This window comes from Crotalus tigris, unplaced genomic scaffold (genome assembly GCF_016545835.1).
Source record: "Crotalus tigris isolate CLP2741 ecotype Arizona unplaced genomic scaffold, ASM1654583v1 scf7180000024348.693503, whole genome shotgun sequence".
Classification (NCBI taxonomy): Eukaryota; Metazoa; Chordata; class Lepidosauria; order Squamata; family Viperidae; genus Crotalus; species Crotalus tigris.
The window spans coordinates 43,016-114,020 of NW_024100517.1; the positions used below are offsets into that span (position 1 = coordinate 43,016).

Consider the following 71,005-nt stretch of genomic DNA (forward strand, 5'->3'; position numbering starts at 1 on the left):
AATTGGCTGCAGTATTCCAGGTGTGGTCATACTAGGGCTTTATAAAGCAGTACTAATACTTTGCATCATCTAATCTCCTAATATAAGCTGTGGGGAGTGAGCCCCCCAGAGAAGGAAATATTAAAAGGGCAGAATATTTGGAACAATTTGGCACCCCAGATGGGACTCCAAGCTAACCTTTCCAATGGACTGAGACTGGTAAGCCTTATCTTGCCGGCAGCAGACCCCCTTGTGTCTGTGGATGGGTTTCCCAGGCCTTGCCCATGTGGAGCCAGGGTAGTAAAGAGAGTTTTGAGAGTTTGAGCTAAAGGCTGCTTTGAAAAGAAGGTGAAGGTGAGTACCTCTAAATTTTAACTTTTAAAGCCCAGGGGAGTGAAAGAAATGTGTGTATGTCTGGGTGTGTGAGTGAGAAGACCTTTTCCCCAATCACAGTTGGATTTTGCTCCCTCTGGCCTTTCCTAATTGCAGAAAGGGTCTGTTCAAGTGGCAGACCCTGGAAAGCATGGGGGTTTGGCCAGAGTGCAGGACTTTTTGTTAAGGAAAAGGGAGAGGCTGTGTGCAAATGGAATGGAGAAGTGAATGAGAGAATCAGATTTGGGAAGCCAGCTGGTAAGGCCCTGTAAGCAAAGCCCATCTGCAAAAGGGGCCCGTACTGCTGCACAAAGCAGAGGTCTTCCGAGACTCCTCTTCAGTCTGAAAACTGAAAGCAGGTGAAGAAGGAGGTGCCCGTACCTGTCTGAGCCGAGGGCCGCAGGTCCTTCCCAGGCCTCTTTTTGGTCCGAAAAGTTTCTTTTGATAAGTTTTATCTAATGTTTTATCATTCTTTCACGTTCTTTTTCAATAGTGTGTATCAATCAGATGGATTCTATTTTTCTCGAATAAGAATGGATACAATTTTCGATAGCATTTAATTTTTATTTACACATTACTCCTCACGTCATCAGGCTTACTGAACATAAAAAAACAGTAAAGAGGACATCCCTCATAATCATAGCGAACCTGCAATTGTGGCTGTAAGTTGTGACAGTCATAAAGTGGGTCACTTGTGGCCGTTGTTAAGCGAACACTGTAGTCATTAAGCGAAGACCAGAGTAATTAGGCAAACCCATTGTTTGCTAGGGGGCTTCTTTTTGTTGTTGCTATGAATTGGAAGCAAATACCAGTTTGTGCCAAAGCGTAAATTGTGGTCACGTGGCTGTGAGGGAGGACAAATGGCTGAAAATGGAGTCCGGGTGCCAAGGTCCCAAAGGCGGTCAGAGGATCGCAGAGGGAGGGGGGACACTGGACCTCTGAAACGGGGTCCTGGGAAGGCATTTTGGGGGTGGGGGGACCTTCCATTGCAACTCCAAGCCGCCTTAAGGGCTCCTTGCACAGAATATTGGATTTCCCTTCACGGAAATGGCTGAAGAGTTCGTGAAGCTTCTCCCTCCCCTTTTTTTCAGGCAGTCCTGATCTACGGATGAAAAGAAAAGGCAAAAATGTTGTGTGTTTTGTCGTGCTTGGACTTTGGTGGCCAGAAGGAAAAGGAGGGGTCTCCATCGAAAGAGAGGGAATGGGGGGACCTCAGCCATGACGGGAACCAAAAGGAAAGAGTCAGGAAAAGAACCGGCAGAAAGCTGTCCTCCTGGGTCTCACTCCAGGGAGAGACTGAGTGGAGCTTCCCTGCTAAGGGGCAGTCTACCTTGGGAGATCGAGGCCTCTGGGTTCCAAAGAAAAGTCTGGCAACACAAAGGGAATGAGCTGGTTTCTGGACTCAAAGGGATTGTGGAAAGAAGGCTTTAGTTGGTCCCTTTCCTTACCTTCCTTTTTTTATCTTTTCCAGGGCTTTGTGCATCCTGGGGTGTTTCCCCTGTTGGAAAAGAAACAACAAGAAAAAGGACCCCACAGTAAACAAAGCTGCTTCTACAATTTGCCCACCCCAAAAACGAGTAAAATATATAATTGACATCACAATGGTGAAAAGGGAGCCATGTGGTGAGTGGACACCCTGGGTCGGGCTCTTCCTGGCCCTCCCAGCACCCCTCCTTCTGCAGCTCCTGCAGGTATCTCTGCGGGGGTTTGTCCTGGATCCCCAAATGGGGCTTGATCCCCGAATTGCCCTCGTAGAGGGAGCAGGAGTTGCCCAAGGCCTCCGTGCGAATCTCTCCCCTGGCCAGGAGAATCCACCAGCTCCGTGAAGCACAAAGAGCTTCTGAATAGAGGGGATGGGGTCTCCAGGGGGAGAGGGCTGCAAGGAAGGCTCTGATTTGGGGTGGGGTTCTTCATCTGGGGGAGACCTGGACGTGGCGCTAATACGTGTCTCGATGGGCCAAAGGGAAGGTGGGGAAGACTCTGCAAGAGCTTTTGGCACCAGGAAGGTTGAGGTCTCTCTTTCTGCCTCTCTCTTCCAGCTCCCACACCCCCAGATCTTCAACTTGGAGGGGAAGGAAGAGGAAATTCTAATTAATGAAGGTAACTTTTTTACTGATAACGTAATAAATGAAGATAATTATGGCTGGTCATTGTGTTGATATGCACAGGCTTCCCTTACTTTCCTTCATTTGTTCCCCCTTTTTTCTCCCCCAATGCAGGAGATTTGTACATAGAAGACCTCTAACTTCCTCCCCACCACCATCCCCCCCATCCTCCAAAGCCCCTGCAGGCGGGACAAGGAGCGACGGAGGGAAACGGATCAAGGAGAGAAGCAACCTGGAACCAAGGAGGAATTTCCTGACAGTGAGAACAATTAACTGATGGAGCAACCTGACTCCAGGGGTTGTGGCTGCTCCAACACTGCAGGTTTTTCACGGGACACTGGACAGCCACATGTCTGGCATGGTATAGCTCCCGGAAGTCCAAATCTTAAATCCAGAGATGGATGAAAATGATAAAGTTTTCATTGATGAAGGTAACTTTCTTACTGGCTTGATGATGTCAGTCCTTTCCTTAATTTGTCCCACTTTTTTCTCCCCCAATGCAGGTGATTTGATTTTAGAAGATATTTAAGTTCCTCCCCACCACCATCCACCACCATCCTCCAAATTATCTGCAGGCAGGTTGAGTCTCTCTCTTCCAGCTCCCAGAAGTCCAAATCTTAAATCTGGAGATGGACAAGAATGATGAAGTTTTGATTAATGAAGGTAACTTTCTCACTGGCTTGATGATGTCATCCGGACAGTCCAACTGACGCTCATCCGTGTGAAAATGGCTCCAAAGATGTGAGCAGGGCTGCTGGGCTCTGGGGAACCTTCCCCATTTTGTGGCCAATTTCCCAGAGGAGGGGGATATTTTCCAGAGGAGGGGGGGAGCAGCCAGGAGCAGAAAGGAACAGCTGTCTGCAGGAGTCTAAATCTTTTCATTCTGGGATGAGAAGCGAAAGCTATTCAAAAGAAGACAAGAAACTCCAGTCCAGCAAAGGAGATCCATGGGGGAGGGGGGAGGCAAAAGGGTTCCAATTTTATCTTTAGTTCCTGATTGGGGCTAAAAGCCCTGGTTGAGAACTTTCCAATTGGTTTAACCAAAGTTAAAAGGGAATGAGCTGGTTTCTGGAATCAAAGGGATTGTGGAAAAAAGGCTTTAGTTGGTCCCTCTCCTTACCTTCCTTTTTTTCTCTCTTCCAGGGCTTTTTGCATGCTGGGGTGTTTCCCTTGTTTCACAAGAAACAGCAAGGAAAATGACCCCAAAGCCGATACAGCAGCTTCTCCAGTCTGCCCCCCCAAAAAAGAGTCACCTACATTATAGAGATCACGCTGGTCAAGAGGGAGCCATGTGGTGAGTGGAGACTTTGGATCGGCCTCTTCCTGAACCCCCAGCACCCCTCCTTCTGCAGCTCCTGCAGGTATCTCTGCGAGGGTCTGTCGTGGATCCCCAAACGGGGCTTGATCTCCGAATTGCCCTCGTAGAGGGAGCAGGAGTTTCCCAAGGCCTCAGTGCTGACATGCATAGGCTTCCCTTCTGAATAGAGGGGATGGGGTCTCCAGGGGGAGAGGGCTGTGAAGAAGGCTCTGATTTTGAGGGGCTTTCTTCATCTTGGGGAGACTTGGACGTGGCGCTAATACGTGTCTCGATGGGCCAAAAGGAGGGTGGGGGATGACTCTGCAAGACCCTTTGGCACCAGGAAGGTTGAGGTCTCTCTTTCTGTCTCTCTCTTCCAGCTTCCGGAAGTCCAAATCTTAAATCTAGAGATGGACGAAAATGACGAAGTTTTGATTAATGAAGGTAACTTTCTTACTGGCTTGATGATGTCAGCCGGACAGTCCAACTGACGGTCATCTGCGTGAAAATGGCTCCCAAGATGTAAGCAGGGCTGCTGGGCTCTGGGGAACTTTCCCCATGACCTGGATTCTGGAATCAAAGGGATTGTGGAAAGAAGGCTTTAGTTGGTCCCTTTCCTTCCATTCCATTTTTTTCTCTCTTCCAGGGCTTTTTTGTTCTGTTTTCCTTGTTTTACGACAAAAACAAGGGCAAGGGACTAAACAGCGGACACTCCCGTTTCTCCAGTCTGCCCACCAGAGGGCAGGCGAAAACAAGTCACACATATTGTGAACGTTGAGCTGGTGAAGAGGGAGCCGTGTGGTGAGTGGAGACTTTGGATCGGGCTCTTCCTGACCCCCTCAGCACCCCTCCTTCTGCAGCTCCTGCAGGTATCTCTGCGAGTGATCTTAGACCTGGAAAAGGACGAAAAGGAGGAAATTTTGGTTAATGAAGGTAGCTTCCTTACTGATAAAGTAATAAATGAAGATACCTATGGCTGCTCATGGTGTAGATATGCACAGGCTTCCCTTCCTTCCTTCCTTCCTTTGTCTCACTATGATCCTATCCTCTCAGCCCTGGTCCTTCTCTCTGTGAAATGACCCAGACCCAGTTCCATCTCCTGATGTTTTAGCCTCCTGCCCCCTGATTTTTTGGTTATGTTTCTTATGTATGTTTTTTGTTATATTTTGTTATACTTGTTATAGAAATAGGTTCAAAATGATGTACATATTGTTAATATTGAAATAAAAACATTTGAAATATTTTGCCCGGCCCTCTTTTGTCTTCCTGGCCTTTGTCTTCAGAAAATGTGCAGGTGTTCCTTTTCGAGTGTTACTAGGGGGTGGAAACCTCCCAAATCTTTTGCCAAGGAAGGGTCTTCCATGGATCAGAGACCTTGGCCATCACCACAGCGGAGAAAGGACTTGTGTTCTCCCATTGTGCATCTGTTGTGCATCCCAGCCCCAGGCAGGTGAATCTCTGCCTCAGGGGAAGAAGAGGCCCCGAGACAGCCTCAGTTCAGAGTTAAATTGCCTATTTTCTGAAGAAAAGGCTTCTTTTCAAGGCCGGGCCTTCTGAGGAGGCCGTGATGCTCAGTGTGGTGTGTGGTTTGTCTAGGGTGGCTCTCTGCGCACCGCACTCTGCAATTCCCAAGGCGGCTTTCATTCTCAACCCGTATTTGGCTAAATAAACTTTGATTTGGCCCCATCATCATTTCATTGTGTAGAGCAGGGGTGTCCAAGCTTGGGAACTTTAAGGCTTGGGGATTTCAACTCCCAGAATTCCCTGGCTGGGGAATTCTGGGAACTAGAGTCCACAAGCCTTAAAATTGCCGACTTTGCAGACCCCACTGATCTAGAAGGGGAATCCTGGGAGTTGGAGTCCACAAGCCTTAACGTTGCCATATTTGGAGACCCACTAACCTTGATGAGGAATTCTGGGAGTTGGAATTCACAAGCCTTAAAGTTGGCAAGTTTGGACAGCCCCTAGTCCAGATGGCTGGATGGGGAATTATGGGAGTTGGAGTCCAGAGCCCTTAAAGTTGCCAAGCTTGGAGACCCCATTGATCTAGATGGGGAATTCTGGGATTTGGAATCCACAGGCCTTAAAATTCAGACTTAACTAAAATCAATAATTATAGGCCAGTATCGCTTTAAATTTGGATTACAAAATATTTATGGCAATAATTGCGGGAAGACTAAAAAGATACCTAAGTGGGGGGATTCAAACACCTGAACAACCGGTTCTCATATTTGATGCAGGCCTGGGCCTCCAATGCCTATAACGGACTTCCGGAAGTGACATCATGCACTTCCGGTGGGCTGTTCTAGGACTGGGAGGCCTCCTCCAGGCTTCTGATGCCTCCTCCAGGCCTCCCAGGCCTAGAACTCACTTCCGGAAGTGCTATCCTATCACTTCCGGTGGGCTGTTCTAGGCCTGGGAGGACTCCTGGAGGCCTAGACTGGACTTCTGGAAGCCAGCCCTTCCTCCCAATGAAGGTCCACGGAGCCACAGGTCCTCCCGAACCGGTGCGAACCGGCTGAATCCCACCCCTGGGCCCTCCCTGGTCTAGAGGGCTGGCTGGGGAATTCTGGGAGTTGGAGTCCACGAGCCTTGCAGTTGCCAGGTTGGGAGCCCCCCTGATCTGGAGGGCTGGCTGGGGAACATGCAGCCTCTTTCCATGGGCAACTCCAGTTGGGGATCCTGGCTTTGTTTGCCTTGACAGGCGCCACTTTTGGGGGAGCAGAGAAGAGGAAACCCCTTCAGACGGCCCTGAAACCAGGATGGGGAGGGTGGGAGGGGCAGGGGGGCCATTCTGCCTTCCAGTGCCCAGCACCTCCCAGGTTTCCATCCTTCAGGCGGCAGAAATGGGGCCAGAGTGGCTCTGCAAAGCCCCCGTTTCCTCTGCCCGGCCCCTCCAGCCCTCCCCGTCTCTCTCGCTGACCGGCTTCATTGGCTTTTCCTCTGGTTAGGAAAGACGGCCATCCTTGGTCTGTTCGGCAGCTTCTCCTGCGGCCATCGGCCGCTCAGCTCTTGTGTCAGATAAGGCGGTTTGAAGGAGCCGTTTAAAGTCCTTCCCTTTGCTCTTCTCTGCTAGAACCGGGAGTGAAAAGGCCTCCACGGGACCCTAAGAGGAAAGCCACAAGCAGAGTCCCAGCAAGGAGTCACGCAACGACAGACTCTTCCCAAGGCACAACTCCAGGCTGGATGGAGCAACTCCCGACTCTGCTGAGGAATCAGAACGGAGGGCAGATGACCTCTAGAGCCCCTAAACCCACACCTTGAAAGCCCAGGAAAGGAGGAAGGCCCGGGAGGAGACCGGATGGAAGAAGGAAGAATAGGCCTTCCGGCGTCTCCCGACAGCCACAGAACGGTGCCGTCCGACTCATGAATGGCAGCAGAAGAGGCAGAGACCACGGAAGGGTTGAATGTTTCATCAATGGAGACTGGGGCACTGTGTGTGATGATTTGTGGACTTCTAAAGCAGCTGCAGTAGTTTCTCTCCAGTTGAGTTACTGTTTTGTAATCCGGGACACCATGAGAGCAGAGTTTGGGGAGGGACATTCACTTTCAAGTTTACTTGACTATTTTCAGTCCGTAGGACACGAGGAGAGCCTTCTGGAATGTTCCCATTCAGACACTGGAAAGCACAATTATTCCCACAAAAAGGATGCAGGAATGACATGCAGTCAAGGAGACGTTTTTGAGTAGAAATACTTACAGTGTAACATGAGTTTGTGCGGTGACTTTTTTTAAAAAATAAGACCACATGAATACACTGTTACGGTTATCAGATTGGCATATGGCTTTGGAAAGATCCATGTCTGTAGGGCAGGCCGGGATGGGAACGTTTCAGGATGCCCTTGCGATACCCCTGCTTCACAAGCTGCAGTGGCGATTAGCAGTCTGGTTCATCACATAGTTAGCCAGATGTTGAAACTGACTGGGCATTTTTATTCACCTATCAAGTCCTTCCCAAGAGCTTGGGATAGGCAGGTGTGGGTGTTTGGTGACATTAAAGGTCTTGTCAAAGGATGTAAGCTATATCGAGTAAAGCTGCCTGTTGCAATTGACCAGTGCTGATTTGGTCAATGCCTCTGGTATAAAGACAGTGCTCCAGTTGTTGTATGAAATGGTTATGAGATTGCATCCAAGGCATCTATTATTATTGGTACTATCTTTCACGAATGAAGGTGAACATACATGTCCCAGGCTAATGTTGCAGGATCCAACCTTGATCGGTCACCAGGACCAGCGGTTTTGTCTTCTGAGCTTTCGGATTCATGCTGGAGCCCCCATCCTCAGGGATCTTCTCTCTAGCTGCCAGAGAGGAGTTCCACAAAGATGGGCTCCAAGCACGAGACTGAAAGCTTGGAAGACAAAACCTCTGGTCCTGGTGACCGACCCAGACGGGATCCTGGTACTATCTTTGCTTTCTTTTGCCACAATCGTTCTATTTCTCTTTGCGGTTCTTTGTATTTTGTTATCTTCTCTCTCTATTCTGCTTTGCTGCTTCCAGATACTGCCATGTCCACTATCCAGATTTTTTCCTCTTTCTTCTCACCAGTTGTTGAGTCTGGGGTGTTATGTGGCAGGTTCCTGTAGGCTTGAATTTGAAGTCCCAGAGCAATTTCGCTTCTTCATTTTCCATTATTTCCTCTGTTTTATGGTCCCACCAGTTATTTCTTGCAGGCATATGGTATTTCTTGCGGATCTTCCAATCCATCGTTGCTGTTACTTTGTCATGCTGCTGCTTGTAATCAGTCTGTGTGATTGTTAAATATCCCACTCCTCTCACAGTACAGAGTGACTCTGAGCAGGGTGCTCAGTATGCTTCCAGGTGCAATTCAAGATCCTGGTTGTCTACTCACCAAACCCTTTATGGCACAGTACTGGATTGCCAGAGGGGCCGTCTATCTCCATGCTGCTTGCCTATCCAGTGCCAGCCGATAGGTCAGGGCTCTCCGAATCCTATTCAACCATCGTCTACTAGCACCCAAGAAGCAGGCCTTCTCTGCCATGGTGCCTGTTGCTTGACAGGCTCCTCCCTGATACTCCGTGGCCCCTTCCTTGATGGCATTCAAGAAAGCCTAAAAATCTGGCATTCTCTCAGACTATGGGTTAACCTGGTTGGGACTTTCTGCAGGTTTTGTTTGGGGATGTGGATTGTGGAGCCTGTTTGCCAGACTCACCAACCATTCTAATTCTCTACCCTGCTCAATGTGGAGTTGGGTGGTGAATAAATTAAATTAAAGGGATGTACTGTAGGTAAATACTATATCTAGAGCAAGTAATTGCTTGGCATTTGAAAGTGGAACACGAACTAAACAGTATTAGAAGATACCCTTTATAAATAAGCAAATGTATTGTGTTGAGTGTTTTGAATTAAACACCAGATGTTTATGTTCTTCTCTTTTCATTTTTTGTTACTTATAAGAATGTATATTACCTGACTGCGTTCTCCAAAAGGAACATCCCTGTAACACAATCATGATGGAGAATTTAATAAAAAAGGACTACAATCTCTGAGAAAAACAGAAAGCCAGTGCTACCCTATTCTTCTTTGTTCTGAAATGGGTGCTGCTAAATTTACTCCTACGCTGAATTATATAATTATTGCAACCTCACTGATGAAGTTCAGTCATCATGCCTAAAGGATTTCTATTCATATTCTAGTCTTAAACTACACTATAATATAATACACTTAATTTTGGAATGGTTTCTTTTAGAAATTCAGGCAACTGTGGTTTACTCAGTGATGGGTTTTAAACGAGATCTTAAAACGGGGTACAAGTAGTTTTCAATTCATGATCACAATTGGGAGCAGAATTTCTGAATTTTCAGAAGCCGGCTGGGTAGATCTCCAACGGGAATCACTTGAACCCAGGACACTGCAACTGTTAGGAAGACTTGCTGTGTAAGGACCCACCTCAAATCTACATCTTAAGAAAAGAGAACTCTTGGAATGTCTCTTCCAACAGGAATTTTTATTAAGAGAAACTGATTGCAGGCATGCTAGACAGGATCTGGGGGATCCCCCCCACCATTCAATGTTTTAAAATTGTTCCCAAGCAGCCCCACCCCATAGTTCTTTTGGGCGATTCAATTCGGCAGATTCCTAGTTGTTAAGTCCAGGAAATATATCATCAGTCCGCTCCGTCGGCACAATCACTCATTCTCTCTTTTCCCAGATCCCAGGTGTTGCATTCCCCCCCCCCCCTTTTCCCTCACTGCTGGCAAAGGGGAGAAATTCAGAGGGAGTGGGATGAAAGGGATGGCTGCATTGTTATGGTTAGTACTCTCAAAGAGAATCAACAAACGGTGACTTTGTAGTTAATGGAGGAAGTGAGGGTCATAAAACCCCCATGCTTACCCTCCTCCCCTTTCGTAGTATGACAGAATGCAGAAGAGAGTAAGAATTGGTTTTTATCAGAGTAGGTAGATAGAAATGAAATATCATTGGATTCTGACATCCTGGTTGCCAGGTCCCTGGAATTCGATCCCACGGAGATCCCCAAACCGTAGGGATGTTGCAAGAATTGTGAGTGTGCAAAATGATTTCCAGAGCTTGGGGCAGGAACTTAGCAAAATAGGCTGTAGGCTAACTTTTTCAGAGGTTTTACCAGTGTATAAAGAGCAAAATGCAAAAGGCCAGCATATAGCACAATTCAATATGTGGCTAAAGGAGTGATGTAAAGGGGAAGGCTTTGATTTTATTAGTTACTATGTCAGAAGCTGATCCAATGAAAAAATGTACAAAAGAGATGGTTTGCAACCATCAAAGAAAGGGACTGAGTTACTCGGCTATAAATTCACAGATTTTTCTGGAGGAATATTTACACTAAACAACGGGGACAGTGAGTTAGTTAATTGATATAGAGCATCCCTTTCCACGGGAATCTAAAAACTATAGTGCTATCAGTGCATGTAACAAAGATATGTGTGTGGACAAGAATACCAACCTTGCTGTCAAGCAAAATCAAGCTTTCAATAATGAATACCACACAAAGTGCACTAACCAAATTGGTGGTAAGACAATAGGGGAACTTGGGCACCACACAGGTTATACAGAAAGTAAACACAGGGTCGGTCATAAAGGACTCAAATGTCTATACACCAATGCACAGAGTATGAACAGCAAATAGGGTGAACTAGAAATTCAGGTTAATGAGGGCAGATATGATATTGTTGCCATTGCAGAAACATGGTGGGATGAAACCCACAAATGAAACACACAGCTAGAGGGATTTAAATTATTTAAAAGAAACAGACCAAATAAAAGAGGAGGTGAAGTTGCTCTCTATATAAGAAGTAACTATATCTCTACAGAATTAGAGCACAACTATGATGAAAACTGTCTTGAATGCTTTTGGGTCTATATAAAAGGGGGGGGGGGAAGAATGACATTGCCATAGCTGTATACTACAACCCAACCAACTAAACAGAGGACATAGATGAACGTTTTGCTAGTCAGCTAACTAAGGTTTGTAGGAAGCGCATCACAATAGTAATGGGGGACTTTAACTACCCTGACATCAACTGGGAGACAAACTCTGCACCAAGTGGAAGATCAAACAGATTCCTGACAAACCTAGCAGATAACTTTGTCTCCCAAAAAGTGGAGAAAGGAACTAGAGGATCGGCTATATTGGACTTAATTCTCACTAACAGAGAAGAAACAATAGGAACTGAAGCCACAGGAACTTTGGGGGTGGAGTGATCATGCAATATTGGAGTTCAACATTATGCAAGCCCAAGCAATAGAGCACAGTCAAACTTGGACTTCAAGAGAGCTAATTTCAACAAACTTAGAGAGAACTTGGGAAGGATTCCATGGATGAGAATCCTCAAGGGGAAAACAACTCAAGAAGTTTGGGAAATTTTGAAAAGCGAGATAATAAACCCTCAGTCTAGCACAATACCAACAAAGAAGAAAAATAACAGCTCTCAAAAGAAACCAGTATGGCTGCATAAAGAACTCTCTGATAAATTGAAAGACAAAAAGGACGAGTATAACAGGTGGAAAGAGGGGCAACTAACTAAGACAGAATATCAGCAAATAGCCCAAGCCTGCAAAGACTAAGTGAGGAAAGCTAAGACTCAAAATGAACTAAGGCTTGCGACAAAAGTCAAAAATAACAAAAAAAACCCCTTCTTTCAAAATGTAAAGTTTTAATTATGGGTAAAAAGAACAGAAAATTTGAAAGTAAGTATATACTAGTTGAAGAGGGATACGTATTTTAAGCAGCATATTATTTTCTTTTTTTCTCCTTTTTTTTCTTTCTCTCTCTCATGTCTTTCTTTTGTGTCCAAAGGAATCCTGTCATCTCCTGGAGGATTCCGCTGGCTTGATGATGTCATCTGGACTGTTCAACTGACGCTCATCTGCTGACAACGGCTCCAAAGATGTAAGTTGGGCTGCTGGGCTCTGGGGAACTTTCCCCATTTTGTGGCCAATTTCTCAGAGGAGGGGGATATTTCACAGAGGAGGAGGGGGGAGTAGCCATGGACAGAAAGGAACAGCTGTCTCCAGGAGTTTAAATCTTTTCATTCTGGGATGAGAAGGGAAAACAGAGTCCAGTTGCCTGGTGTTAAAAGCATCTTTGGGATAAATCTCTTAGGAAAGGGGAAACGGGGGGGGGGGGGAGGAGGCAAAAGGGTTCCAGTTTTATCTTTAGTTCCTGATTGGGGCTAAAAGCCCTGGTTGAGGACTTTCCAATAGGTCTAACCAAGGTTCAAAGGGATGAGCTGGTTTCTGGACTCAAAGGGATTGTGGAAAGAAGACTTTAGTTGGTCCCTTTTCTTACCTTCCTTTTTTTCTCTCTTCCAGGGCTTTGTGCATCCTGGGGTGTTTCCGCTGTTGGAAAACAAGCCACAAGGAGAATGACCCCACACCCGATACAGCCCCTTCCCCAGTCTGCCCCCCGAAAAAAAGAACAAAACTTATTATTGAAATAACGATGGTGAAAAGGGAGCCATGTGGTGAGTGGACACCCTGGGTCAGGCTCTTCCTGGCCCCCCCAGCACCCCTCCTTCTGCAGCTCCTGCAGGTATCTCTGCGAGGGTCTGTCCTGGATCCCCAAATGGAGCTTGATCCCCGAATTGCCCTCGTAGAGGGAGCAGGAGTTGTCCTCCATGCGAATCTCTCCAGCTCCGTGAAGCAGAAAGAGCATCTGAATAGAGGGGATGGGGTCTCCAGGGGGAGAAGGCTGCCAAGAAGGGTCTGATTTGGGGGGAGGGGGTCTTCATCTGGGGGAGACCTAAAAGTTTGCTGAGCACCTGCCTCTCCTTTTTCCAGAGGTCAGAGAAAGGAAGAGGAGGACGAAGAAGAAGGAGCCCCTCTTCCTGAGGACAGAGAAAGTAAGTAACCACCTGAAAAGGCCCAACTGAGAGCCCCATCCTCATATAATCTCTCTCTTGAGGAAAAGGGGCAGGGAAGCATGGGTTCTGTTTCCTTTCCATCCACTGGGTGGATCAGGGAATCCCTGGACGTGGCGCTAATCCGTGTCTCGATGGGCCAAAGGGAAGGTGGGGAAGACTCTGCAAGACCCTTTGGCAACAGGAAGGTTGAGGCCTCTCTTTCTGTCTCTCTCTTCCAGCTCCCACACCCCCAGATTCTCAACTTGGAGGGGTTGACATTTTAATCAACGAAGGTAACTTTCTTACTGATAATGTAATAAATGAAGATACTAATGGCTGGCCATTGTGCTGATATGCACAGGCTTCCCTTACTTTCCTTAATTTGTTCCCCCTTTTTTCTCCCCCAATGCAGGAGATTTGTACATAGAAGACCTCTAACTTCCTCCCCACCACCATCCCCCCCATCCTCCAAAGCCCCTGCAGGCAGGACAAGGAGCGACGGAGGGAAACGGATCAAGGAGAGAAGCAACCTGGAACCAAGGAGGAATTTCCTGACAGTGAGAACAATTAACTGATGGAGCAACCTGACTCCAGGGGTTGTGGCTGCTCCAGCACTGCAGGTTTTTCATGGGACACTGGACAGCCACATGTCTGGCATGGTATAGGGTTTCCTGCCTGAGCAGGGGGGGTTGGGCTAGATGACCTCCAAGCTCCCTTCCAACTTTATTAATATTATCATTGTTGTTGTTGTTATTATTATTATTATTATTATTATTATTATTATTATTATTATTATTATTACTATAGCACGGATTTAAATGCCTCCCACTCGGACTCAAGAAAATTCCCTTTGTTTCTAACGCCATCGGTTAATGATGTCAGCCAAGATGGCGGCAGCGTTGGAAGCAGAATCGGATATCTGGGGAGAGAAGGAACCAAACTCAGGTGGAAGGTACTAGGAGGGGGTGGGGGAAGGGAGGAAAAGGAAGCAGAAAGCTAGAGAGGGAAGAGAGAAAGGATACAGGAAGAGAAGAAATTGGGGCCAGGAGGAAAAGGCCAGCAAACAGGAGCGCAGCAAATGAAAGGCTGCGCAGGGAGTCGGAGGCAGCCGGCAGCAGGTGACATACTATGGTGGTATGCAATATCTGCTGCACATATGTGCTTATGTCCAAAGAACATCCAAACTACATGTGCATTAGATGTAAACTAGGTGAACTACTACAAGGAAGAGTAAGGAACGTAGAGGCAATGCTAGCCAAACCCCAACATACCAAAAAAAGCTCTACCAAAACCGAACCAAATAATGAAGAAATAGCTCCCAGAGGATTTGACCCTCCTGACAAACCCTTGGAGGAGGAAGACAAATGGAGCTATCTCACACACAGAAGGAAACACAACACTCAAAGAAAGAAGCAGCATACAACTACAGTAAAAAAGCCCTTCTGTCCAATCCAACACAACCAGAAGCAACACCATTAAAACTGAGCAATCGATTTCTCCCCTTAGAAGGAAACACGCAGACCCACAACCTCCCCCTCAAAGAAAACATGTAGACACCTAGCAACTTTAAGTATCCCTAGAAAAATCACTTCAAACATCCCTAAACATGTCACATCAACAAACACACCTGAGATAAGCAGAAAAGCACCCCAGACTGCAGCCCACAAAAAAGAAGGCGAGTGTTGGTAATAGGAGATTCTATCCTCCAAGGAACAGAATCATCCATCTGCAGACCAGTCATACAATCCAGGGACGTATGTTGTCTCTCTGGAGTAAAAATCAAAGATGTGGCTGAGGACCTAACCAAAATAATACAGATTATTATCCTTTCTCCTTCATGGATTACTGCCTTGTCGTGGCGAAGGGGCTTGCGTAACTCATTGAAGCTTTGAGATATGCCATGCAGGGCCACCCAAGACGGACAGGTCATACCAGAGAGTTCTGACAAAATGTGATCCACCGGAGAAGGAAATGGAAAACCACTCCAGTATCTTTGCCATGAAAACCCCATGGACAGTACTAAAAGGCAAAAAGATATGACGCTGGAAGATGAGCCCCTCAGGTCGGAAGGTGTCCAATATGCTACTGGGGAAGAGCACAGGGCTAGTACTAGTAGCGCCAGAAAGAATGAAGCGACTGGGCCAAAGCCGAAAGGATGCTCAGCTGTGGATATATTTGGTGGGGAAAGGACAGTCTGGTGCTATAAAGATTTTTTCTCCATAGGGAAATGTAAGATCCATGAATCAAGGCAAGCTAAACGTAGTCAAACAAGAGACGACAAGACTGAACATCGACATCTTAGGTATCAGCGAACTAAAATGGACAGGAATGGGTGAATTTAACTCAGATGACCATCAGGTAAACTACTGCGGGCAAGAATCCCTCAGAAGAAATGGAGTAGCCTTCATAGTCAATAAAAGAATAGGAAAAGCAATACTGGGATATAATCCCCAAAATGACAGAATGATCTCAGATCGAATCCAAGGCAAACCATTCAATATCAAAGTAGTCCAAATCTATGCCCCAACCACTGGTGCAGAAGAGGATGAAATTGACTGGTTCTATAAAGCCCTACAGCACCTTATAGAATTAACACCAAAAATTGATGTCCTTATCATCATGGGGGATTGAAATTCTAAAGTAGGAAGCCAAAAGAGAACTGGAATAACAGGCAAGTTTGGCCTTGGAGTACAAAATGAAGCAGGGCACAGGCTGATAGAATTTTGTCAAGAGAACACGATGGTAATAACAAACACTGTTTTCCAGCAACCGAAGAGACGGCTGTACACATGGACATCACCAGACGGTCAACACAGAAATCAGATTGACTATGTGTTCTGCAGCCAAAATGGAGAAGCTCTATACAGTCAGTAAAAACAAGACCAGGAGCTGACTGTGGCTCAGATCATGAGCTTCTCGTTGCAAAATTTAGGCTTAAATTGAAGAAAGTAGGGAAAAGCACTAGGCCACTCAGGTATGAACTAAATCATATTCCTGATGAATACACAGTAGAGGTGACAAATAGATTCAAGGTATTAGATCTGATAGACAGAGTGCCTGAAGAACTATGGACGGAGGTTCGCATCATGGTACAAGAGGTAGCAACTAAATCCATCCCAAAGAAAAAGAAATGCAAGAAAGCAAAATGGCTGTCTGAGGAAGCTTTGCAAACAGTTGTGGAAAGAAGGGAAATGAAAGGCAAAGGAGAAAGAGAAAAATACACCCAACTGAATGCAGAATTCCAGAGAATAGCTAGAAGAGTAAGAATACCTTCTTAAATGAACAGTGTAAAGAAATAGAAGAAAACAACAGAATAGGGAGGACCAGAGATCTCTTCAAGAAAATTGGAGATATGAAGGGAATGTTTCATGCAAAAATGGGCATGATAAAGGACCAAAATGGGAGGGACCTAAGAGGCAGAAGAGATTAAGAAGAGGTGGCAAAATTACACAGAAGAACTATACAAGAATGAGCTTAATGTCCCAGGTAACCACAATGGGGTGGTCACTGACCTCGAGCCAGACATCCTAGAATGTGAAGTGAAATGGGCCTTAGGAAATCTGAACAACAACAAAGCTAGTGGAGGTGAAAGTATTCCAGCTGAGCTATTCAAAATCTTAAAAGACGATGCAGTAAAAGTGCTACAGTCAATTTGCCAGCAAATTTGGAAAACTCAAGAGTGGTCACAGGATTGGAAAAGGTCAGTTTACATTTCAATTCTAAAGAAAGGCAATGCCAAAGAATGTTCAAACTATCGCACCATTGCACTCATTTCACATGCTAGTAAAGTTATGTTTAAAATCCTATAAGCTAGACTCCAGCAGTATGTGAATCGAGAACTACCAGAAGTACAGGCTGGATTTTGAAGAGGCAGAGGAACTAGAGATCAAATTGCCAACATACGATGGATCATGGAGAAAGCTAGGGAGTTCTACTTCTGCTTCATTGACTATGCTAAATTCTTTGATTGTGTAAATCACAACAAATTGTGGCAAGTTCTTAAAGAGATGGGAGTACCAGACCATCTTCTTTGTCTCCTGAGAAACCTATATGTGGGTCAAGAAGCAACAGTGAAAACTGGACACGGAACCACCGATTGTTTCAAAATTGGGAAAGGAGTCCAGCAAGGCTGTATACTGTCGCCCTGCCTATTAAACTTATATGCAGAGCACATCATGAGAAAGGCAGAGCTAGATGAGTCAAAAGTTGGAATTAAGATTGCTGGGAGAAATATCAACAACCTAAGATATGCAGATGATACCACTCTAATGGCAGAAAGTGAAGAGGAACTAAAGAGCCTCTTGATGCGGGTGAAGAAGGAGAGTGCAAAAGTTGGCTTGAATCGCAACATTAAGAAAATCAAAATTATGGCATTTGGCCCTCTCAATTCCTGGCAAATAGATGGGGAAGAAATGGAAGTAATGACAGGTTTTATCTTCCTGGGCTCCAAGATCACCTCAGATGGAGACTGCAATCAAGAATTTAGAAGACGCTTGCTCCTGGGGAGGAAAGCTATGGCAAATCTAGACAGCATACTAAAAATCAGAGACATCACCATGCCAAGAAAAGTGTGTATAGTCAAGGCCATGGTTTTCCCAGTAGCAATGTATGGCTGTGAAAGTTGGACCATAAGAAAGGCTGAGCGCCGAAGAATGGAGGCCTTTGAACTATGATGCTGGAGAAGACTCCTGCGAGTCCCTTGGACTGCAAGGCATTCAAATGGGTCAGTCCTAGAAGAGATCAACCCTGACTACTCTTTAGAAGGCCAAATCCTGAAGCTGAAACTCAAATCCTTTGGCCACCTAATGAGAAGGAAGGACTCACTGGAGAAGGACCTAATGCTGGGAAAGATTGAGGGCAATAGAAGAATGGGACGACAGAGAATGAGGTGGCTAGATGGAGTCACTGAAGCAGTAGGCGTGAACTTCAATGGATTCCAGAAGATAGTGGAGGAGAGGAAGGCCTGAAGGAACATTGTCCATGGGGTCACAATGGGTCGGACATGACTTTGCAATTAACAACAACTACCCTTTCCTCCTCCTCCACATTGGGATGGATGACACAGCAAAGAACCTGACTACAATAGTGAGAGATTATAAACAACTAGGCAATAAAGTTGAGAAGCCAGGAGCACAAGTGGTGTTCTCATCAGTACTCATCTCATCAGAAAAGAAGTTGTAGAGGGAGTTGAAGTTACTGGAACCTCTGGTGAAAATGACCACATCATACTGGAATTTAATATAATGCAAACACTAGCAAGAGAAAACAATCCAACCAGGGTCTGAAACTTCAAAAGAGCTGACTTTAGCAAACTCAGAGAGAACCTAGGAAAGATCCCATGGATGGAAATCCTAAAGGGGAAAACAACTTAAGAAGCTTGGGAAACTCTGAAAAATGTGATCTTTAATGCCCAGACCAGCACAATACCACTGAAAAAGAAAAACCAGAAATTCAAGATGATACCGGCATGGCTACACAAAGATCTCTCTGACAAACTGAAAGACAAAAAAGGGCAAATAAAAAAAAATGGAAAGAGGGGCACATAACTAAGGTCAATTTTCAGCAGACAGCCAGAACATGCAAAATTAGGAAAACAAAGGCTCAGAATGAACAAAGAATTGCAACAGAAATCAAGGATAATAAATAAAAGTTTCCTCCAATAAATTAACAACAAGAAAAAAGTCAAGGAAACTGTAGGTCCACTAAAGAGAGAAGATGGCAAGGAAATAACAGACAACAAGGACAAAGGAGAGCTGCTTAAATCATAGTTTGCATCAGTCTTCACATAAAGGAAACTATAACATATAAAAAAAACCACTGCAAAAGAGAAACTAGAAACAAAACTTAAAATAAGCAAGAAAATGGTAAGAGAACACCTATCCGACCTTGACGAATATAAACTGCCAGGATCCAATAGATTACATCCCAGAGCAGACAGATGTTATCTCAGAACTGTTGCACCACAATTTTCACAAATCCTGGAGCACCAGGGAAGTAGCTGAGGATTGGAAAAGTGTTATGTGGTTCCTATGTTCAAGAAAGGGAAAAAATACAGACCCAGGAAACTACAGACCAATCAGTCTAACATAAATACCTTGGAGGATCCTGAAAAAGATAATAAAAAAACAGATCTGCAAACAACTAGAAGCAAACAAAGTTATAACCAGTAGCCAGCAGGGGTTTGTTAAAAATAGGTCATGTGAAAGTAATCTTATATCAGTCTTCAATAAAGAGACTAAACTGGTACACCAGCGAAATGTTGTGGACACAGTATACTTAGATTTCAGTAAGGCATTTGATAAGGTAGACCACACCCTACTCCTTGGCAAGCTAGAAAAAGGTGGAGTAGACAAAATCACCACCAGATGGATCTGTATCTGGCTGGCAAACCGTACTCAACGATTAGTCCTCAATGGCACTACATCCCCGTGGAGAGAAGTAAGCAGTGGGCTACCACAAGGTTCCGTCTTAGGCCCAGGACTCTTGAATACCTTCATAAGTGACTTAGAGGAGGGAATTGAAGGGGAACTCATTAAATTTGCAGGTGACACCAAACCGGCAGGAGTAGCCAACACCCCAGAAGACAAACTCAGGATCCAAAAAAGATCTTGACAAACTTGAACAATGGACCCTATCCAACAAAATGAGTTTTAATGTGGAGAAAAGCAAAGTTTTACATTTAGGCAGGAAAAACCAAAGGTATAAGCACAGATTGGGCGAGACCTGGCTCAAAAACAGTAACTGTGAGAGGGACCTTGGAGTCCTAGTGGACAATCCCTTGACTATTAGCCAGCAGTGTGCAGCAGCAGCCAAAAAAGCTAATACAATCCTGGGTTGTATAAACAAAGGCATAGAATCAAGAAGACGTGAAGTATTAGTACCGCTTTATAAAACTCTAATAAGACCACAGCTGGAATACTGCAGCCAATTTTGGTCACCATATCACAAAAAAGATGTTGAGAGTTTGGAAAAAATTCAGAGAAGAGCAACTAAGATGATCAAAGGCCTGGAAACTAAAACATACAAAGAACGGCTGCAGGACTTGGGTCTGGCTAGTCTAAAGAAAAGGAGAAATAGGGGAGACATGATAGCAATGTTCTGGTATTTGAGGGGCTGCCACAAAGAAGAGGGGTCACATTATTCTCTAAAGCACCAGAGGGCAGGACAAGAAACAATGGATGGAAATTGATCAAGGAGAGAAGCAACCTGGAATTAAGGAGAAACTTCCTGACAGTGAAAACAACTAACCAGTGGAACAGCTCGCCTCCAGAAATCGTGGGCGCTCCATCACTGGTGTTTTTTAAGAGGAGGCTGGACAGTCTCTTGTCTGAGATGGTCTAGGTTCTCCTGCTTGAGAGGAGGACTGGACTAGAAGACCTCTAAGGTCCCTTTCATCTCTATTCTATTCTAGCATCAGTTATTACACATAATGGTTGAATTTGCTCTGTTCTACTCTTCTGATCTTAAAATACGGGCTGTTGGGACAGCAAAGAACGTGGCGCCTGGATCCCACCTGGTTTCTCCGACTGTTGCTGTCTGGAGCATCCTCTCCCCAGGCTGGAGGAAGGATTAAAGACCGTGCGAATCCACGGACTCCACTGATGGATGGCCTAGCAGATTTGATGGGATGGTGTCCAACCTTCCGGCTAGTGTTTTCTTCCATCTTGGGGACAATTGTATGTCCCCACTTATATGCTCCCCATTGAAGGCAAATAGAAGATAAAGGAGACAGAAGTTCAGCTAAAAGGACTATATTAACAGGATCTTGCAAGTCTGAAAGTACAAACTTCCCCCTGTTACTTTTAACTACGGATCTATTATGGTGGCTGCTTCCGAAGACTCTTTCTCTGACCGTTAAGTGGACTGGCGACTCCTCCTGCTCCCGTCTGGCACATCCCATTGCCCTAATTTAGATCACAATTTGTGTGTACGTTTCCAACACAATTCTACATTAGGTATTCTTCTGATGGACCTCTGGGCGGTACGATGAATGTGATGCTTCAAGGGTTTTTATTACTTTATTGAAATATAACATGCAGAACTACAAAGGAAATGAAAATAATGGGAAAAGAAGGGAAGAAAAGGGAAAAGACGAAAAAGTGTAGGAGAAAGGGAATGAAAAAGAAAAGCATTTTGTTCCAACTTCTTTTGGAGCAGTGCATTAAGGTATTGACCTAGAACCTTGATTTTTTATTTCAAATAATAATAATAGTAATATTAATAGTAAAATAATAATAATAATAATAATAATAATAATAATAATAACAATAACAATAACAATAACAACAACAACAACAACAACAATAATAATAATAATGATAACAATAATAATAACAATAATAATAATAATAATAATAATAATAATAATAATAATAATAATAATAATAATAATAATAATGATACTGCCTATCCCAGGTCCTGGGTAAGGACTCGATAGGTAGACAAAATGCCACATCCAGTCTGAACATCTGGCTGACTGTGCGATGATCGATAATAATAATAGTAATACCTTGTTGTGGTTGTGGGGCTTGTGTACTCTGCGAAAGAGGAGAGCTGTGCCAGAGGTTCAACCATACTGGGCCAGTCTCATCAGAGGAGTCAAAAAGTGTGTCTCCCATAAAAAAATATGGAGAGACGTAAATTTTGGGAACTCACACCAGCTGGGATGTCGCCCAGGTTAACATGGTCCACGCTAGAAGTTGGAGTTCCTGGATATCTGTGAAAAATGGGCTAGAGCAGGGGTCTCCAACCGCTGGTCCGTGGACCAGTACTGGGATGTGGCATGCCAGCAACCGGTCCACACAAACCAGCAAAGCCCCATCTGAGGGATACAGGTAACACACAAAACCACACACTCTCTGGTTGTTGTGCCCTGTCGGCCACCAGAGGACTCAGCGGCCGATTCAGGTGAGGAAGGACGGGAGTGGGTGCCGGGCCAGGCATCAGGGTCATCTGAAAGCTCCGACAAATGAATGGAGCTGTCACAGCCAGGGACAGAGGTGGAGCCTGGGCCGTCCGCCAGCCCTCCGATGGAAACGCTGAGACGTCCATGCCTGGAGACAAGTGATTCAATAGCGGAGGATCACATGGGGCCAGTGATTGATGTGCGGGCGCAGCAGAGGCTGAGGAGAGGAGAACATCGAGAGGCTATGGGGTGGTCTTCGGGGCAGAAGAACCCCACCCTGAGCTGTGGATAAAAGGCAGGGGTGGAGACAAATAAGTGTGGCAGACAACTATTCATCTTCCTGCCAGTCAGACACTTGTATTTGGAACTCCTGACACTTCTCCTTGGAATTTTGCCAGAGTTTTTCCACTGATCTTAGGATGTCTTAGGTGAAACCACAGCCAGCTTGCTTGAAGGACCTTTGGCTGTAAGCGTGGTAAGACTGAGAGTAACTCTGGGTTTTGGGAGACCCCTACAGGGGAAAAGGGAGCGAGCTCCGTTGTTCGAAGGCTGTGTGAAGCTGCTGACATTCCTGAAATAAAAGGAACGTTAGAGACTATTTGGTGCTTCTGTTGTGTTTGGGGAGCAAGATCAGAACACCAGACCACAGAAAAGCTTCTCTCCACGGAACTGGTCTTTGGTGCCCAAGTGGTTGTGGATCTCTGGGCTACAGAACTCAGGACTTTTGGCTGAGCAACCAGGGCCAGCAGCTGCAGAAGAAAATGTGTTTACCTATTGCAAATACACAGTGATTGAAAACAAAGAAAGAATGTTATGTTATCACAGATCAAGTCCAACAAGAAGAGGATATCAGAAACAAATGCACCCGGTCTGGAAAGAACAACATCCAGAATCAGAAATAATAGAACAATGACTAGCAGATCAACACAGGTTTATAAGAGGAAGTAAAGTACTCACAGAAACAGAAGTGGGTGAACTGCAAAGGTTTACCCAGGGCAAAGGAATCAAAGCCTTGCCGGAAGTAACTCAGAAAGTGGAGGCAAACCAGGGGGAGATGGCAGTGGAGGAATCCAGAAGAGATATACAACTGTTCTCACTTGGAAACCGGGCGCCTCTCCCTCAGGAAGAACGAAGCCCTCTAACTAAAGAAATAAACCTGAGTGTGTCATGGATTGACTACAAAAAGGCATTCGACTCTCTGCCACATGACTGGATAATCAAGTGCCTAGAAATAACAGGAGTCAGTTGAAACATCAGAAAATTTGTGCAAAGATCGATGGCACAATGGAAGACACAGTTGCAGGTCAATGGTGAGAGACTGGAAGAGGTTAAGATCAAGAGAGGAATATTTCAATATTTCCCCTGCCACCTAGCATCCTAGACTTAACAATTGTCAATAAGAAAGAGAAAAAAGTCTGGATAGTGGACGTGGCAGTGCCTGGAGACAGCAGAATAGATGGGAAAGAACTGGAGATAATAACAAAATACAAAGACCTACAAAAAGAAATAGAACGACTGTGGCAAAGGCAAGCAAGGGCGGTACCAACAGTAATGTTCTGTCCCAGCCTACGTGAGTCCTTGCTCAACTGCTTTACTCAGGAAGGACACGCAAGAAAAACAAACCCGTTTTTATTTTTACACACCTGACTCAATGTCCAAGACTTTGGAGGCAGACCACTTCAGAAGCAAACAAATCAACAAAAAAAAAGCCGCACCGTGAACCGTTGCCTTCGTCAACCAGCACCTCCCACGCCTCTATAATCCAGCCAGGGTGTAGCTTCTTAGTGACTTTTACTTTGCCTATGGAGCCACCCCATTGCCTTCCTCTGTCTTCCTCTCCTCGGCTCTCTCTGCATCTGCACATCCAGGATTGGCCCCAGCTGTTCCTCATCGTCGCCCAACTCAGTGTTATGGTTCCGGCTAATGAAACACTTCAAAGAACTTCCAGGCATTGATTTCCCTAAAAGTCTTTTATTGCTTCAAAATGTAGGCACAGGCATAACAAAGTCTATGCTAAGATCTTAGTTCCCTTCCTCTGAGCAGTTAAATTATCAGCATATTCCCTCCCTAAATGAGTTGTCATATATCACGTTATCCAATTAGTGTGAAGGTCAAAGGTTTCCTTCCTCTCTCTGATGCTGTACATTAACTCTAAAAATACCAGACAGTTCTGCATATTGTCAAAGCAAGAATATACAGTATTTGCAGCGTTGACACTCAGGCTCCCAAAACAGCTGTGTCTCTGCCCGAGCATGAGTAGAGGGGCCGGGCTCCTCGTCTAACTGTGAATCTTGGTGCTCCTCAGTATCTTCCTCAGATGCCACTCCAGGCTCCTCCTCCTCACCTGAGTCCCCAGACTCGGCTGCCGGATCCACTGGCTGGCGAGGAATCACAACAACCCCTCATTCCAATCCTGAGCTGCAAATATTCTCGTTCATCAATAAGCCGCTTCCTCCATGTAAGCTACTCAGTACACTGATCAATATTGTTCCCCTTCCAATACTAAGAAGGGACCTTGGAGGTCATCTAGTCCAAACCTAGCCCCAGCCTTGCCACCCCCGTGACCCCCTCCTCACCAGCAGCCACCCCGGAGGAGAGTCACCCTAGGCGCAGTCTGCATGGAGCAGCGCAGCCAAGGACATGGCAGCCGGGCAGCGGGGACAAGACTCCACCCTCGTGTCCCAGCGCATACAGACGATGCTGCAGGGTGCGGACAGAGTGCGTGGCTGCCATAATGTTGCTGGGCCTCCTGGCAATCTGCTGTGGCAGGCTGTGGAGGGGGTGTGTGGCCCTGTGGGGAGGAGAGGTGGGGTGGGGTAGGGGCGAGGTAGTTTTGGGGCACTCGGTCTCAAAAAGGTTCACCATCATTGCCCTATACCATTTCAGACAAGTGGCTGTCCAGTCTCCTCTTTAAAACTTCCAGTGTTGGAGCATTCACCGCTTCTGGAGGCAGGTGGTTCCACAGGTTAATTGTTCTCACTGTCAGGAAATTTCTCCTTAGTTCCAGGTTGCTTCTCTCCTTGATTCGTTTCCATCCGTTGCTCCTTGTCCTGCCTTCATGTGCTTTGGAGGATAGGTTGACCCTCCTCTTCTTTCCTATCCTACCAGCCCTGGTCCTTCCCTTTGTTCAATGACCCATCCCCAGTTCCAGCTCCTTAGCCCCCTGCCCCCTCATTTGATTGTTATATTTGTTATTTATGGTTTTTGGGTTATATTTATTGTTATTTGTTATAGAAATAGGTTCATATTGTACATATTGTTGATATTGAAATAAAAACATTTGAAATATTTCGTCTTCCCCTCTATTCACATCTTTGTCATCCTGGCCTTTGTCTTCAGAAAATGTGCAGGTGCCCCTTTTCGAGTGTTACTAGGGGGTGGAAACTTCCCAAAGTCTTTTGCCAAGGAAGGAACTTCCACGGATCAGAGATCTTGGCCGTCACCACAGCGGAGAAAGGAGTTGTGTTCTCCCATTGTGGGTCTGTTGTGCATCCCAGCCTCAAGCAGGTCAATCTCTGCCTCAGGGGAAGAAGAGGCCCCGGGACAGCCTCAGTTCAGAGTTAAATTGCCTATTCTCTGAAGAAACGGCTTCTTTTGCAGGCCGGGCCTTCTGAGGAGGCCGTGATGCTCATTGTGGTGTGTGGTTTGTCTAGGGTGGCTCTCTGCGCACCGCACTCTGCAATTCCCAAGGCGGCTGTCATTCTCAACCCGTATTTGGCTAAATAAACCTTGATTTGGCCCCATCATCATTTCATTGTGTAGAGCAGGGGTGTCCAAGCTTGGCAAATTTAAGGCTTGTGGACTTCAACTCCCAGAATTCCCTGGCTCAGGAATTCTGGGAGCTGGAGTCCACAAGCCTTAAATTTGCCAAGGTTGGGAGACCCTGTTCTTAGGCCACATCTGATTCTTCTTTTCTTTGCCCAAATCGACTTTCTCTGTTCCGAAGCTTGTCTCCTAGGCTGATGGAGCACCTGCTTCGTAGTAGTCCTTCTTTAAGCCGTTAAGAATTCCTGCTTCTGAGGCATGTTGGTTGGAACGATGTATGCTAAACAAGCATTTCACTTCTGGATTTTTATTTTTATTTTTTAAAATCCCACAGCATAGAGAACCATTGATCCACTTCAAAATCACAAAAAGTTTCCTTAACAGTGGTGACAAAAGAAGATTGGGTCAGTCAGGCGGATGGCCTTATTTACGACTCACAGCTTAGACCTGTGCTGGGTAAGGCTCCATTATGGTCGTACGTCAAGGACTCCTGTGAGTCTGCTCTTGCCCCTTGGTCTTCCTTTATAGCACCTGGTGAAAAGCACCTGCAAACCGGAGAAGGATTCGGGTCCAAGACAGATGGAGAAACCTAAGGGGAGCATCACATCCATGGAGGTCCTCAGTCATCCGGGTCACAGCTGCCCCAACATTGCTTTTTCAAGAGACCCCTGGACTTTCCTGTTTTTCTTTTGAAGATGTTTCGCTTCTCCTCCAAGGAGCTTCTTCAGCTCTGACTGGACTGTGGGGAAAGGGCAGGATTTATACTCCTTGCAGACAGCTGGTCCTTTGCCTCCTTTTAGAGAGTCCTTGGGGCCACTTGGAGGTTTATCTGCATCCTCAGAATCACCTGAGTTGTGCAAATGGATGTGGAGCCTTCTTGGAACTGCTGCAAGGACTGTGTTGAGGAGTTGTCCTTCCTGCAGGATGTTTTTCTGCCTGGGTCCCTTCACTGTGGAGGACAGGCGCAGGCTGTTGGGGATGTGTCTGTGTTGTCTGCATTTCACACTGAAACGCAAATGGTTCCTAGAATCTGCAATGCTTTCTAGAAATCCGTTCAACCTCCTGCACCATTCAAAGGGAATCCATTCCAAAGTGTACGGCTAAATGTCCATGGAAATGCTCCATCATCCAGATCATAAGATAAGACAAGATGAGATGAGATGAGAAGGTAAGATAAGGTAATGTAAGGTAAGGTAAGATAAGATAAGATAAGATAACCTTTATTGTCATTTTTTTACTGTGGGCACAACGGCACACATCAAAAATGAAATTTAGTTGCCCATTCTCAAAGTGAAACACATACATGACCCACACCTAAACATACTATGAACAACATATGTATAGACCCACACCCCTACATATATGTAGCAAATAAATATTAAATACTGTCCATCTTGAATATATAACGGAAAGAGGAAGCTTGAGAGATCACAAGGTTAATTCTGTATGGAATGAAACTCTGGCTGAATCTGGATGTTCTGTGATGGATACCACAAAGCCCCCTCCTCCCAGAAGGGAACAAGGAAAACAGGTTGTGAAGAGGATGTGTGGTGTCCCAGACAATCTTACGGACCCTGCTCAAGCAACGATTCTGCGCTATGTCCTGGATGGGAGGGAGGGAGGGAACAGCCAATGATCTTTTCTGCCGTCCTCACCACTCTCTGCACTGCCTTCCTGTCTGAAGCAGGGATGCCTCCAAACCAGACTGTGATGCTGTATGACAGGATGCTTTCGATTGCCCCCCTGTAGAAAGTGGTCAGGACAGGGGAAGGAAGATGTGCTTTTCTCATGCGCTTTTCTCATGGTTGTCCCAAAGGTGCTTTTCCCAGGAGGCAACTGGGCTTTCTTGTTTTTTCTTTGAGGAAGTTTTGCTTCTCATCTAAGGAGCTTCTTCAACTCCTGGAAAAGCCCCTTTGGGACGGCCATGACCTGGAAGACTGAGAATATCCACAGACATATGGAATCCTTGATGCTGCCTAAACTTGGTCGTTCGCTGGCAGATGTTTCGTTACCTTACTAGGGAACATCATCCACTGCTGGTGAGTGTGGGGTTAGCTCCCTGTTAACATAGAGTAGTTTGTCCTGCCAGTAGGACTGTGGTTTTCTCTTTGGGAGCGCCTTGATTAGAGCATTGCTTTCTGCCTATTTGTCTGGTGTGAATCCCTGCTTATCTGGGTGTTAATACTTACACTCCTTGCCTACGTGCAGATATCCCTTTAATTTGGGCTTTTAGGTGTAGATTGACTCCACCACTGTGGCTTTTGAAAGAAGGAACGATTAGCCCTATGATTTCCCGCCAAAATTATAGTCAGTTCCCACCCAGCTGTTTGTGTTGCCTTTCAGTTCCACAAAGACCTATAATTCTTTATAATTTCTTACAAAGCACCGAAGCTAGCAGATACAAAATAAAACTTAAGTTGAAATAAAAGGTAGTTTGTATGTGATTTGGAAGGTCAAGGTTTTGCCTCTTTAAAAATTAGTTTTAAACTGTTGGGAATGGCAGCTTTAAGAATGGAAATTGGAAGGCTGTTGAATGAAATGAGAGAGAGGGGAGGGAAAGAGAGAGACAGAGAAGGAGGGAGGGAGGGAAAGAGAGAGAGAGAGAGAGGAGGGAGGGAAAGAGAGAGAGAGAAAGAAAGAAAGAGAGAGAAAGAGAGAGACAGACAGAGACAGAGAGAGACAGAGAGGGAATAGAGAGGGAAAGAGAAAGAAAGAAAGAAAGAAAGAAAGAAAGAAAGAAAGAAAGAAAGAAAGAAAGAAAGAGAAAGAGAGACAGAGACAGACAGAGACAGAGAAAGAGGAAGGAGGGAAAGAGAGAGAGAGGGAGAGAGAGAGCTGCTTGGAAGTTGGATAACAACCACCTGGTGTACTTCCTACATATTGCGCTGAGCCAAAGTATGGATGTTTTTGGCTTAGCACCTTGTCTGAATCCAGCTTTTGTGGTTTGTCATGGTGTATGGTTAATATGTGCCCTGAACCAATAGCTCGTAGGAGTTGAGAAGTTAGAAATCATATCCCAATCAGGCAGGCAGTGATGATGTTACCTACTTGGGTAATGAAATGTCTGCAAGAAGACAACCAAGCTCAGAGAGCACCAAGGACCCAACCCATCATATCCTGTCTGATATGAGCCACAGTGACCTAAATGCCGTCACACATGTTGGAAACGGTATCTGGGCATAGCGGGTGTTAGTTGCTCGGTTACCGACAGCTGTTGCAGGTGATGAATGAGGATCAGAGGAGTCTCAACGGTTGAAAGTTATGCGAAACTGGATTTGTATGAAACCTCAATAAAAAGGGTGTCTAATCCTGGGAAACTTTAAGATCTGTGGACTTCAACTCCCAGAATTCCCCAGCCAGCCCTATCATACCATTTCATGGTAATCACTTCAAAAGTTTAGAACAGGGAGGTCCAGTCTCCACAACGTTAAGATCCGTGAAGTCCACAAAGTTGCCAAAATGGGACACCCCTGTTCTATACCTTCGAGCGATATCATGAAATTGTGGGAAGTCAGCCCCCCACACACACAGAGAGGGAGATATTTTGGGGGATATTAAAAAGGCAGAATATTATGTTTCCCCAAAGGAAAGCAGGCCCAGGTTTTCTTAATAGCCCCAAACAGAAACTCAGCAGGCCAGCTCTGTAGAAAGGCAGATTTGATCATCCCATTGAGGAAGTCTGAGGCCCCATTCATGAGCAAATACTGCCTGCATAAACACACTCAAGACAGGATCTTTTGAAATCCCTTGGAGCAAAACTGATAGCTAACAATCGCAGAGTGGTAGGATTAGAACCAGCATCCCCTCACCCAAAAAATACAACAGAGGAAGTAAGCCATCAGCCATAGCCCCAAGGAAGCAGGACATGACCTTTAGGACATCATAGGATTAACCCACCACCATCAGAATACCAAAAGGGCACACTGAGCCCCAGGTCAAAGTTCATGCCAGAGGAACAGGAACAACTCCAGAGATAAAAGCCCAAGAAGGCATAAAAACCCACCACTCCCAGCACCATGTGGTCAGCCACCCCAGAAACATGCTGCTATCACTGAAGTTTCTGGCAAATCAATAAACAAAAACCTTCTTTCTTAAAGCAGTCTCCATTTTGTTTATTCCCGGCTTGGACTGGACCCTGATGAAGATTTTTCTTTCAACAAAATGATATACCTTTAAATGTTTACATGCTTTTTAACAGCCTAGAAGCCTCAAATGTTCTGAATTCCCTCAGAAAACGTGCCAGCAGTTATACTACCATGGTGCCCATTCAACTCACACTCATCGTAAAACAGTCAAGTGCCAGGCTAGATAGCATTGCGTAAAAGCTTTTATTGGCTTTAGCATATATATATATTTCTGGTTCTCCAGAAGCTTCCAATGCCGCAGTTAGCTTTTTTTGTCCCGCTTCTCAAATGGTCCACTTGGCTGGCTATGGAATGGGAAAGGAAGCACTGTAGGCGATGCCGCATTGATTGGATCCTTGTTCCAAGAGCATGTATCCGTTGTCCCCCCAATTGCGAGACCAACTGCGAAGAGAAGCATGCAAGAGATTTATTTCAAAATCATTCAAGGCAGGGCCTGTTGGGAACTGGGCCACGCAAGCGGAGGGTGAGCACATGAAACCTTATGTGTGCATGCGCAGGAACTAGGCTGCACGTGCAAAACCATTCCCCACCTTCCTGCTTCTGCTGCCAGTTCATGGGGCTAGAAAGAGTGGGGACTGCTGGAATAGGGAATCATTCTGGCTGTGGAATTCTGGGAGTTGTAGTCCATGTGTCTTCAAGTTGCTAAGACTTAGACACTCTGGAATGGAATGGAATAGAATAGAATGGAATAGAATAGCAGAGTTGGAAGAGACCTTGGAGGACATCTAGTCCAACCCCCTGCTCAGGCAGGAAACCCTATACCATTTCAGACAAATGGTTATCCAATCTCTTCTTTAAAACTTCCAGTGTTGGAGCACCCACAACTTCCGGAGGCAGGTTGTTCCACTGGTTAATTGTTCTAACTGTCAGGAAGTTTCTCCTTAGTTCTAGGTTGCTTCTCTCCTTGATTAGTTTCCATCCATTGCTTCTTGTCCTGCTTTCAGGCACTTTGGAGAATAGCTTGACTCCCTCTTCTTTGTGGCAGCCCCTGAGATACTGGAACACGGCTATCCTGTCTCCCCCTCATCCTTCTCTTCCTTACACTAGACATACCCACTTCCAGCAACCGTTTCTTGTATGTTTTAGTCTCCAGTCCCCTGATCCTCTTTGTTGCTCTTCTCTGCCCTCTTTCTAGTGGCCAAGGTTGTGACTCACTGGCATAGTAGAGGTTGCCCTCTAGTTACCCCCCTGCCAGCATCCCTTCCCTTCACTCACCTGTTCTTCACAATCCAGTAGTTGGCGGTGGTGTTGTATCCGACCATCAGCACAGCATGATCCAGTTCGAGGTCTCCCTGCCAGGGGTTTTTAAAGATGCCTAGAGAAAGAGGAGGAGAAAACATTCGGTAAAGTGAAAGTTCTCTGCTTCTTTGCCAGATCATCTGGATTTTGAAATAATAGGAAATACTTGTAGCTCGGGCTTCTAGATTTTGGCTGTGGTTTGTTTCTCCAAGCTTCTTTTAATATAATTCCTGAACATTTCGTTAGCAAAGTAGATAACTCCATCAGAAGGAGCTGCAAGTATTTCCTATTATTTTGAAATGATATGGGCGTAAACTTATGGAGGCCTGATATTCCACCAAAGGAGCAGTTAACAATGATGTGGATCAGGGGTAGGCAACCTTGGCTCTTTTATGACTCATGGACTTCAACTCCCAGAATTCCTGAGCCTGACATGCTGAGGAGAAATGGAGAGGTTTCCAAGCTGAGCCATGCTGGCTCAGGAATTCTGGAAGTTGAAGTCCACAAGTCATGAGGGGGCCATAGTTCCCCCATGCTGGCTCAGGAATTCTGGGAATTGAAGTCCATGAGTCATGAAGGGGCCAAGGTTGCCTAGCCCTGATCTAGGTCTGTCTGTCTGTCTGTCTGTCTGTCTATCATCTATAGCAGGATTAGGCAACCTTGGCTCTTTTATGACTCGTGGCCTTCAACTCCCAGAATTCCTGAGCCAGCCATGCTGAGGAGAAATGGAGAGGTTTCCAAGCTGAGCCATGCTGGCTCAGGAGTTCTGGGAGTTGAAGTCCATGAGTCGTAAAAGAGCCAAGGTTGCTTACCGCTGACCTAGATCCAACATATCAACATGCAAAAAACAGGAGCATTTGAAGTGCCAATCAAAAACAGAACCAATCAGCTGCTCGGAATTCAAATACAGCTCCAGACAACTGAGCACAGAGGCACACAAGACACTTATGAGCAAGGAGGATCGTAAAGTTAAATTATGCTGCTGACGTTACCTAGTTTGGTGACAAAATGTTCAGGGATTATATTAAAACAGGTTTGGAGAACAAACCACAGCCAAGATCATCTGGATTCCCAAAATGGCAGCCAGGAACATCACTGCATCCCAGATGTTTTCTCTTTTTAATGGGAGTACCTCTTGTGCAAAACAGGCACCCGGAAGAGGCTTTTACCTACAGCCATTCCGATATTTTTCAGGTAAATATGTGTCTTCCTACCTGAAATAATATACACCCTCCACTCTCAACTTGAGGGTTGCCCCTCCATGGGGTTGAGTATCATGGTGAAAAAAAGGAAGATTCTACATTTGGGCAAGAAAAACCAAATGCACAGGTACAGTGTAGGTCAGGGGTAGGCCACCTTGGCTCTTTTATGACTGGTAGACTTCAACTCCCAGAATTCCTGAGCCAGCCACGCTGAGGGGAAAGGGAGAGGTTTGCAAGCTGAGCCATGCTGGCTCAGGAATTCTGGGAGTTGAAGTCCATGAGTCATAAAAGAGCCAAGGTTGCCTACCCCTGGTGTAGGTGGTACCTGACTCAATAGCAGTAACTGTGAGAGGGCTCTCGGAGTCCTATCGGACAATCACTTAACTATGAGCCAGCCCTGTGATGTAGCTGCCCAAAAACATAACACAGTGCTAGGCTGCATTAACAGAGGGAGAGAATCCGGTTGCGGGTTGCAGCATGTGCAGTCAGTCGTAGAGACTCCTCTCTTTCCTGGCTTCTTTCCTTGGAGGGACGACTACCAATGAGGGGGACTCTGGTCGATCATGGGGGGAGGCAGCAGCTCCTTCCGTGGTCCGAGGCAGCTCCTCAGGGCCGACGGAGAAAAGATTGGCCAGTCAAATGGCCGATCATTTAGCTGCACCAGCCGAAAGTCAAAAGAATACCTAAGCGTTAAGAAACCACTGTGGATGATCCAGGTGAGACCTTTCCCTCTCTCTCTTTGCTGTAACTACTCTCCTATTAAAAGCCTTTTGGAATTATTTCCCTGCTTTGAAAGAGCTGTCTTTGCCTATCTGGGAAAAAGAGCTTTAACAAAAGAAAAAAAAGTTAACTTTTTTAACTTGACTATTTTTATTTTTGGTCACTTGGGGGCCCTGGAAAAATCCCTATCATAGAACTTTATTATTGTATCTATTTTCTAAGCTGGAGAATATTGTTTTCCTATTTCTTGGATTTATTTTTTTAAAGAGATAAATCTTTATTGTTTGAAAAAAAAAACTTTACTGGAAGCTGAAAAAGAGATTTCACAGCTTACTGAGGGCATCTTGTGGTGAAAACTATTACTGCAACTATATTTCCTCTTTGTTTTTTGAGGTTGGATTTGATGTTCAAATGATGATGAAAGTGAAAAGATAAAGGATTTGAAACAGCAGGGTGGTGAAGTTGCTTACTAGTAATTGTGGAGGTGGATAAGTGCTGACTGTTTGTATGTGTTGACTGTTCGTAAATATAGCCCCCTCTAAAAAAGTAAAAGACTATCTCACCACTGAAATGGAGGAATTTCATCCACAGTTTGATCATGAACTTATATTAGAAGCAATTTTGAAAGCAACAGAATATATGAAATCCTGGAGAAACATTAAAGATGACATCTCTGAACCACAAATTGAATCTCAAATCCTAATGGATCAATCTAGAGAGGCCTGTATGCAGCAATATACACAACTTAAAGAGACAGAGAACAAGTCACTAAGCAAAGGGATGTTAATCTACAATTTATGGAGAATTTTGAAGATCAAAGAACGACTCTGAGACGCTTGCAGTGTTAAAAGTAACAGGAACTGACTCTCAGATACGAATTATTGAGAATAGTGACATCGTGGATAATCAACTTGTGACTATAACACGGAAACAAACTGTCTACACTATACAGATGATATTAGAAGAAGGGAAAGAGAACTTGGCCCAGATTGAAGTATTGATAAGTATCCTCACTCAAATATTGAGACTCGACGATATAGAAGCTCTATTATGGAAACCGGACTGGCACAGAAAGAAAGCTAGAGTTAGATTTAAAACTTTACTTGATGGGTAAATAAGGCTTTAGAGATCTTGATTGAATAAAGATTAATCAAATATGTGAACTTAGTAAGAAGATGTTTTTCTGTATTAATATGCTTGTTGTGGATATAACAATTATTTGGATCGGGAATAATAATAATAATAACAACAACAACAACAACAACAGACAAGCACCTGCAACATAATACCCCAGACTTAACAACTGTCGATAAGAAAGACAAAAAAGTCTGGATAGTGGACGTGGCAGTGCCTGGAGATAGCAGAATAGAAGAGAAAGAACTGGAGAAGATAACAAAATACAAAGACCTACAAATAGAAATAGAAAGACTGTGGCAAAAGCAAGCAAGGGTAGGACCAATAGTCATAGGCTCCTTGGGTGCAATCCCAAAACAACTGGAGCGCCACTTGAACACCATTGGCATTGACAAATTCGCTATTAGTCAATTGCAAAAGGCAGCCTTATTAGGAACTGCTTCCATCCTTCGACGATATCTGTAATACCATCAAACATCCACATCTGCCTATCCCAGGTCCTGGGTAAGGACTCGATAGGTAGACAAAATGCCAAATCCAGTCTGAACATCTGGCTGACTGTGCGATGATCAATAATAATAATAGTAAAGTTGGAAGGGATCTTGGAGGTCATCTAGTCCAACCCTCTGCTCAGGCAGGAAACCCTATACCATTTCGGACAAATGGTTGTCCAGTCTCTTCTTAAAAACTTGCAGTGTTGGAGCATTCACCACTTCTGGAGGCAGGTTGTTCCACTGATTAATTGTTCTAACTGTCAGGAAGTTTCTCCTTAGTTCCAGGTTGCTTCTCTCCTTGATTAGTTTCCATCCATTGCTTCTTGTCCTGCCTTCAGGCGCTTTGGAGAACAGCTTGACTGCCTCTTCTTTGAGGCAGCCCCTGAGATACTGGAATACTACTATCATGTCCCCCCTCATCCTTCTCTTCATTAAACTTTATTGAGTGGATTAAAAGAGTTTTTCATAGATATAGATTGAGTGACAGATTATAGATTTAAAATAGAGTAGAAATGTATTTTTGGAGTAATATTCTTATTTCTAGGAAGGATAGCTGTTTTGTAATAGAAGGAGAATAAGAGGGATTTCTGATAAAAGAAGAAATGGTATTAATAAATGAGTTACTAGATCAAAAAATAGAATACTTGTAGAAAACATAAGAATGTTCTGGTTGAAATAATATGTGTATTTTAGAGATAAGGTTTATGCTAAGGAAAAAGGGAAAGGAGGGACAACTGAAGTGTTAATAAAATGTTTATCTAAAAGCCAAATTGGAATATGGTAATTTTAAATAGTAAAGCTTAAAAACAGGATTTGGATTTATACAGATAAAATCTTATTGATTATTGTTCTGATGGATTGAATTTTATTGAAAAATACATTAATTTGAATATATTATATTATTTGAGGGAAATAGAGAGGGAGTTTTATGATGATTTAACCTGAGTTATATATGTATGATTTTCTTTTTGGATGATTGTTTACCCCATCACCATGTTGTCTCTCAAGCACCTTGTTGTTAAAATAAAAAAATCAATAAAACTTGTTTAAAAAAAAAACAGAGGGAGAAAATACAGATCACCTGAAGTGTTAATACCATTTACAATGCCTTGGTAAGGCCACACTTGGAATCCTGCATCCAGTTGTGGTCACCACGATGTAAAAAAAGATGCTGAGACTCTAGAAAGAGTGCTGAGAAGAACAACAAAGATGATCAGGGGACTGGAGGCTAAAACATACAAGGAAAGGTTGCTGGAATTGGGGATGTCTTGTTTAATGAAGAGAAGGACGAGGGGGGACATGATAGCAGTCTTCCAATATCTCAGGGACTGCCCCAAAGAAGAGGGAGTCAAGCTATTCTCCAAAGCACCGGAAGGCAGGAGAAGAAGCAACAGATGGAAACTAATCAAAGAAAGAAGCAATCTAGAACTAAGGAGAAATTTCCTGAGAGTTTGAACAACTAACCAGTGGAACAACCTGCCTCCAGAAGCTGTGAATGCTCCAGCACTGGAAGTTTTTAAGAAGAGACTGGACAGCGATTTGTTCGAAATGATATAGAGTAGTGGTGGCGAACCTATGGTACGCGTGCCAGAGGTTGCACACGGAGCCCTCCCTGTGAGCATGCGCCATCGCCCCAGCACACGTGGTCTCTAAAAGTTCACCATCACTCGCCTAAGGCCAGCCAGCCTGGAACCGCTATTGGGGAGCCCACCATCCCACCCGCCAGAGACCCCCTGGATCTCCCCCAACCATGCCCGGCTCCCACAGGTGTCCCTCCCCATAAGCAACATCAAGGTGGCCATGCCCACCCCGGCCATGCCCACCCAGTCTGCCATGACTACTACAGCCACACCATCTAGTGGCCACGCCCACCCAGTCTGCCACGCACACTGTAGCTGCGCCTGCCGAGTGGGCCACACCCAACCAGCACCTGGCGATACATAAGTGGGTTTTGGGTTGCAGTTTGGGCACTTGGTCTCTAAAAGGCTCGCCATCACTGGGATAGGGTTTCCTGCCTGAGCAGGGGGTTGGACTAGATGACCTCCAAGGTCCCTTCAACTCTGTTATTCTATTCTATTCTATTCTATTCTATTCTATTCTATTCTATTCTATTCTATTCTATTCTATTCCTCCAATCAAGGTTACCATAGGAACATTCAAAGTTCAAATGCAAGGGGCCCTTTTCCTATTCCACAGGATCCTTACCAGACTTGTAAAACTTAAATGCCGAACTCCGGGCATCTATTCCGACAGAAATTGGGCCAACTGTGGCCACCGCCTGCAGAAGTCCCTTTTCATCTCCTGGCAGAATGACTCCTATTGTGGAACACCTAGTAACAGAATTCTCAGCTTTATAACGACAACTATAATCATCCTGAAGAAAAATAAAAGAGTAATCATAGTTAGTCCGAAAGAAAATAGGGTTTCCTGCCTGAACAGGGGGTTGGACTAGAAGACCTCCAAGGTCCCTTCCAACTATTCTATTCTATTCTATTCTGTACTGTTCTGTTCTGTTCTGTTCTGTTCTGTTCTATTCTATTCCATCCTGTCCTGTCCTATCCTATCCTATCCTATCCTGTAATTCATATTCTATTCTATTTTATTCTGTTCTGTTCTGTTCCGTTCCATTCCGTTCCATTCCATTCCATTCTATTCTATTCTGTTCCATAACATTCCATTCCATTCCATTCTTTCTATCCTGTAATTTATATTCTATTCTATTCCATTCCGTTCCGTTCTGTTCTATCCTATCCTATCCTATCCTGTAATTCATATTCTATTCTATTCTATTCTATTCTATTCTATTCTATTCTATTCTATTCTATTCTATTCTATTCTATTCTATTCCACACTACTCTCCAGTCTACTCTGTTCAACCCAACCCAACTCAACTATAGTTTGAAGAACGCACAGGAACACACAGAGAATTACCATTCCATCATATGGGTAGCTTTCCTCTGAATTGATCCCTCCTTCCTTCTGCACATACATAAAAGCTCCTGTCATAAATCCACCCTTGCAGCCCTCACTGTCCTCTTCCTTACAGCAGTCGATAAGATTTTGTTCACTCAGCGAGACCAGCTTCCCCGTCTTCTTGAAATGCATGCCTTCCAGAGCGCCGGTGGCACTGAAGGTCCAGCAGGAGCCACAGTCGCCCTGGGTAAAAAACAAAGCTGCAATGATCCGCCAAGCAACAGAAAACTCGATTTATATTCTTTTAACCAGTTACTTGTTCTTGGTTCTTGGTCGGAGGCAGCTGGGCAAAATCTAAGTTCCGACAGAAGAGAATATCTGTAGCTCAGGGTAGAACTGTGGGGTCCTGGGTGCTCTCTGAGCTTGGTTGGGTTCTTGGAGATGTTTTATTACCTAGCTAGGTAACATCATCAGTGCTAGAGTGGGGATAGCAGGGAGGAGGAGGAGGAGGAGGAGGAGGAGGAGGAGGAGAAGAAGAAGAACAAGGAAAAGGACAAGGAGGAGGGTGATGACCATGGCATCTTTTGTACTCTCTGAGCTTGGTGGTTTTCTTGCAAGCATCTCATTACCCAACTGGGTAACACCATCAGTGCTAGAAGGGACTGTGGGGTTTGTTCTCTTTTGATATATGTGAGTTGTGACAAAACTGAAGCTTCGGAAATGCAGTTAATGGAGGAAAGAATTTAGCTTCGTCTGCAAGATTTCACGAAGCAACTAAATTCCGACTCGAATTGCAAATGGGCAGGTCGTACCCCTCCCCTCCTTTTCCTTAAAAGCCCCTCTGCCCCCGTCCTCCATTCATGGCTGGTCAGAGCCCCCCCCCCAGGTTCTTCAGCGCCCACCTGATCTTTGACCTCAGTCACGGCCCCTTTGGCTCGCCAGTCCATCCAGGGGGGAATCTGCAGGTCTTCGGAGGATTGGAAGGGGACGGCGTTCTTTGGAGGGGCACGATCCGAGTCAGGAAGCAAACATTTCAGCCTCTGGTTAATCTCTTCATGGGTCTGAGGGTGGCAAAGAATATGAAGCTCAAACCTTAGTTGCTGGAGGCAGCCTGGTCTAGTGGTTAAGGCGCCAGGCCAGAAAGAAGAAAACTCTCAGTTCTAGTCCTGCCTTAGGCATGAAAGCCAGCTGGGTGACTTTGGGCCAATCACCAGGAGACTGGGAGTTCTAGTCCTGCCTTAGTTAAGAAAGCCAGCTGGGTGACTTTGGGCCAATTACTAGGAGACAGTGAGTTCTAGTCCTGCCTTTGGCATGAAAGCCGGCTGGGTGACTTGGGCCAATTACTAGGAGGCTGGGAGTTCTAGTCCCGCCTTAGCCATGAAAGTCAGCTGGGTGACCTTGGGCCAATCACTAGGAGACAGTGAGTTCTAATCCTGCCTTAGGCATGAAAGCCAGTTGGGTGACTTTGGGCCAGCCCGTCTCCCTCAGCCCAGCCCAGCCCACAGGGTTGTTGTTGGGAAAATGGGAGGAGAAATTTATCTTGGGGATGTTCACCGCCCTGAATGATTTGCAAAAAAAAAAAAAGGGGGATGAAGGGAGGATATAATCAATTCATTGAATTCATGAATTGCCCAGAGTCATTGACTGAGATGGAGGGAGTGGGGGGGGGAACAGCTATAGGAACTGAGCAAACCGACATCCATGTCCATTGAATAAATCAAACTAGCATTGATCCACACATACCAGGTCACCAAAGTGATTCATCCCGAGCTTGTAGGTGTATTTTCCCTGCTCAGCCTGGCTGTTGTGCTCCTGGATCATCCTCAGATTATCCTCCCACACAGCTCTCCGAAAGGATTCTTCCCCCTGCAGGGCAGCCAAGATTAAGAAGATCTATTTTAGTCCCCTCGTCTAAGCACCTAGTGGCACCTAGTGGCAGGCCCAGAACGAGGCTTCTTCCCTTCCACAAATCTGCAGATGACAGGAAGAGCCAACAGCCCAGAAGATCTATTTTAGTCCCATTGTCTAAGTACCTAAACCAGGGGTAGGCAACACAAAACACTCAAAGAGCCACTTGGCCCCGTTTCCCACCGAAAACAAAACGCTGGGAGCCACAAAACCCCTTTTGATATCTAAAATGAAGATAACACTGCATATATCCTTTTTTACTTTAGAGTGTGTGTTGTGTGTGTGTGTTTGTGTGTATATACAGGGCTTTTTTTTCTCATAGAACGCCCAGAATGGAGTTCCGGCACCTTTTTGGGATGGAACCTTGTAGGGTAGGCAAGGCAGGTTGTATGACATGTGTGAGTTCCGGCATCTTATTTAAATAGATCTTATTTACAGGAAACAAAGCCCAAGTAATGCATACAACAGGGGCTGCTGCACCTACACCAGTGCAAGCACAGATTTCTGCAGCTGGTTAGCAACAACCTCAGCAACAACCAGCACAACCACAGGCACCTTTAATGCTGCAAGTGGATGGAGCAGGTGAAAAAAGTAAGGTTCTACATTTAGGCAAGAAAACCCAAATGCACAGGTATAATATAGGGGGTACCTTGCTCAATAGTAGTAACTGTGAGAGGGATCTTGGAGTCCTAGTGGACAATCACTTAAATAGGAGCTAGCCGTGTGCTCAGCTGTCAAAAAGGCCAACACAGTGCTAGGCTGCATTAACAGAGGTATAAAATAGCATATAAGGAACGGTTGCTGGAATGGGGTATGTCTAGTTCAATGAAGAGAAGGACGAGGGGGGACATGATAGCAGCCTTCCAATATCTCAGGGGCTGTCCCAAAGAAGAGGGAGTCAAGCTATTCTCCAAGGCGCCTGAAGGCAGGACAAGAAGCAACGGACGGAAACTAAGCAAGAAGAGAAGCAACCCAGAACTAAGCAGAAACTTCCTGACAGTGAGAACAATTAACCAGTGGAACAACCTGCCTCCAGAAGCTGTGAATGCTCCAACACTGGAAGTTTTTAAGAAGAGACTGGACAACCATTTGTCTGAAATGGTATAGGGTTTCCTGCCTGAGCAGGGGGTTGGACTAGATGACCTCCAAGATCCCTTCCAACTTTATTACTATTATTATTATGGATCATCGCACAGTCAGCCAGATGTTCAGACTGGATTTGGCATTTTGTCTACCTATCGAGTCCTTACCCAGGACCTGGGATAGGCAGGTGTGGATGTTTGATGGTATTACAGGTATCGTCGCAGGATGGAAGCAGTTCCTAGTAAGGCTGCCTTTTGCAATTGACTAATAGCAAATTTGTCAATGCCAATGGTGTTCAAGTGGTGCTCCAGTTGTTTTGGAATTGCACCCAAGGAGCCTATGACTATTGGTACTACCCTTGCTTGCTTTTGCCACAGTCTTTCTATTTCTATTTGTCAGTCTTAGTATTTTGTTATCTTCTCCAGTTCTTTCTCGTCTATTACTATTATTATTATTATTATTATTATTATTATACATCATCTGAAGAAGAGGAAGAGGAGGAAGAGGAGGATTATGATGATGAGGAGGAGGAAGAAGAGAAAGAAAAGGATGGCGGTGAAGATGGCCAGGTTGAGGAGGAATCTCTCAATAGTGAAGATGATGTTGGTGATGAAGAAGGACAGGAATTACTTGACACTGAGAATGTTGTAGTGTGCCACTATGACAAGATACATAGAAGTACGAATAAGCGGAAGTTTCACCTCAAAGATGGAATCATTAATCTTAGTGGTAGAGATTATGTATTTTCCAAAGTCATTGGAGATGCACAATGGGGAATAAATAATAATAATAATAATAATAATAATAATAATAATAATAATAATAATAATAATAATAAAGTTGGAAGGGACCTTGGAGGTCATATAGTCCAACCCCCTGTTCAGGCAGGAAAGCCTATACCATTTCAGACAAGTGGCTGTCCAGTCTCTTCTTAAAAACTTCCAGTGTTGGAGCATTCACTGCTTCTGGAGGCAGGTTGTTCCACTGGTTAATTGTTCTCACTGTCAGGAAGTTTCTCCTTAGTTCTAGGTTGCTTCTCGATGAGTTTCCATCCGTTGCTTCTTGTCCTGCCTTCAGGGGCTTTGGAGAATAGCTTGACTCCCTCTTCTTTGGGGCAGCCCCTGAGATATCGGAAGACTGCTATCATGTCCCCCCTCGTCCTTCTCTTCGTTAAACTAGACAGACCCAATTCCAGCAACCGTTCCTTGTATGTTTTAGCTTCTAGTCCCCTAATCATCTTTGTTGCTCTTCTCTGCACTCTTTCTAGAGTCTCAACATCTTTTTTACATCGTGGTGACCAAAACTGAATGCAGGATTCCAAGTGTGGCCTTCCCAAGGCCTTGTAAAGTGGTATTAACACTTCACGTGATCTTGATTCTGTCCCTCTGTTAATGGAGCCTAGCACTGTGTTGGCTTTTTTGGCCACTGAAAATAAACTCATAGCTAAGAGAAGAAAGGTTGAGACTTGGATAGTACACTTCAACAGAAATCTCCCTCTTCAGACCATAAAGAAACAATAGAACTAAGGTTACCAGGACAGAAGAACAGCAAGGCAATGTTGACACTATTTCAAATAGGACAATTGAGGCATTGGTGCAGCTAGCTCTGTCCAACAGCTGCTTTTATATGAATACCTTAATTAACCACATCTACCTATAAAGGTAACTAGCATATGATGCTTAATCTCCCCTTACGCTGAATTGAAGGAAATGTTCTTTTTAGTAACAGTCCTATGGTAAAGGCTTAGTGCAGTGGTTCTCAACCTTTAATGCCGTAACCCCCAACCGGTCGTAAGTCGAGGACTACTCAACCGGTCGTAAGTCGAGGACTACTCAACTGGTGCAGCACCGTTTGCAGAATGGGACTTTTGGCGGACTCAGCAGGGCAGAGACAGCCTGGACAATTCCTATTGGCTTTTGAAAGCCAATAGAATTAGACTCTATTCAAGAGAGTCTATTCTATTGGCTTTCAAAAGCCAATAGAATAAAAGGGAGTAGCACAGTTAAGGAAAAGGGGGGAAAATGGCGGACTGCGTTGTTTGGCGACCCCCGTGAAATGGTCGTTCGACCCCAAATGGGGTCCCGACCCACAGGTTGAGAACCACTGGCTTAGTGTGTGTTTGTGCATAAATTGTGCTGAAACACTCCCCTGGGGAGCAGGAATGGTGAGAATCTTGCTCAAAATTGTACATGGGGATTTAGAGGGTTGGGGTGTTGGGTTCTAATTACTACTGAGTAAACTATTTTTAAATCTCTTGTGCCATGTATAATGTTATTGACAGTTTTAGGCCTTTTATATAAATGTTGATCCTGGTACCAAAATATCTCCTTCGTATTTTAAATTTAATAATGCTGAACATTTTATTGAAAAGGAGGTTGTGCTTTAAAGGAGCCTATGGATGAAAGTGATAAAAAATCACCATTTGCTCTCTTAAATTATACATTAAAAAAAAAAATGAAAGGCAGACGACGCCGAAGGGGTGGGGAGGGAGAGCAGGACGGGAGGCAGCACCTCTGGTGGCGGCACGGTGGCGGCCACTGCAGCATCGTCGGGGGTCCCCGCCGCCGGTGGTCCAGCTGCTGCCCCGCCGCGTCCTCGGCCATTTCGCCGCCGCAAGAGCAGGGCGCCAAGGGGACGCTGCTCTCCCTGCAGCACGGGCGGCCGCGCAGGCAACGGGGAGTGCCGCTGCAGGGACGAGGGGAGTCCCAACCTGCTGCCAGCCTCGCAGCCCAAGGTCTCCTTCTCCTGCAGTACCACGGGCAGCGGCAGCTCCCCGAAAGTAGCCAAGGAAGGCCCCACCGATGGGGCCGAGGTGGGGCCGGGTGGTGGAGAGCCCCGCGGCAGTGGGAGGATGGTGAAGGGGCGTGGCTGCCTGGCCGCTGCCGCTTCTCTGGCCTCGCCCAGCGTGAAGGGCAGACGCAGTGGTGGCGGCAGCGGGAGGACGGCCAAGAGGCGCCACGCAGCAGGTGGGGAAAGGGCCGGGCAGGCGCCATGTGGGAATCTCTCAAAAGAGGTCACAGAGATCCGCTGCCCACGAGATGGCCGAAAGCTGCTGGCAGAGAGGGGAAGCTACCGAGACCCCCGGCGATCCGCGGGAAGAGGCATCCCGAGACTCTTTACCTTTCCAACAATCCTCCCGGCTCTTCCTCTGCTGCCACCACTTGCAGTCCGCAGAAGGAAAGAGGTTTGTGGACAGTCCCCCAAACCAAAGAAGTTCAACCAATCAATTCAAGCTTCCTCAGAGGTTTGAATTGATTGGTTGAACTTTTTTAGTCCCGCTTTTTTTTTTCTTCAGGCTGCACATGGTGGCTGAGGACAGGGAGCCGCAGGAGATGGTTGATGGTGGCTCCGGAGCCACGGGTTGCCGACCCGTGACCTAGTGGCACCTAGTGGCAGGCCTAGAACGAGGGTTCTTCCCTTCCACAAATTTGCAGGTGACACTAAGCTGACAGGAACAGCCAACAGCCCAGAAGACAAGCTCCAGATCCAAAAAGATCTTGACAAACTTGAACAATGGGCCCTATCAAACAAAATTAGTTTTAAGGGGGAGAAAAGCTAAGTTTTACATTTAGGTACAAGGACAGATTAGACGAGACCTGGCTGAAAAACAGTCACTGTGAGAGGGACCTTGGGGTCCTAGTGGACAATCACTTAAACATGAGCCAACCATATGCGGCAGCAGCCAAAAAAGCTAATACGATCCTGGGGTTGTATAAATAGAGGTGTTGAAGGAAAAGCATCGTGGTTCAGTCCAAGCCGGGAATAAACAATATGGCGACTGCTTTAGAAAGAAGGTTGCAGTTTATTGAAGAGAAGAGCCAGACAGAAAGATAGCTATGAAAGAAAAGAGAGTGAGCACATGTAGGGAGTGGGTTTTTATACCCTCTGGAGCCTTTTGTTTGGAGTTGTTCCTGTGGCATGAACTTTGACCTGAGTCTGAGTGTGTCCTTTGGTATCTGTGGGTTAATCCTATTATGTCTTGTCTTAGACTTTGGGTGGGGTATGTAGATTTTAGGTGTCTTTGTCTTCTTAATCTTCTAGCTGAGGGCTTCCAATCTTCCTGGATTATTTACATCTGCATTTCTACAGAGCTGGTTTCTGCTTGGGGGAGGCAGACTTGGGGCTATTAAAAAAAACTGGGCATGCTTTTCTGCCTCTTTAAGATCCTTTGAGGAAATATATTTTTCTGCCCTTTTAATAGTTCCTTCTCTGGGGGGCTGACTTCCCACAGAGGCATAGAATCAAGATCACGCAAAGCGTTAGTACCAGTTTATAAAACTCTAGTGCAGTGGTTCTCAACCTTTTTAATGCCGCGACCCCCAACCGGTCGTAAGTCGAGGACTACTCAACTGGTCGTAAGTCGAGGACTACTCAACTGGTGCAGCACCGTTTGCAGAAGGGGACTTTTGGCGGGCTCAGCAGGGCAGAGACAGCCTGGACAATTCCTATTGGCTTTCAAAAGCCAATAGAATAAAAGGGAGTAGCACAGCTAAGGAAAAGGGGGAAAAATGGTGGACTGCGTTGTTTGGCGACGCCCGTGAAATGGTCGTTCGACCCCAAATGGGGTCCCGACCCACAGGTTGAGAACCACTGCTCTAGTGAGACTACACCTGAAATAATGCAACCAATTTTGGGTCACCATGCTACAAAAAAGATGTTGAGACTTTGGAAAAAGTTCTGAGAAGAGCAACTAAGTTGATCAAAGGTCTGGAGACTAAAATATACGAAGAACCTTTGGAGGATTTGGGTTTGGCTAGTCTAGAGAAAAGAAGGATTTGGGGAGACCTGACAGCAGTTTGAGGGGTTGCCACAAAGAAGAGGAGGGGGTCAACCTATTTTCCAGAGCACCAGAAGGCAAGACAAGAAACCATGGTTGGAAACGTCTATGGAGATTCTCAGTCATCCAGGTCACAGTTGTCCCAAAGATGCTTTTTCACAAGATGGCTGGACTTCCTTGTTTTTCTTTGAAGATGTTTCGCTTCTCTCCAAGAAGCTTAAGAGAGCTGAAGAAGCTTCATGGATGAGAAGCGAGACGCCTTCAAAGAAAAACAAGGAAGTCCAAATTGCCTCCTGGAAAAGCATCTTTGGAGCAATGGATGGAAACCAATCAAGAGGAGAAGCAACCTGGAATTAAGGAGAAACCTCCCAACAGTGAGGACAATTTGCCCATGGAACAGCTTGCCTCCAGAAGTTGTGGGTGCTCCATCACTGGAAGCTTCTAAGAAAGGACTGGACAGCCACCTGTCTGAAACGGTAAAGGGTGTCCAGCTTGAGCAGGGGGTTGGACTAGGAGACCTCCCATGGTCCCTTCCAGCTCTTGTTATTCTGTAATTCTATTCTCCAAAGCACTTGAAGGCAGGACAAGAAGCGACAGATGGAAACTAATTAAGGAGAGGTTGATTTGAGTTCTAGTGGAGCAAACTCACCAGGGCATATTCCTTACTGTGAGTGGCCTTCCAGTCTCTCCATGTCCCCTCCAGGGTTGGATCCAGCGCTGTGGAGAAGGTCCTCAGGGAGACCAACCAGACCAGCACCCAGGTGGACAACATTGTCTTTCTCTAGGAGAAGGAAGAGAATTGAAGAACGTAAAGAACAGCAACAATGGGCCATACATGCTAGGAATTGCAGGACAGCAAGACCTAGTTGGCTACCGGGTCCCCATCCCTGACTTCGAAGGATAAAACAATTCTATATAAATTGCTGCCAATACTTACAGATAAGAACCCTGGAAATATTTGGAGAATCTAGTCTAATTGGACTCTAATTGGAATTGGAAATGTCTAGTTTAATGAAGGGAAGGATGAGGGGGGACATGATAGCAGTCTTCCAGTATCTCAGGGGCTGCCCCAAAGAAGAGGGAGTCAAGCTATTCTCCAAAGCACCTGAAGGCAGGACAAGAAGCAACGAATGGAAACTAATCAAGGAGAGAAGCAACCTAGAACTAAGGAGAAACTTCCTAGCAGTGAGAACAATTAATCAGTGGAACTCCTTGCCTCCAGAAGTTGTGAATGCTCCAACACTGGAAGTTTTTAAGAAGAGATTGTACAATCATTTGTCCGAAATGGTATAGGGTTTCCTACCTGAGCAGGGGGTTGGACTAGATGACTTCCAAGGTCCCTTCCTATTCTGTTCTATTCTATTCTATTCTATTCTATTCTATTCTATTCTATTCTGTTCTGTTCTGTTCTGTTCTGTTCTATTCTGTGCCATGCCGTGCTGTGCCGTGCCGTGCCGTTCTGTTCTACTCTACTCTACTCTACTCTGTTCTGTTCTGTTCTATTCTACTCTATTCTATATTCTATTTTACATTTATTCTATATTCTATTCTATATTCTATTCTATTCTCAATAAAGATTCTATTCTATTCTCAATAAAGATTCTATTCTATTCTATTCTATTCTATTCTATTCTATTCTATTCTATTCTATTCTATTCCAATTCTAACTGGAGAAATAAAGTGTGGCTTTGTGTAAGAACTACACAGAGGGGACTTTAGCAAGAAAACGGAGACCTCACCTTGAGCAGGGCTATCCCACGGAAGGCGAAGAAGCAGTTGTGAAACGAAAACGCAGCAGGCCTTTTATACCAAGGCAGGCAACCCAAAACTGCCACCTCCCACTGCATTGAATAGACTCCTGCAAGGGAATTGCCACCTCATCTCTCGGTTATCTTCTGACAGCAATGTTTTTCGCTTAAATAAGATAATCCTTTTTTTAAAAAATCTCTCTCTCTCTTTGTCTTCTTATGCTGGGGAAAGTGACCCTCCACAGCTGCACCAAGGCCACTGATCGATCTGCTGATCTGATCTGTATCTCCTGTTTCTGGAAAGTTCCCTGACTTTCTGTGGTTGCAACCGTTTTAATGTCCAAAGAAGTCAAATGTTTGATTTCTATCTGGCTTCTCAGTCTATCTTGCTCCTTCCAAGAAACATGTTCTTCTCCGTCCTGCTTTTTCCTCCAAGCAGGCGATTCAAAGTCAACTGCAGCTGTGACGGTGTGTGTGTGTGTATGTGATATGTGAATTAGGGGTCCATCTTTATTTGTGCAACGGTCACATTGAGTTCTCCCACCTTGAGAACCGTTTATTAATGCTCATGCTAAAATGGTGATGATTTGGTGTTTATTTTCCAGACGTGGGTTCTGCAAAGAGAGCGAGCACATGTAGGGAGTGGGTTTTTATACCCTCTGGAGCCTTTTGTTTGGAGTTGTTCCTGTGGCAGGAACTTTGACCTGAGTCTGGGAGTGCCTTTCTGGTATTCTGATGGTGGTGGGTTAATCCTATTATGTCCCAAGGGTCACATCCTGCTTCCCTGGGGCTGAGGCTGATGAGTGTTGGATTTTTGGTATGTTGATTCTAGGGATCTTTCTTCCTAATCCCACTTTCCTGACTCCAGTCTTTCTGACAAGATTATCACATCTGCAATTCTGCAGACTTGGTTTCTGTTTGGGACAGAGAGACTTGGGGGCAGGGTTCGTTTCTGCTTTTAAAATCCTTTCGGGAAATATATTCTGCCTTTTAAATATTTCCAAAAACATTTCTTTCTTGAGGGGGGCTGACTTCCCATACTAGTGAAGAGAAGGACCAGGGGAGACTTGATGGCAGACTTCCAATATTTGAGGGGCTGACCCAGAGAGGAGGGGGTCAAGCTATTTTCCAAAGCACCCGAAGGGCAGATGAGGAATAACGGATGGAAACTGATCAAGGAGAGATTCAACCTAGGAATAAAGAGAAATTCCCTGACATTTGGAACAATTAACCAGTGGAACAACTTGCCTCCAGGAATTGTGGAAGTTTCATCACTGGAGGCTTTTAAGAAAAGATTGGATAAACGTGTCTCTGAAATGGTATAGGGTTTCCTGCCTGAGCAAGGGGTTGGACTAGAAGACCTCCAGGGTCCCTTCCAGCTCTAAGTCAATTCTGGGAGTTGAAGTCCACACATCTTAAAGTTGCCAAGTCTGAAAAAATATTATGCTAAGATCAGTCTTTCTCAACCTTGGCAACTTTCAGTTGTCTGGACTTTGCTGGCTGGAGAATCAAGTCCAGACCTTTAATTCAGGAGAGAAGCAAACTGGAACTAAGGAGAAACTTCCTGGAAGTGAGAACAAGGAATCAGTGGAACCACCTGCCTCCAGAAGTTATGGGTCCACCCATACGGGAGGTCTTTAAGAAGAGTCTGGACAGCCCATCTTTCCTTCTTATTTCTATAGGTGCCAATCCCAGCAAATGACTTTGGGGGGCTCACAATTCAAAACATATTTTTCAATTAAAATTCTAAAAACATCTTAAATATTAGAAACAGTAAAAAGCATTAAAACAGAAAAAACCCAGTAATATTTGCACTTTAGAGTGCAAAGCTTTAGAATAGAATAGAATAGAATAGAATAGAATAGAATAGAATAGAATAGAATAGAATAGAATAGAATAGAATGGAATGGAATGGAATGGAATGGAATGGAGTGGAGTGGAGTGGAGTGGAGTGGAGTGGAATAGAGTGGAGTGGAGTGGAATGGAGTGGATTGGAGTGGAATGAAATAATAGAATAGAATAGAATAGAATAGAATAGAATAGAATAGAATAGAATAGAATAGAATAGAATGAACAGTATTTGTTTCCTTCCTTCTTTCCTTCTTCTTTCCTTCCTTTCTCCCTCCCTCCCTTCCTTTTCCCCTCTCCACATCTTTCCTTCTTTCCTCCCTCTCTCCCTCCCTCCCTTCCTTCCCTCTTTTCCATTTCCTTCCTTTCTTCCTTTTTCACTTCCATTTACTCCCTCCCTCATTTCCCTCCCTCACTTCTATCTCATTCCTTTCTAATAACAATAGAACAGAACAGAACAGAATAGAATAGAATAGAGTTGGAAGGGATCTTGGAGGTCATCTAATCCAACCCCCTGCTCAGGCAGGAAACCCTATACCATTTCAGACAAATGGCTGTCCAGTCTCTACTTAAAAACCTCCAGTGTTGGAGCATTCACCGCTTCTGGAGGCAGGTTGTTCCACTGGTTAATTGTTCTGTCAGGAAGTTTCTCCTTAGTTCTAGGTTGCTTCTCTCCTTGATTAGTTTCCATCCGTTGCTCCTTGTCCTGCCTTCCGCCACGTTGGAGAATAGATGGACCCCCCTCTTCCTTGTGTGACCCCCCTCAAATACTGGAAGACTGCTATCATGTCCCCCCAAATCCTTCTTTTCTCTAGATTAGCCAAACCCAAATCCTGTGTTTTTGTCTTCAGGCCTTTAATCATCTCAGTTGCTCTTCTCTGCACTTTTTCCAAAACACCAACATTTTTTTTGTAATGTGATCAAAATTGGATGCAGCGTTCCAGGTGCGACCTTGCTAAGGCTTCATAAAGCGGTACTAATACTTCAGTCATTTTGATTCTATGCCTTTATTTAACAATGGTTTCCAACCATTGTTTCTCATCATGCCTTCAGGTGCTTTTGGTCACCATGATGTAAAAAAGATGTTGAGACTCTAGAAAGAGGGCAGAGAAGAGCAACAAAGATGATCAGGGGACTGGAGGCTAAAGCATATAAGGAACGGTTGCTAGAATTGGGTATGTCTAGTTTAATGAAGAGAAGGATGAGGGGGGACATGAGAGCAGCGTTCCAGTATCTCAGGGGCTACCCCAAAGTAGAGGGAGTCAAGCTATTCTCCAAAGCGCCTGAAGGCAGGACAAGAAGCAATGGATGGAAACTAATCAAGGAGAGAAGCAACCTAGAACTAAGGAGAAACTTCCTGACATTGAGAACAATTAACCAGCGGAACAACCTGCCTCCAGAAGCTGTGAATGCTCCAATACTGGAAGTTCTTAAGAAGAGACTGGACAGCCATTTGTTCGAAATGGTATAGGGTTTCCTGCCTGAGCAGAGGGTTGGACTAGAAGACCTCCAAGGTCCTTTCTAACTCTCTTCTTCTTCTTCTTCTTCTTCTTCTTCTTCTTCTTCTTCTTCTTCTTCTTCTTCTTCTTCTTCTTCTTCTTCTTCTTCTTCTTCTTCTTCTCCTCCTCCTCCTCCTCCTCCTCCTCCTCCTCCTTCTCCTCCTCCTCCTCCTCCTCCTCCTCCTTCTCCTCCTTCTACTACTACTACTACTACTTCTACTTCTTTTACTTCTACTACTACTACTTATTCTACTTCTCCATCATCATGATCATCATCATCATCATCATAAACCTCCAAGGTCCCTTCCGCTCTATTCTGAACTGAATTGATTCATATACAGCAGGGGTCTTCAGACTTGGCCCTTTTATTTTATTTTATTTTTTGTGTAGATTTTATTAGTTTTTATGCATTTAGGAATAAGGTGGGGTCGGGGTTGGGGTTAGGATTAAGGTTAGGGTTGGGGTTGGGGTTTTTCCAAGTAACATTCTCAATATTTAGCAAACAGCATAATGTCTGGGTTCATGTGTTTAACAAACAATAATAGAAAATAATTAATTATCATAAACAATATGTTAATTAATCATTCAATAGCCTTCTTCTTGCTAATATATGTTCAAAATTACATATCACATTCCTTTCTCTCTAATTCATCTTTCTAGCCATGGATAGAAATTATCTCACGTTCTAAAGTACACCGAGTCTTCTTTCTCTTTTCTCTGTAAAGTCAATCTAGCCATTTCTGCACACTCTAGAATTTTCTTAATTAATCCTTCTTCAGCTGGTAAAACATGGCCCTTTTATGACTGGTGGACCAACTCCCAGAATTCCTCAGCCAGGCACATGTGCCTGGATGAGGAATTCTGGGAGTTGAAGTCCACCAGTCATAAAAGGGCCACGTGTGAAGACCCCTGGTCTGGATCCAAGCCCGCAGTTTCATCAAAATGGCCGACTGAGGAATTCTGGGAGTTGAAGTCCACCAGTCATCACAGGGCCAAATTTGAAGACCTCTGGTCTGGATCCAAGCCCGCAGTTTCATCAAAATGGCCGACTGAGGAATTCTGGGAGTTGAAGTCCACCAGTCATAAAAGGCCCACGTGTGAAGACCCCTGACATACAGTAACAACCATATTACTAACTTAACAACTGCAGCAATTCCCTTGACAACTATCCCTGGACAAATGTTTCGCTTAACCTTAACCGCAGAAATGTTGCGCTCAGTGGTGGTCGTAAGTTGAGGACCACCTGTAATCAGCCGAAGGACTTTTTAGCACACGTTCCACTGAGTGACTCAAGGAAGCCAGAGCATCTGGGGATTCTGTTTCGCCCTGATCACCACCCCAATCGTAACCGCTTGATGTTAACTCTCATCCCGTCCTTATCTGCTTCTTTCATGCACGATCAGAATCTTCTGGCAGTTTGTGGTGTTGTGACCTCTTTGTGATTTAATACGAGACAGAGTCACACCCGAGGCCTACCAAGCCCAGTTTAGTAATCAAGTCCCAATTAGCGGCCTCTCAGGTCTACTGGTCAATGACAGGGCTATAGGAAAGCGTCAACAGGGACAGTTGTGATCTGCCCTGCCAATCAGTGTCACCTGCCAGCAGGGATGGGATGGAATGGATGGACACTCATCAAGGAGAGAAGCAACCTGGAACTAAGGAGAAACTTCCTGACAGGGAGAACAATTAACCAGTGGAACCACCTGCCTCCAGAAGCAGTAAATGCTCCAACACTGGAAGTTTTTAAGAAGAGACTGGACAACCATTTGTCTGAAATGGTATAAGGTTTCCTGCCTGAGCAGGGGGTTGGACTAGATGACCTCCAAGGTCCCTTCCAACTTTACTATTACTATTATTATTATTATTATTATCTCGAGGGAAGTTGAATTTACTCATGAGACATGGTTTTTTTTGAAAGGTTGGCTCAGTTTCAGAATAACTCCGAGAGCTGACACATTTAAAAAGCAATAAAAGAGCAGTGTGTCGCCCAGAGGGATTGTAAGGAAATGAGTGTGGCTATTAAAATTGGTGAAGAAACCCTCAGGAACATGTGCGACATGGGGAATATGGGAGGAAATGAAGAGAGCAACGTGGTAGATGGATTCATTTATAACAGTAATAAATGCACCAATAGAGAGACCTTAAGGCCAAGATGTCAGAATCCAATTATATTTCATCTCTTGTTATCGACTATGGAAAATCCCATTTCTGCCCTCTCTGGATTCTGTCATACGATGAAGGGGAAGGGGGGTGAACAAAGGGGTCTTATGGCCCTCACTTCCTTCGGTACAACTTCAAAGGGATTGAATGTGGATAGCACCAAAAGGACTAAATCATAACAATGGGGCCATCAGCTTTCATCTACTCCCCTCTGAAGTCTCCCTTCCGCCAGCAGCGAGGAAAAAGGGGGTGGAAATGACCTCCAAGGTCCCTTCCAACTTTATTATTCTGTAATTCTGTTATTCTATTCTCCAAAGCACCAGAAGGCAGGACGAGAAGCACTGGATGGAAACTAATTAAAGAGAGAAGCAACCTGGAACTAAGGAGAAACTTCCTGACAGGGAGAACAATTAACCAGTGGAACAACCTGCCTCCAGAAGCGGTGAATGCTCCAACACTGGAAGTTTTTAAGAAGAGACTGGACAGCCATCTGTCTGAAATGGTACAGGGTTTCCTTCCTGAGCAGGGGGTTGGGCTAGATGACCTCCAAGGTCCCTTCCAGCTCTATTCTGATTGAAAGGGGAAACCTCCCGATTGTTCACCTTGACCTGTGGTGGGCAGTTACAGAAGAAAAGCCACAGGTTTTCATATGAAGAACGGTTGCAGGATTTGGATTTGGCTAGTCTAGAGAAAAGAAGGACAAGGGGAGACATGATAGCAGTCTTGCAGTATTTGAGGGGCTGCCACAAAGGAGAGGAGGGGGTCAAGCTACTCTCCAAAACATCAGAAGGCAGGACAAGAAGCAACGGATGGAAATTAATTAAGCAGCAAAACAACTCAGAATTAAGGAGACACATCCTAACAGTGAAGACAACCAATGGAACAACCTGCCACCAGAAGTTGTGGGTGCTCCAACACTGGAGGTTTTTAAGAAGAGACTGGACAGCCACTTGTCTGAAATGGTATAGGGCAGTGGTTCACAACCTTTTTAATGCTGCGACCCCCAACCGGTTGTAAGTCGAGGACTACTCAACCGATCATAAGTCGAGGACTACTCAACTTCTCATTCTGCAGCACCGTTTGCAGACTGGGACTTTTGGCGGGCACAGCAGGGCAGAGACAGCCTGGACAATTCCTCTTGGCTTTTGAAAGCCAATAGAATAGACTCTCTTGAATAGAGTCTAATTCTATTGGCTTTCAAAAGCCAATAGAATAAAAGGGAGTAGCACAGCTAAGAAAAAGGGTGGAAAAAATGGCGGACTGCGTTGTTTGGCGACCCCCGTGAAATGGTCGTTCGACCCCAAATGGGGTCCTAACCCACAGGTTGAGAACCACTGGTATAGGGTTACCTGCCTGAGCAGGGGGTTGGACTAAAAGACCTCTATGGTCTGTTGCAGCTCTATGCTGATTGATTGATTGATTGATTGACACGATAGTAATATTCTAGTATTTGATGGGCTGCCACAAAGATGAAGGGATCAACCTGTTTTCCAATGCACCAGAAAGCAAAACAAGAAATAATGGATGGAAACTAATCAAGGAGAGAACCAACTTGGAATTATGGAGAAACTTAATAGCGAGAACAATTAACCAGCAGAACAACTTGCCTCCAGAAGTTGTGGACACTCTATCACTGGAATTTTTTAAGAAGAGATTGGACAACCATTTGTCTGACATGGTATAGGGTCCCCTGCTTAAACAGGGGGGCTGGACTAGAAGACCTCCAAGGTCCCTTCCAGCTCTATTCTGATTGACAGGAGAAACATCCCAATTGCTCACCTTCACCTGTGGTGGGGCATAGTTGCAATAGGATAGCCATAGGTCTTCATATGAAGAATGATTGCAGGAATAGGATAGTTTAATGAAAAGAAGCACTAGGGATGATGTGATAGCAGCCTTCCAATATCTCAGGGGCTGCCCCAAAGAAGAGGGAGTCAAGCTAATCTCCAAAGCGCCTGAAGGCAGGACAAGAAGCAACAGGTGGAAACTCATCAAGGAGAGAAGCAACCTGGAACTAAGGAGAAACTTCCTGACAGTGAGAACAATTAATCAGCGGAACAACCTGCCTCCAGAAATTGTGAATTGCTCCATCACTGGAAGTTTTGAAGAAGAGACTGGACAGCCATTTGTCTGAAATGGTATAGGATTTCCTGCCTGAGCAGGGGGTGGGACTAGATGACCTCCAATGTCCCTTCCAACTTTGTTTTTCTGTTAATACGTATAATGTTTTTTACTGCATTGGACTGTTATATTTAAACAAAGCATTCATTTGGCGGAATCTCCAATATCAGAAATGCAATGAAGTCATTTCTGAAATGTTGGGTTGTATCTGACCGCCTGGGTGTCAGTTCTCTTCCTCTTGATGGTTGATCCTAAAAAGGCAGAAGCTCTTGGCCATGTTAATATTTTGTCAGTTCTATAGCCGGTGGACGTACATATTATCATGAGTCTGGTTCTCTTTATATTTCACCTGACTCCCATTTTTCACGATCTGCCTCGGCTATCATTACGAGATAATGCAATCAGGACGCCGAGTATATCTTCCTGACAGTGAGAACAATTAACCAGGGGAACCACCTGCCTCCAGAAGCAGTAAATGCTCCAACACTGGAAGTTTTTAAGAAGAGACTGGACAGCCATTTGTCCGAAATTTATTTATTTATTTATTTATGAGACTTATATACCGCTTTAAGTGCAAGCACTCTCTAAGCGGTGTACACCAGTAAGCAATGTATATATATATTTACATTGCCCCCCAACAATCTGGGTCCTCATTTTACCTACCCCGGAAGGATGGAAGGCTGAGTCAACCTTGAGCCAGTGAGATTTGAACCGCTGACCTGCTGAACACAGTCAGCTAAAGTGGCCTGCAGTACTGCACTCTAGGGTTTCCTGCCTGAGCAGGGGGTTGGACTAGATGACCTCCAAGGTCCCTTCCAACTTTACTACTACTGCTACTACTGTTGTTGTTGTTGTTATTGTTGTTGTTGTTGTTATTATTATTATTATTATTATTATTATTATTATTATCTCGAGGGAAGTTGAATTTACTCATGAGACATGTTTTTTTTTTTTTTTGAGGGTTGGCTCAGTTTCGGAATAACTCCGAGAGCTCACATTTAAAAAGCAATAAAAGAGCAGTGTATCGCCCAGAGGGATTGTAAGGAAATGAGCGTGGCTATTAAAATTGGTGAAGAAACCCTCAGGAACATGTGTGACATGGGGAATATGGGAGGAAAGGAAATAAGCAACGTGGTAGATGGATTCATTTATAACAGTAATAAATGCACCAATAGAGAGACCTTAAGGCCAGGCTGTCAAGAATCCAATTATATTTCATCTCTAGTTATCGACTATGGAAAACCCCATTTCTGCCCTCTCTGGATTCAGTCACACGATGAAGGGGAAGGGGGGTGAACAAATGGGTCTTATGGCCCTCACTTCCTTCGGTACAACTTCAAAGGGATTGAATGTGGATACCACCAAAAGGACTGAAGCATAACAACGGGGCCATCAGCTTTCATCTACTCCCCTCTGAAGTCTCCCTTCCACCGGCAGTGAGGAAAAAGGGGGTGGAAATGTAATGCCTGGGATTGTCGCTAGAAAGATAGTGAGATGGGGTGGGGCTGCTGGGGACCCCTTAAAACCTTGAACCGTAGGGCTTGGGCCCCAGGTCCTGTCTAGAACGTCTGCAACCATTTTCTCTTAATAAAGGATGCCTGTTGGAAGAAATATTCCAAGAGTTCTGTCTTCTTAAGATGCAAAGTAGGGTGGGTCCTTACACAGGCTGAGCACCTATCATTTTGGAGAAAGTCTTATTTATGTGGACATTAAGAGTCAATATGGACCTGACAACTGTCTGTCTGTCTGTCTATCTATCTTTCTATCTACCTACCTGTCTGTCATCTATCTATATCTATCTATCTATCTATCTATCTATCTATCTATCTATCTATCTATCTATCTATCATTGTCTGTCTGTCATCTGTGTCTGTCTGTCTGTCTATCTATCTATCTATCTATCTATCTATCTATCTATCTATCTATCTATCTACCTGTCTGTCATCTATCTATCTATCTATCTATCTATCTATCTATCTATCTATCTATCTATCTATCTATCCTATTTCAGTTTATTTATATGCATCCTGCCATTATTATTTTTGCAAATAACCCAGGGCAGAGAACATATCCAACACACCTTCCTCCCCTTATTTTCCCTACAACAGTCCTGTGAGGTGGATTAGGCTGAGAGTCAGTGACTAGCCCAAAGTCAACCGTCCATGTTTTATGCCTAAGGGAGGACTAGAACTCACTGCCTCCTGGTGATTGACTCAAAGTGACCCAGCTGGTTTTCATGCCTAAGGCGGGACTAGAACTCACTATCTCCTGGTGATTGGCCCAAAGTCACCCAGTCAGTTTTCATAGCTACAAAAGTTCTAGAACTCACAGTCTCCCATTTTTCAGCCTGGTGCCTTAACCCCTAGACCAGGGGTAGGCAACCTTGGCTCTTTTATGACTGGTGGACTTCAACTCCCAGAATTCCTGAGCCAGCATGAGGAAACTATGGCCTCTTCATGACTTGTGGACTTCAACTCCCAGAATTCCTGAGCCAGCCATGCTGAGGGGAGAGGTTTCCAAGCTGAACCATGCTGGCTCAGGAATTCTGGGAGTTGAAGTCCACAAATCATGAAGGGGCCAAAGTTTCCCCCATGCTGGCTCAGGAATTCTGGGAGTTGAAGTCCACGAGTCATAAAAGAGCCAAGGTTGCCTACCCCTGATAGATAGATAGATAGATAGATAGATAGATAGATAGATAGATAGATAGATAGATAGATAGATAGATAGATAGATAGATCAGGGGTACGCAACCTTGGCTCTTTTATGACTCATGGACTTCAACTCCCAGAATTCCTGAGCCAGCCATGCTGAGGGGAAAGGGAGAAGTTTCCAAGCTGAGCTCAGGAATTCTGGGAGTTGAAGTCCATGAGTCATAAGAGCCAAGGCTGCCTACCCCTGCCCTAGACCAAACTAGCTCTTTGCTCCTCCTTCCCCCAGCTTCTCTTTTTCTAACCTTTGTAGCAGTACCATTGGGTCCTAATAATAATGCAGCTATTTACACTTATTTTAATTTATTTATTAAATTTAGGTACCACCTCATCTTACTCTTCCTGCTGGTGTTGCGTGATAGGACCAACACCAGTTGCCTATAGAGAGAGAGGTCAAGACCAAGAATTACAGATAATTTTTCATAGTAAACATTGATTTTCCGCTTCTCTCAAGTTTCTCAATTGAGGCCACTGGAAGATGCGTGGACTCCAACTCCCAGAATTCCCCAGCTAGCCAATGGCAGCAGAGAGGCCCTAATGTTTGGCATTATTTGCTGCCCTCTAGAGGTCGTTAACAGCCCAGATCTGGCAACGCCCACTGAATATCCGCTAGCGCCCGCTTAAAAGATGGCCGCCTTGGCCTTCCGGAAATAGAAGCGCCTGCGCCTAACAGATTAAAACGCGATTTGGCTGCTCCAGCTCCCCGTAGCCCAATCAGCTGGCCCCAGTTTTTTCGTTTCTTCTTCCAAGATGGTGGCGCCCAGGTTGTTCGGCAACAGGAGGCTTTGGGACAGCTCGGCGTCCTTCTTCTTTCTCCTCCAGCTCCTTCTCTCGGCGGTCGAGGCAAAGCAAGAGTCCGTCACGGCCGACTTCGACGTCAGGCCCGGCGGTATGGTACACTCGTATTCACAAAACCTGGTGAGAGCGAGCGAGTGCGAGCGAAACAGGGTAGAAGGAATAGGTGGCGCCTCCTGATTGGTTGGGTTGAGTCTTTGCGCCCGAAAAGATAGTTTCTGATTGGTCCACGGGAGGGGTGGGTCTTTTGTGTGGTCCTGTGATTGGCCGCTAGGAGCCGAAGGTGGGGAGGAGACGGAGCGTCGTTTTGGTATGGCCCGGCCAAGCTTCCGTAGAAAGTGGCTAAATGCAGAACTTTAGTGCCCCAGATTTACCCCGGGTAAAAGCGGGGTAGAGCCCCTGCCACGCTTTTGCTGATGCGATGGCAGCACTTGCCGTTGACTCCATTTAGCCTGCGTCCTAAATTTTTAATAATTAAATTTTTATTTTTTTATAATTATGTGGCTACCCCTTTAAGTTTCTTTCCATAGAATTCCAACATTTCTATTAAAATTTCCTTTTTTTTAATGGCACGAGAGGGAGGTAAATTTGATTTTTTGTAGGCTTTGCACCTTGCATTGCATTCCTACCTCCCCCCCCCCTTATTGCTGAAGTTTTTTTTTAATGTTAAATCAAGTATACAGGTAGCCCTTGACTTACGACCACAATTTCTGTTGCTAAAGGAGACATTAGTTAAGTGAGTTTTGCCCCATTTTACGACCTTGCTTGCTACAGTTGTTCAGTGAATCAGCACAGTTGTTAATAACATGGTTCTGAAGTGTGGAAAAAAGGTCATGTCATTTTTTTCCAGTGCCGTTGCAACTTCAGCCGGTCACTAAACAAACGGTTATAGGTCGAGGACTACCTGTCAATGTTTTAAAAAGTTAAGGATCTTAACTCCCAGTGATTACCAGGTAGTCCTCAACTTACAACCACAACTGAGCCCAACATTTCTGTGGTTAAGCGAGTTCAAGTGAGTTTTTGCCCCATTTTACGACCTTTCCCGCCGCAGTTAAGTGAGCCCATTGAGTAGGTTGTCTGAATTCAGCTGAGGAGGAAACTCTTGTCGATCCCTTCTTTGATGTTGGGTGCCGCCAAATGCGGCAGGATAGGTTGCAGACTCACTAACCGTGTTTGTTTTGAATATTTCTGAGGGCCTTTTTGCATTAAAAAAAACTGAGGTGACATGGTATATCTGGGAATGGCTGTGCAATATGGGAATTGGATTATTATTAGTAACAATATCATTTATAAAATACATAGGACATATCAATGTTCACTACAGTTAGGGTAGCTTACAGCAAGTTATTGATTGCAGGGGTAGGCAACTTTGGCTCTTTTATGACTTGTGGACTTCAACTCCCAGAATTCCTGAGCCAGCATGGGGGAAACTTTGGCCCCTTTATGACTCGTGGACTTCAACTCCCAGAATTCCTGAGCCAGCCTGGCTCAGCTTGGAAGCCTCTCCCTTTCCCCTCGGCATGGCTGGCTCAGGAATTCTGGGAGTTGAAGTCCACAAGTCATACAGTAAAAGAGCCAAGGTTGCCTACCCCTGGTTTAGTGGCTAAGGCGTCAGGCTAGAAACTGGAAGACTGAATTATAGTCCTTAGCTATAAAAGTTAGCTAGTTGACTTTGGGCCCTATCACTAGGAGACTGAATTTCAGTCCTTCCTTGGCTAGGAAAGCTGGCTAGGTGACTTTGTGCCCAATCACCAGGAGACTGAATTCTAGTCCTTAGCCAGGAAAGCTGGCTAGGTGATTATGGGCCCAATCACCAGGAGGCTGTGAATTCTAGTCCTTAACCAGGAAAGCTGGCTAGGTGATTATGGGCCCAATCACCAGGAGGCTGTGAATTCTAGTCCTTAGCCAGGAAAGCTGGCTAGGTGATTATGGGCCCAATCACCAGGAGGCTGTGAATTCTAGTCCTTAGCCAGGAAAGCTGGCTAGGTGACTTTGGGCCCAATGATCAGGAGACTCTGAATTCTAGTCCTTCCTTAGCCACAAAAACCAACTAGGTGACTTTGGGCCCAATCACCAGGAGACTGTGAATTCCAGTCTTTCATTAGTTTGTGATCAGGCAAATGTAAGCAGCTCCGGCCTTTTGCGTTTGAAGCTGGTGAAATTGTCTTTCCTACCATTTCTTCCCTTCTTTTCTTCAGGGAGACGTTGCCTGCAATTTTACCTACGCAGCTCAAGGTGGGACGAACGAGGTGAGGTTTTTTTTTGTTGTTGTTTTTTATCCTCGGATCCATTCTAGATGCTGGACAGACCTCTGCATTTCGTGAAAATGAACTCCTGTACAGCATGCTGGCTTACCCAGGGGGAAGGTCACAGCCCTAGGAGAAATGGAGGAGGAGGAGGAGGAGGAGGAGGAGGAGGAGGAGGAGGAGGAGGAGGAGGACGACGACAACACCTGGGCACTCACTGAGCTTGGCTGCTTTCTTGCAGACGTTTCATTACCTGACTAGGTAACATCATCAGTGATAGAAGGGAGTAGGGTTTGTGGAGTGGAGGGGAAGGAGGAGGAGGACTGTAGGGTCGTTGGTGCTCTCTGAACTCGCTTGATGTCTTGCAGACATTTCATGACCCAGCTAGGTAACATCATCAGTGCTAGAAGGGAGTGGAGTTTGTACAGAAAAGGAAGGAAGGAAGGAAGGAAGGAAGGAAGGAAGGAAGGAAGGAAGGAAGGAAGGAAGGAAGGAAGGAAGGAAGGAAGGAAGGAAGGAAGGAGAGTCTTGGTGCTCTCTGAGTTGGTGGTTTTCTTGCAGACTTTTCATGACCCAACTAGGTAACATCATCAGTGCTAGAAGGGAGTGGAGTTTGTAGAGAAGAGGAAGAAGGAAAGGAAGGAGGGAGGGAAGGAAGGAAGGAAGGAAGGAAGGAAGGAAGGAAGGAAGGAAGGAAGGAAGGAAGGAGAGTCTTTCCTCCTCCTGTTTGCAGACTTGTCTCCCTTTTAGCACTGATGACGTTATCTAGTTGGGTCATGAGACGCCTGCAAGAAAACCACGAAGCTCGGAGAGCACCAAGACGCTCCTTCCTTCCTTCCTTCCTTCCTTCCTTCCTTCCTTCCTTCCTTCCTTCCTTCCTTCCTTCCTTCCTTCCTTCCTTCCTTCCTTCCTCCCTCCCTCCCTCCCTCCCTCCCTCCCTCCCTCCCTCTTCCTCTTCTCTACAAACTCCACTCCCTTCTAGCACTGATGATGTTACCTAGTTGGATCGTGAAACATCTGCAACAAAACCACCAAGCTCAGAGAGCACCAAGGACCCCACAGTCATCGTTGTCATTGTCGTCGTCCTCCTCCTCTCCACAAAGCCCTCTCCCTTCCAACCCTGATGACGTTAGCTAGTTGGGTCATGAGACGCCTGTAAGAAAACCACCCAGCTTAGGGAGCACCAAGGACCCCACAGTTCAACCCTGTGCTACAAATAGTCTCTTTGGTTGGACTCTCATTCTGGTGGGGGGGGTTGTTTCTGGTTAGGCTCCAGCCAAAGTTGGGGGGGGGTTTGTCACGCGTGCCATCGGATTCTTTGGGGTGTGCTTTCCTGCCGAGAAATTCTTTCCCAGCGTGCTTTGCCTGCCTTACTCTTGACCCAGGGAGCCCAAAGCTGTCGACTTATCCGTAGTAGGCAAATATGCAGAAGTGTTCACTGTTTACTGACATTTGCCCTTCTCTCTGTTTTCAGCAATGGGAAATGATCATTGGGGTCAGCGACGACAAGACGCTGTTTTCCTGTTCAATCTGGAGGTATGTTTTGCTTTTTTCCCCCTGCTATGGGTAGAAGGTGTCACAGTTCCGACAGATGAAACTCCTCAAAAGAACTTCGAGGCATTGCTTACCTTAAAGAATCTTTTATTCGAGTAGCATAATATTGGCACTGCACAATCGAAGCCAAAAACTGAACTCCCCTCCCCTGGGCCACATAGTATCAAAGGACAATTCCCTCCTCCAATTAACAGTCATAAATCACATTCCCCAATTAGCTTGAAGTGTGGGCTTCCTCTCCAGTTCTCCATCCCACCAATTCCTTATCAGTTCTGGTTACAATATCCTTGTTCCTTTTTTTCTTTTTTGTCTAGACCAGTGTTTCTCAACCTTGACAATTTTAAGGCATGTGGACTTCAACTCCCAGAATTCCACAGCCAGCATTGCTGGCTGTGGAATTCTGGGAGTTGAAGTCCACATGCCTTAAAATTGTCAAGGTTGAGAAACACTGGTCTAGATTTTATTAGTTTTTAAAGGTTAGGGATAAGGTGGGGTCAGGATTAGGGTTGGGGTTTGGGTTAGGGTTGGGGTTTTTCCAAATAACATTTTCAATATTTAGCAAACAGCGTAATGTCGGGGTTCATGTGCTTAACAAACAATAATAGATAACAGTTAATTATCATAAACAATATGTTAATTCATCACTTAACAGCCTTCTTTTTACTAAGATAAGATAAGATAACCTTTATTGTCATTTTTTTTACTGTGGGCACAACGGCACGCATCAAAAAATGAAATTTAGTTGCCCGCTCTCAAAGTGAAACATACATGACGCACACCTAAACATACTATGAACAACATATATATAGACATACACCCCTATATATACGTAGCAAATAAATATTAAACGCTGTCCATCTTGAATATATAATGGAAGGAGGAAGCTTGAGAGTTCACAAGGTTAATGCTGTATGGAATGAAACTCTGGCTGAATCTGGATGTTCTGCTTTGGATACCACAGGTAGTCCTTGACTTACAACAGTTTGCTTAGTGACTGTTTGAAGTGACAATGGCACTGAAAAAAGTGCCCCCCTCCCAAGGCACAGCCGAGCAAGACACCTGCCTGCGGTGCTCTTCCTCCTGTCCGAGGTTTTCATTGTTGTGAGGCATTTCATTGTTGTGAGGATTGGCAGCAGGGGGGGTTGGTTTTTATTCTGCCCCCCCCCCCCCCGTCTGCTGGGTGGTTGCAGCAGGTTTTGGTCACTTCACATGACCCTGGGACACTGTGACCGTGGTATATAAAGTGCCGTAAAGCACTGTGAAGTGGTATATAAGTCTATTGCTATTGCCCTTCCTTCCTTCCTTCCTTCCTTCCTTCCTTCCTTCCTTCCTTCCTTCCTTCCTTCCTTCCAATGCAGTATTGCAGGCTGATTCTGCCGACTGCCAGCAGTTCAATCCTGACCAGCTCACGGTTGATTCAGCTTTCCATCCTTCCGAGGTCGGTAAAATGAGGACCCAGATAGGCTGACTCTGTAAATTGCTGTAAAAGCACCCTGAAGCGGTCTATAAGTCTAATTGCTATTCTATATTAACCTATACGGTTCATTTAGTAACCGTTCAAAATTGGAATTACAGTTACAAAATGACACGCGACTTAACGACCGTTTTTACACGTACGACTGTTGCAGCCGTCCCCTATGGTCACATGATCAAAATTCAGACGTTTGGCAACTGACTCACATTTATGACGGTTTCAGTGTCCCGGGATCCCCCCCCCCTTTTTTTATTAAAAGTTTTAAAAAAATTTTACAGTATATAATCCCCATCCCTCCCACCCTTCCCCCCCCCACTTCCCAGAGCTGATTACAGGGTTGCAAATAAGCAATCATAATCTAACTAACATTACCCAACTCTACTAACAATCAAATCCATAACATACTTTAACTCCTTTTCAAAGTAAATATTAACAAATTAAAAATAATAATATAATTAAACAGTAATACTAAAAATAATGTAAATTCAACCATATTAAACTATTAAAAATAATCTAAAATTTACTCATAAGCTAAATAATACTTTTTAGTCTCATATTTATTCTGGATATAATCTACCGGGATCCCCTTTTTGTGACCTTTTGACAAGCAAAGTCAATGGAGAAGCTAACTGTCTCACTTAGCAACGGAAACTTGAGGCTCAGTTGTGGTCGTAAGCCGAGGACTGCCCGCATTGTTATTTCTGCTTTTTATTATCTCTTTTAAATTGCTACTTCCCCCTTTTGTTTGTATTATCGTTATTGTTGTTCTCTCTGTTGCTTTGCAAACACACTGAGCGTTTCTGTACCGGAGACAAAATTCCTTGTGGTGTCTAATCCTGTTTGGCCAAATATAAAATATACAATTGAATTCCGTTTCAATTTTGTCTTTTTTTTTTTCTGTCTTTCAGGCCGCAAGGGAAATCTTACCTTTTTTTCACCCAGTTTAAAGCTGAAATGAAAGGAGCAAAAATCAAGTACGCCATGGCCTACGTGAGTCAAACCGGAAGGGGGCTAGGGGAAAAGGTGGTGTCTGTAACCAGGGTTTGTATGCCAGTTTGAATCCAGGGGTTCCTTTCTCATGTTAGTTTATGACAGGGGGTCTTCAAACTTGGCCCTTTTATGACTCGTGGACTACAACTCCCAGAATTCCTCAGCCAGGCACGCTGGCTGAGGAATTCTGGGAGTTGAAGTCCGCAAGTTATGAAGGGGCCATAGTTCCCCCATGCTGGCTGAGGAATTCTGGGGGTTGAAGTCCGCAAGTCATGAAGGGGCCATAGTTCCCCCATGATAACTGAGGAATTCTGGGAGTTGAAATCCGCAAGTCATGAAACGGCCTGTAGTTTCCCCATGCTGGCTGAGGAATTCTGGGAGTTGAAGTCCGCAAGTTATGAAAGGGCCTGTAGATCCCCCATGCTGGCTGAGGAATTCTGGGGGTTGAAGTCCGCAAGTCATGAAGGGGCCATAGTTCCCCCATGAAACTGAGGAATTCTGGGAGTTGAAGTCCACAAGTTATGAAGGGGCCATAGTTCCCCCATGCTGGCTGAGGAATTCTGGGAGTTGAAGTCCGCAAGTTATGAAAGGGCCTGTAGTTCCCCCATGCTGGCTGAGGAATTCTGGGAGTTGAAGTCCGCAAGTCATGAAAGGGCCAAGTTTGAAGACCCCCGGTTTATGAGTTCGCTTACTACAAAAATTCTTGGCCCTTGTTATATTTTCCACCGACCATTAGGAGGCGCCACCGAACCAGCTCCATCCTTATATTGGGACCGATAAGGTGTACACATACTTAGTACAGGTGATCCACCACTTATGGCCACAACAGAGCCCCAAATTTACATTGTTAAGTGAGTCTGGCCCCTTTTTACAACTTGTCCCGCCACGTTTCTTAAGCGGATCGCTGCAGTTGTTAAATCAGTAACACTGTGGTTGTTCAACAAACTTGGCTTCCCCCATTGACTTTGCCTGTCAGAAAGGTCGCCATAGGGGGATCACGTGACCCCCCGGGGACGCTGCGACCGTCGTAAATATGAACCAGTTGCCAAGCGTCTGAATTTTGATCACGTGACCGCCAGGGGTGCTGCAACGGTCGTAAGTGTGCCGTTACAATTTCGGACTGTTGCAAGTCAAGGATTACCTGTAGATAAAAATTATGCAATATAAGGACAACGCTGTGGACAATAGAAAATAGCATATTAAAAAAAAGAGCGATTAAACCCCCCCGATAGGGAAGGGTCCAGAGGCTTCTGCTAGGAGGCCCAGACAGAACTACGGTAACAGCGATAGACAGAACTAACAGAGAAGAGCAACAAAGATGATCAGGGAACTGGAGACTAAAACACATAAAGGACGCTGGAATTGTTGCTAGAATTGGATATGTCTAGTTTAATGAAGAGAAGGACGAGGGGGGACATGATAGCAGTCTTCCAATATCTCAGGGGCTGCCCCAAAGAAGAGGGAGTCAAGCACTTCTCCAAAGTACCTGAAGGCAGGACAAGAAGCAAAGGATGGAGACTAATCAAGGAGAGAAGCAACCTAGAACTAAGGAGAAACTTCCTGACAGTGAGAACAATTAACCAGTGGAACCACCTGCCTCCAGAAGCGGTGAATGCTCCAACACTGGAAGTTTTTAAGAAGAAACTGGACAGCCATTTGTCTGAAATGGTATAGGGCAGGGGTAGACAACCTTGGCTCTTTTATGACTCGTGGACTTCAACTCTCAGAATTCCTGAGCCAGCCACGCTGAGGGGAAAGGGAGAGGTTTCCAAGCTCAACCATGCTGGCTCAGGAATTCTGGGAGTTGAAGTCTACGAGTCATCAAAGAACCAAAGTTGCCTGCCCCTGGCCTAGGCCTAGGCCACTTTATGACTCGTGGACTTCAACTTCCAGAATCCCTGAGCCAGCATGGCTCAGCTTGGAAACCTCTCCCTTTCCCCTCAGCATGGCTGGCTGAGGAATTCTGGGACTTGAAGTCCACCAGTCATAAAAGAGCCGAGGTTGCCTACCCCTGCTCTGGGCCCACCTCCCTCTTATCCCAGGGATAGGCCATTACAATAGCGGGTGGGGTCGAGCCCTTTGGACATTCCTGTTGATGGGTTTTCTGTCTTTTAGTCCGCGGCTGGCGTCGGTGGCCAGGAAGACGTCCCATTAAAAGAGGAGGAATTCTTGGTCACGGAACAGACAGGTGAGTTTGTTTTATTCATTTATTTGTAACCTTCAGATAGCCGCCCGTCTTTCCACCAGCTCTAGGCGGCTCCCAATCAAAAACGTAGAAGAGAAAGAAAATCATATTAAAAGTATAAAAACCAAGGGATTAAAAGTTTTGTTAGCTTGTTAGCAGTCAAGACCCAGATAAGCAGAGTGTCACGGTTCCGACAGATGAAACTCTTCCAAAGAACTTGGGGGCATTGTTTACCTTCAAGAATCTTTTATTCGGGTAGCATAATATCGGCACTGCATAATCGAAGCCAAAAACTGAATTCCCCTCCCCTGGGCACATAGTATCAAAGCACTTCCTTCCTCTAATTAACAGTCATAAATCACATTCCCCAATTAGCTTGAAGGGGGGGCAACCACCAAGGACCCCCCACAGCTCAGATTGCGTAGACTTATTCACTGTAGTTAGAGCTAGCGGCTTTTTAATTATTTTTTTTTTTAAAAAAAATAATAATTCTTCTCCGTTGGCCAAACCATTGGTTTGATTTTTTTTCCAATTCAGCTAGAGTAGGCCCCAAGGCCAAAATTCCTGAAAAATCTTCCCTCTTTTGTTGTTGAAAATTTTTTATTTTTAAACATACAATCATTTATAAAAATACAATTAAATTTTAAAATAGAAACCCCCCCCCTTTCTCTCCCACCCCCAACCCCCCTCCCTTCACTTCCCAGAGCAGAATACAGGGTTAATAATAATAAAAAAAAATATAATAATTAAGAAAAAAGAAAAAAAAGAGGAAAAAAAATCATAACTAACCTTTAACTCCATAACCTATAAAACAATTCTCTATAATATTTAATATTCATTCATAAAATAAATGAAACTTTTTAATTCCATATTTTTTCTGAATATAATCTATCCACCTTCCCCATACAGTAATATATCTTTCTTGTGTATGATCCTTTAAATAAGCAGAAATTTTTGCCATTTCTGCAAAACTAGATACTTTAAATATCCATTCTTCTAAAGTAGGCAAAGAATCTTTCTTCCAATATAAACCTACTAGTAAACTTGCTGCAGTTAATAAATTCAACATCAAAGTAGTTTCTTTTTCATTTAAGTCAACAAAAATACCAAGTAAAAATAGTTGAGGAGTAAACTTTCTCTTTTTTCTAAAAATCTTTTGAATGTTCCACCAAATCATAATCCAAAAAGCCTTTACTTTTTTACAATTCCACCAAATATGAAAGTATGTCGCATCATTATTGCCACATCTCCAACAATTGGGCTGTATATTGGAATACATGCAAGATAATTTTTTAGGATCTAAGTGCCATCTATAGAATATTTTATAAAAATTTTCTCTCAAATTTTGAGCTTGTGTAAATTTAACATTAAATCAAATGTTAAATGAAAAATCTTCCCTCTTCATCTCCCGTTGCGGTTGACTTTTGCTCGCCGGTCTCGGCAGCCCGCCTGCCAACCGGCGGTCCCACCACCTCGGAGTCCCACCTGCCTACCCTCTTCTTCCTCTTTCCAGTGTCTCACCGGGAGGGCAAATTCCACTCTCAACTCGCCAAGTTGATGATCGTGGCCGAAAAATCCCACGATGAACTGTGAGCCCGTCTCCCTCGTGGCCCTGGAGAAGAAATCCAGTGGGATCTCGTCTGTTCCTGGTGGGAGAGTCTCCCTTCCCGGATCCTGAGGCCCACCTGAGCACCGCTTTAGAAGAACACCTTGGGGGAAGAAACGGGAGCCACACGTGAGACCCCTTGGACTCGATAGCTCCTTCCACGCTGTTCTTCCGTGGCACCGGGGGAGTTCCGGGCTGCGCGAGAAGCGAGCCAGGGACGTGATTACTGCGTCTCGGATCCGGTGCTGCAAAAACTGAATTGCAAAGGATCTGACTGCATTCCCTCGGAGCAGGATTTAGCCAAAAAAAAAGACATGTGGAAAGTCGATCCCTCTGCAGGTATTAGTGTGTGCGTGCGTGCAAGTGCGCATAATCCCCTCCACAAAGTTTCTTTCACTGCCCGCAATCTCTTCCCCATGTATCAGTCGAACGATTATCCCAAAATGAGTCACCCCGTGGATAAGGAGCAACCGTATGAATAAAACCATGTTTATATCCTCAAATCCAGCTGGTTTCCGCCTGCCTTTCTGCCTCAGTTTCCCTTAACAAAAGAGGAGGCGATATCGGTAGACCACAATTCAGCCCCAAATTTCTGCGGCAAAGCGAGATCTTTGCTAAAGTGAGTTTTGCCCCATTTTACGTCCTGTCTTGCCGATGTCGTTAAGTGAATCGCTGCAGTTGTTAGTCGCATGGCCGTTAAGTGAATCTGGCTCGTCAGAGGTCGAAAAGGGATCGCGTGACTCCTGGGACGTTGCAGCCGTCATAAATACAAGTCAGTTGCCAAGCGTCTGAATTTGGACCACGTGACCACGGAGAGGCTGCAGCGGTCGTAAGTGTGAAAAACGGTGGTAAGTCGCTTTTTTTCAGGACCGTCATAACTTGGAACGGTCATTAAACGAGCTGTGGAGGGATAGCACACTGCAGCCCAGAGGTTGGAGACCTCTAGATCAGTGGTTCTCCACCTGTGGGCCGGGACCCCATTTGGGGTCGAACGACCATTTCACGGGGGTCGCCAAACAACGCAGTCCACCATTTTTTCCCCCCTTTTCCTTAGCTGTGCTACTCCCTTTTATTCTATTGGCTTTTGAAAGCCAATAGAATAGACTCTCTTGAATAGAGTCTAATTCTATTGGCTTTCCAAAGCCAATAGGAATTGTCCAGGCTGTCTCTGCCCTGCTGAGCCCGCCAAAAGTCCCATTCTGCAAACAGTACTGCACTAGTTGAGTAGTTCTTGACTTACGACCGGTTGAGTAGTCCTCGACTTACAACCAGTTGGGGGTCGCGGCATTAAAAAGGTTGAGAACCACTGCCCTAGATCTAAAATTTATTCAATTCAGTTGCACAAGCCTTCACAATTGCCCAACCTGGAACCACACATTGCGTGAAGCTAAAACACTGTCCAGTTTATGGATTCAGGCTGGCAACATGAACTTGCAGCACCGCACGCTTAATGGGGCGGCTAACAGGAGCATCATCCCGTGTGGAGAGGAACAAAAGTCAGCGGGTGGAGTTTGATCCCGTAATTGCAGCTGTCACCTTGACGTTTTGACATACCAACCCGAGCACCCCCGCGAATGCTAATTCCCTCCTTTAAATTTAAATTAGACTTAATTGCGCCCCAGATTGAACTGACTCCATCCACTGTTGTGAGAAGAGCTAAACCCGGGTTATTTAGTCCTCCCTAGAAAAAGCTGGTGTGAAGGGGAAGAGAATGGCTGAAAAAAAAAAAGATCCATTTCTCCATAGCAGAGTTGGCATGCTGGCTGGGGAACTCTGGGAGTTGAAGTCCACCTATCTTAAAGCATGCTGGATGGGGAATTGTGGGAGTCGAAGTCCACTCATCTTGAAGCATGCTGGCTGGGGAACTCTGGGAATTGAAGTCCACCATCTTAAAGCATGCTGGATGGGGGATTCTGGGAGTTGAAGTCCACCCATCTTGAAGCATGCTGGCTGGGGAATTGTGGGAGTTGACGTCCACCCATCTTGAAGCATGCTGGCTGGGGAATTGTGGGAGTTGACGTCCACCCATCTTGAAGCATGCTGGCTGGGGAATTGTGGGAGTTGACGTCCACCCATCTTGAAGCATGCTGGCTGGGGGATTCTGGGAGTTGAAGTCCACCCATCTTGAAGCATGCTGGCTGGGGGGTTCTGGGAGTCGAAGTCCACCCATCTTGAAGCATGCTGGCTGGGGGATTCTGGGAGTTGTCACCCACCCAATTTATATTAGTTTATCAAAATATAAAATACAAAAAGAAAATGGAAAATAATAGAAAAGGAGGGAAGGTGAAGGTAAAAAGGAAAAGAAAAACATTGATCTCTGACTTTTTGGCGCAGTAGAATAAAGTTCAGATAGTCCTTGACTTACAACACTTCATTTAGTGTCCATTCAAAGTGACATCACTGAAAAAAGTTACTTATGACCATTTTTCACCCTTACGACCGTTGCAGAATCCCCATAGTCATGTGTTTGACATTCGGATGCTTGACAACCGACTCATATTTACGACGGTGGCAGCGTCCTGGGGTCACACGATCCCCTTTTTTGCGCCCTTCCGACAAGCAACGGGGGAAGCCCGATTCACTTAACAACGGCGTTACTCATTTAACAGCTGCAGGGATTCACTTAACAAACGCGGTAAGAAAAGTCACAAAATGGCGAGAAAAATCACTTCGCAAACGTCTCACTTCGCAATG

At 45.1% G+C, this 71,005-nt stretch overlaps 2 protein-coding genes and 1 long non-coding RNA gene across 3 annotated transcripts; 1 reads left to right on the plus strand and 2 right to left on the minus strand.

Annotated features, from left to right (window-relative positions):
• Window positions 1–11,710: 11,710 nt before the first annotated feature.
• LOC120300678 lies at window positions 11,711–24,064 on the minus strand. Its single transcript, XR_005554712.1, has 3 exons — window positions 23,641–24,064; window positions 12,540–12,589; window positions 11,711–12,284 (listed from the first exon to the last, which is right to left on the minus strand). It is a non-coding gene; the product is annotated as an uncharacterized LOC120300678 (long non-coding RNA).
• Window positions 24,065–30,085: 6,021 nt separating this feature from the next.
• Window positions 30,086–47,245, minus strand: LOC120300670 (procathepsin L-like). Its single transcript, XM_039326979.1, has 8 exons — window positions 47,117–47,245; window positions 46,027–46,158; window positions 39,353–39,475; window positions 38,512–38,670; window positions 37,628–37,852; window positions 36,902–37,070; window positions 31,123–31,222; window positions 30,086–30,288 (listed from the first exon to the last, which is right to left on the minus strand). The coding sequence occupies exons 1-8, from the start codon at window positions 47,222–47,224 to the stop codon at window positions 30,192–30,194; spliced, it is 1,113 nt and encodes a 370-aa protein (XP_039182913.1). The 5' UTR covers window positions 47,225–47,245; the 3' UTR covers window positions 30,086–30,191.
• A 10,966-nt stretch (window positions 47,246–58,211) lies between these two features.
• MYDGF (myeloid derived growth factor) lies at window positions 58,212–68,814 on the plus strand. Its single transcript, XM_039326983.1, has 6 exons — window positions 58,212–58,379; window positions 60,455–60,505; window positions 61,977–62,038; window positions 64,439–64,520; window positions 66,636–66,708; window positions 68,219–68,814. The coding sequence occupies exons 1-6, from the start codon at window positions 58,212–58,214 to the stop codon at window positions 68,296–68,298; spliced, it is 516 nt and encodes a 171-aa protein (XP_039182917.1). The 3' UTR covers window positions 68,299–68,814.
• The last annotated feature ends 2,191 nt before the right edge of the window (window positions 68,815–71,005 follow it).

Coding starts and splice junctions, on each gene's coding strand:
- MYDGF (XM_039326983.1), top strand. CDS start 58,212: ATGGTGGCGCCCAGGTTGTTCGGCAACAGGAGGCTTTGGGACAGCTCG. Junction 58,380..60,454: donor ACTCGTATTCACAAAACCTG/GTGAGAGCGAGC, acceptor TCTTTTCTTCAG/GGAGACGTTGCCTGCAATTT. Junction 60,506..61,976: donor CTCAAGGTGGGACGAACGAG/GTGAGGTTTTTT, acceptor CTCTGTTTTCAG/CAATGGGAAATGATCATTGG.
- LOC120300670 (XM_039326979.1), bottom strand. CDS start 47,224: ATGCAGTGGGAGGTGGCAGTTTTGGGTTGCCTGCCTTGGTATAAAAGG. Junction 31,223..36,901: donor ATTTAAGTTTTACAAGTCTG/GTAAGGATCCTG, acceptor CTCTTTCTCTAG/GCATCTTTAAAAACCCCTGG. Junction 30,289..31,122: donor TACTGGATTGTGAAGAACAG/GTGAGTGAAGGG, acceptor TTCTCTTCGCAG/TTGGTCTCGCAATTGGGGGG.